The sequence below is a fragment of the Lactuca sativa genome, chromosome 9 (genome assembly GCF_002870075.4).
Source record: "Lactuca sativa cultivar Salinas chromosome 9, Lsat_Salinas_v11, whole genome shotgun sequence".
Taxonomy (NCBI): Eukaryota; Viridiplantae; Streptophyta; class Magnoliopsida; order Asterales; family Asteraceae; genus Lactuca; species Lactuca sativa.
Genome location: NC_056631.2, coordinates 221,151,071 through 221,202,398, shown reverse-complemented (window position 1 = coordinate 221,202,398; position 51,328 = coordinate 221,151,071). Strand labels below are relative to the sequence as shown.

At 33.7% G+C, this 51,328-nt stretch overlaps 4 protein-coding genes across 5 annotated transcripts; 1 reads left to right on the top strand and 3 right to left on the bottom strand.

Annotated features, from left to right (window-relative positions):
• Positions 1-12,814: 12,814 nt before the first annotated feature.
• Positions 12,815-17,332, bottom strand: LOC111883962 (zinc finger CCCH domain-containing protein 5). Its single transcript, XM_023880288.3, has 9 exons — positions 16,854-17,332; positions 16,529-16,684; positions 16,309-16,443; positions 16,073-16,231; positions 14,681-14,773; positions 14,398-14,514; positions 14,132-14,206; positions 13,836-14,038; positions 12,815-13,694 (listed from the first exon to the last, which is right to left on the bottom strand). The coding sequence occupies exons 1-9, from the start codon at positions 17,229-17,231 to the stop codon at positions 13,010-13,012; spliced, it is 2,001 nt and encodes a 666-aa protein (XP_023736056.1). The 5' UTR covers positions 17,232-17,332; the 3' UTR covers positions 12,815-13,009.
• Positions 17,333-22,459: 5,127 nt separating this feature from the next.
• LOC111883970 (NADPH-dependent pterin aldehyde reductase) lies at positions 22,460-24,250 on the top strand. Of its 2 annotated transcripts, none has more exons than XM_023880297.3 (5): positions 22,460-22,790; positions 23,163-23,232; positions 23,329-23,510; positions 23,758-23,930; positions 24,063-24,250. In XM_023880297.3, exons 1-5 carry the CDS (start codon positions 22,530-22,532, stop codon positions 24,130-24,132), a joined length of 756 nt encoding a protein of 251 aa, XP_023736065.2. In that variant the 5' UTR covers positions 22,460-22,529; the 3' UTR covers positions 24,133-24,250. The 2 variants fall into 2 exon arrangements, with proteins under 2 accessions (XP_023736065.2, XP_023736064.2); XM_023880296.3 differs by having other exon boundaries at positions 22,462-22,790; positions 23,317-23,510.
• Positions 24,251-28,493: 4,243 nt separating this feature from the next.
• Positions 28,494-39,922, bottom strand: LOC111883975 (dynamin-2B). Its single transcript, XM_023880304.2, has 22 exons — positions 39,479-39,922; positions 38,010-38,060; positions 37,763-37,883; positions 37,545-37,634; positions 36,856-36,917; positions 36,615-36,729; positions 35,425-35,767; positions 34,014-34,161; positions 33,013-33,114; positions 32,809-32,928; positions 32,643-32,726; positions 32,445-32,572; positions 32,128-32,212; positions 31,880-31,997; positions 31,544-31,620; positions 31,207-31,263; positions 30,348-30,489; positions 30,100-30,251; positions 29,765-29,878; positions 29,598-29,665; positions 29,167-29,339; positions 28,494-29,031 (listed from the first exon to the last, which is right to left on the bottom strand). The coding sequence occupies exons 1-22, from the start codon at positions 39,623-39,625 to the stop codon at positions 28,805-28,807; spliced, it is 2,724 nt and encodes a 907-aa protein (XP_023736072.1). The 5' UTR covers positions 39,626-39,922; the 3' UTR covers positions 28,494-28,804.
• Positions 39,923-43,057: 3,135 nt separating this feature from the next.
• LOC111883971 (chloride channel protein CLC-c) lies at positions 43,058-47,486 on the bottom strand. Its single transcript, XM_023880298.3, has 8 exons — positions 47,185-47,486; positions 46,897-47,093; positions 46,236-46,436; positions 45,953-46,130; positions 45,568-45,830; positions 44,962-45,231; positions 43,738-44,866; positions 43,058-43,479 (listed from the first exon to the last, which is right to left on the bottom strand). Exons 2-8 carry the CDS (start codon positions 47,073-47,075, stop codon positions 43,390-43,392), a joined length of 2,310 nt encoding a protein of 769 aa, XP_023736066.1. The 5' UTR covers positions 47,076-47,093; positions 47,185-47,486; the 3' UTR covers positions 43,058-43,389.
• Positions 47,487-51,328: the final 3,842 nt, after the last annotated feature.

The following is a 51,328-nucleotide window of genomic DNA, read 5'->3' as shown; positions in this document are numbered from 1 at the left end:
GTGAGGAAAGGGTAAAAAGGTATTTTGCCTTGGGCGTTAGTGTTGGATTAATGTCTAAGTCCATAACTATATTTGGTATGTACTTGACCCGACCCGGCATGGTCCATTTGGGTTGCACTTCACCGACACAATTTATATGGATAGTCTTTTGAGAATAGTATATTTATGATTTATATTAATATATTATAAGTTCTAATATATTAATATGGAATCATATTATTTAATTAGTATTGATCAAGACTTAATTTAGAATTAATTAAGTGATCAAAATGAACTAATTAAATATGGACTCTTATATATATGGAATGGGCCAAGTTCATTTAGGTTGGGCTAAGCTTTCATGGATAGTCCATGGAGTGTTTAACCCATGGATCAAATGAAATGACAGGTCATGGGTTTAACCCTAGTTTCCATGCTATATAAAGATGTCCATGGTTGGTGAAATTGGCATTAGTGTGGTACACTAAAAAGGGCTAGCCGATTTCACTAGAAAGAACCAAGTATCCATATTCTCTAAAGTCTTCCAAGGTGTTTTGGTGATTTGTGATTCCACTTGAGGCTTCCACACTATTGGGGCTAAGCTCTTAAAGCTTGAAGACATCAAGCTACATCAAAAGGTATGTCATCTAACTAGAACTTTGTAGTATAAGAACTTCATAATATTCTAGTTAGGATTAAAGCCTTGGAAACTTCTTATTTGCATGTATAATAGAGAAAACATAGATCCAAGGTTTATAGGGTTGCATGTACACCATAGGAGTGTTAGAATGCTCAAAACCCAACAGTGGTATCAAAGCCATGGGTTGTTTTCTGTTATCTTAATACAAATGTTTTATTTTCAAAGTTGGAAAAAAAAAAGGAAAAAAAACATGACGTTTGTCAAATTTTAAGATAATTACTTGTTTTTGTGAAAAACTAATTATTTGTAAAATTTGAATCATTTTCTATATGAGTTGAATTAGGTCAAATTTAGTAAAAGATAAAATTATATGATTATTTTATTAGTTTTAAAAGTTTGATCTAAAGAGTTTTTTGAAACCTCCATAAGTTATGGATATGAAAAGGTTTTAAAAAAAATGATTCAAAGTTTTTTATGGAGTTACAAAACTTGGTCTTAATGTTTTAAAGAATTTCATAACTTGTTCTTAAGTTATGGAACATGAAAAGTTTCATCATAAAAGAAACATTAAACTCTATAAGTTATGGAATCCAAAAGTTTTTTTTTGTGTTACCTTGTTTTGTGAGTTATTTTTTAGATTAATGAAAAATATGTGTTAATAGTTTTCAATACAAATTAATCTAAAAGTTGTTCATAAAATGTGTTTTTGTAACTTATCCTCAAGTTATATGAAAACTCACATTTATGAATCTTAAAAACTCATAAAAATGCCTTAGGTTACAAAAAAAATGAAGAGTCTTTCCTTATTAATAGTTTTTATGGCTCCATAACTTGTCCTCAAGTTATGGATGTCCAAGAGTCTCTTCATTAAAAGTTTTAAAAGTTTAATTAAAACTCATAAGTTATGAAAATCCAAGAGTTTTGAATAATTTCAAAACTTGCCCTCAAGTTTTGGAATTTGAAAAGTTTTCTTTTATGAATACTTTAATTCCAAGTTAAGCCCTTAGAATTTTAAAGAGTTAAAATTCAACCCTTATACTTTATACTATTATAAGTTAATAATATTTATATATGTATAAGAGCAAGTCAGTCTTACCGTTAGTAGGCCTCATTCACGAAGCCGGACTATAAGGGGGTATAAGGTTACTGCCTATAAAATGGCAGTTTAATGGGTGTCCACTTTCACCCACCACTTCCTTGACTGGTGGAGGGTCGTTAGTCGACCGGGTAGGACAAGGACTATAATTCTCCCTTCATTAAAAGTATTAATGATAAATACTAAGTAACTAAACCATTTATAAATACCCAATCTTAGTTACTTAGGAAAATGTGAATAAGGTGCTAATCCATGAAATTACACTTTGCACTTTGTTTAAGTCGGTTAGTGGAGCGTGTGTGGTTAACCGGCACACTAACTCGTATTTAACAAGGTAGGAAAAGGGTAACTTAATGTTTATCATAGTATCGATGGAGCGTGTGTGGTTAACCGGCACATTGATTGAGGGGTAAACACTTAAGGGTACCAAGTAATTTTCATGGTTACTTCACACCTTGTTTTGTGATCCTCGGCATCCCAGTCACAAAACCTGAAGGGCACACTCAAGATTGAAATATGTCATTGAACAGTTCAATGAATCTCAAAGATCTAGGAATTAATCCAATTAAAACCTAATTAATTATTTCGTTTTTCATGGTGGAAATTGGTGAATCGTCATTCACCTACCTTCAAATATTCTATAGCTTGGATTACGGCATCCCTCTTCCAATTTATAAAATAGTTTGTTGGGTCCTAGCCTTAATATTTCATATTGGGTGTTATATTAAGGACTTTAAATCAACTATCTTGAATATCTCCCAAGAGATGTCAAGTTCAGACATCTATGATCTTCCCAAATATCTTGGAACTTCACTTCCTCCACCTCCTCCAATTATTCTCCCTAACCCACAAGTTCAAGGTCACTCAAGCCCTATTGACAAGTCAAGGTCTAGGTGTGATCACATCTTGGAGATGAAGTCACATGCTGACAAGCCGGGAGAGTTGGGTGTCAAAGTCTTGAGAAAGTTAGTGGTTCAATCACTTTCTAAGTCAAATAGTGAGTTCCTTTGGGACTCCTATGAAATAGACTATGACAAGACCCTTAATGATCTTATCTATTTGCTTGGTGCTGCTAAATCAGAAATGATTTAGTGTACTAGTAAAGCAAATTTGATTAGGAGATCAACTTTCCAAAACTTTATGGACAAGGACAATAGTGACACAGGAAATCCAGAAATGCATTCTCTTCCCAATGGAAAGGGATTGGCCATAGTCAACTTGGTTGACCAAATGGTAAAGAGAAAGGCTAATTCTGAGATAGTCCCATGTACTATTACCTAAGGGTCCATATATGTTTCTATTGCCAAAGGAAGAGGCTTTGGTTATGAAGCTGCCAATTTTACCTAAGGATGTTAAAGTCAATAAGTTTGACTCTACTTCAGGTAAAGTCCACTATCTAACTCTGCTAAGTTTCTATTCTGAGATTCTTGATACATGATGTGATTGGGTCACATGTTGATGTTTTAAGAATCAAAGAAAAGTAAAGAAACTTAAAGAAAGAATATGTTGAATCTGATCGCATAGATGGATTTCTATCGCATAGTTTGAAAATCGGATTCTTGAGCTATTTCTTAGGAGATATGAGCTATTACTTAGGAATAGATAAAAACAAGTTTTCATATGGATTGTAAGGATAGTTTTTCCGCAAAGTTTTTAAAATAAAAGGAAATTTTAGATTTTATTTATTTTAAAATATCCTTACAATGGCATTTGAGGAACAAATTGTTGCTTATATGATTCCATTAATAGCAAGAGTGGAAATATGAAATTGATTCTTTCATTTGTGGTAATGTCTAAATTTACCAAATACGGAAAGATTCTCATCACCCAAGTTTCAATTGGACCGAAACTTGGAATCATGCAAGTTGTATAGCATGATGAATGAGAACTTTCAAGTATTGGAAAATTAAGACTAATTACTTGTTCACATGGATGTGTGAGTCAAGTAAAGGACTAAGGGATCGAGTACATAGTCTTGTGCACTTATCAAAGTCCACCGCAAAAGATGGATAAGACTATCCGTCATGATTTACTAAGGTTTAGTAAATATGATTATACTTACAAGCTTAAGTATAATTCTGAAACATTGGAAAATTTCCAATGTAAGGCAAAACGAATAAGAAGAATCAACTTAGGCAGAAAGATAAAAGTTTCTCAAATCTGAAAAGATGGGAGAGTACTTTAGTATCATGTTTGTGATCATCTTAATGATTAAGAAACCATATCAAAATTAGTTCTCTAAGGAAATCTTATGACTAAGAAGAGGAACTTGAATTGTTGAAATGGTTAAATTAAGAAGATGAGACATACTTCGTTCCAACACAAGTCTTAAAGTCATACTCCAAGATTGTAACTTGAGTGACATGTCTTAAAGAAGGTTTAAAAAACACTTGTCAAATGTAAGAGTAAAAGTTTTCTACTCTTGTACATTTGAAATTGGTAAGTTGTGATGTTTTGGATAAAACAAAGACCAACTAAGGCTAATTATGTTAAGTGTCTGTCTTGATTAGCATCCACACTATCTCTTGAATATTTGGCAAGAAAGTCTTATAGGTCAAGGAGAAAGTGGGAGTCTAAAAGATCCTGAAAGGGTTTCAAGAAGTAATCAAGAATAAAACCTGTATTTCATTGCTAGCACACATCTAGAGGTTTATAACCTATCGTGCTAACATTTCTGTGCACATTCCAGTTAAGTTGGCTATACATTTGAGTTCTACATGTTCTCAATTGTTTGTATAGCTACTTGGAAGCAATGGCAGACCCTTGAGCTGCCAGGTGGCAAAAAGTTAAGATTGCACAAGTTTAATCCATATGAGTTAGGATTTGTCACCAACCTAGTCCTTTGATTATGGTTTTGACAAATTCACATGGATAGGAACACTTACACCATAAAATCTAAGTGTCATAAGGTTTCTCTTCGATTCATGAAAATGATGGTAAGGAAACTCTTTCACTAAGTAGATTTTAAGTAGATAGCAATTGTGATATTTGCAGTTCTCAAAGTCGTTAGTGGAGCGTGCGTGGTTAACCGGCACACTAACATTGACTTATGAGAAATGGCAAAAGGTCTAAAAAATTTAGACTATGATTACGGCATCCCTTTTCATAGTTCTGAAATTGTTTAGACACACATGTGAGCTATCTAAGAGAGCTGTATGATATTGATAAAGTCTTATCAAGGCAATCTAGTATCATAAATCTGAACTTTGGTAAGAAAGTCAATAAAGTATTGATTTCTAGAAGTCCAGTTGATTTCTGGGTACATGTCAAAGCTAGTGGGAGCATAAGTGTTATGCTATTAATCATCATGTTAGTGGGAGCATGATAATTATGATAAAGGTTGCAAGTTAGCAATGTTAATTATAGAAAAACAAAAGGTCTCAATTGGGAAAAAGTTGTTTTGCTATAATTAAGGGAGAGGATATTATACTTCATCTCAAATCTAAAAGCTTAGATTGAGGTCTTAATCGTATTTAGTCAAGAATATATATGAATTTCATGTTGGAATGGCTCAACATAAGGAAATTCAATATATGGGTTCATTATTTGCGTTCTAAAATTCGATTATGATTACGACATCCCTTTTCATAATCTGAATTATGAGAACTTGGCAAATAGAAATGGAAATATTATAGCAAGAGACTGGTTTAGTCTTTATGTGAGACATCATGGATCGTGTCCCATATGCTTCGGATATAGGATCGATTACATGTGCTATACTTATCCTTTCTAAAATTTTCCAAATGCTCGGGGCATTAAGAAGGGAAAAGGTCTAGAATTGGATATGACTAAAATGATTAAGCAATTGTTGAGGACAATCTAAGGTTTACCAAGGATTGGTTGCTCAAGGACAGTTGGAAGTATAGTGTTGACTTTGGAAGGACCATATTGACATAGTCTGAAAAGAGGCAACTCTTGTTGGAAGTGATAGTCAAAATGGAATATGGAAATGGTTCAAAGTTAGAAAGTATCCAATATGTAAGATTAGGAAACTTAATGCAAGAAGGATGTTTCCAAGGAGTTGATCTCCGTTGGAATACTCTGTAATGATTGTTGCCAAGTCTTTGTGAATTTGTGCATAATCATTACATGAGGATCAATGCATATAAGTTTAGAATCTAACAGATTTCAGTAAATGACATGAATTTGGAATTCTTGCATTTGCAGTAAGGGTTTGGGACTGTGAAAAGATGATCATTGGAGTTATGCTCAATTGATCTATTTCACAAAGTAAAGATCATACACAAACATAGTATGCATACTTTGTGTATGGCATGACTAGTGTTTAGAAAACATAGTGTACATGCTTGGAAAATGGTACAACTAGTGTATTAATTCAAGTATAAAGTTGATAAAACCGAAACAATGAATAATGAGTAATCAATATGGTGATAAATAAAAGTGTTTATTTATATTCATAGGGCTTGATACCATATTTGATTCATTTATTCGTGTGTTTCACTTTGCATGTTTTGACTTCCAGAATAAACTAGGTTATTCTTCCGGAATTACTAAGTTATTCAAACCATCCACAGCCGGTCATATGTAGGAAGTAGATATGAATCAAGACTGTCATGGGTTGGCTTGTAGAGGTCTAAGATGTTGGACAAAGGGATACAACACTCATGAGTGCTCATAAGTTCTGAGTATTGGATTCAACCCGCGCTCATTGGAATCACTTCATGGATTTTATCACGAGTGATCATGAGACGATAATATCTTATATTCTTCAAACCTAGAGATATGAGTTGTTACTATGAGTTGGATGTACATTGATTGCACGAAAACGCATTCGGTAACTCGGTGTTATAAAACGTGCCTTTGTGTATGATTCAACAAGTAGTAGAACAAGCCATATGAGTCGAAGTTTATCCATTCCTTTTACCTTCGGGATAAAAGCGATATATGTGGGCCCCTCGATGATTTAATGATGACACATGTGAGTGCTTGGCCAAGCCAGGACTGATTTGATTTGTTCAATTAGTCAGTCGTCATGAATCGGAAATCGGGAAACAACAAATGGACAGAGAGAATGATTATAATCCATGTCTCAGTCCATATGATATCTAGAATGGAGGAATATATGATCCCTTATCTAATGGACAAGTTCGTTGACAGGATCAGAGTTCGACAGCGGCTTTAAGAGCTACGATTGCCAGTTAGGTTTTGAAGTCATACTCAATAATAGTTTTAGACTTATCCAAGTGGGAGACTGTTGGATTAATGTCTAAATCCATAACTATATTTGGTATGTATTTGACCCGACCCGGCATGGTCCATTTGGGTTGCACTTCACCGACACAATTTATATGGATAGTCTTTTGAGAATAGTATATTTATATTTATATTAATATATTATAAGTTCTAATATATTAATATGGAATCATATTATTTAATTAGTCATAATCAAGACTTAATTTAGAATTAATTAAGTGATCAAAATGAACTAATTAAAAATGGACTCTTATATATATGGAATGGGCCAAGTTCATTTAGGTTGGGCTAAGCTTTCATGGATAGTCCATGGAGTGTTTAACCCATGGATCAAATGAAATGACAGGTCATGGGTTTAACCCTAGTTTCCATGTTATATAAAGATGTCCATGGTTGGTGAAATTGGCATTAGTGTGGTACACTAAGAAGGGCTAGCCGATTTCACTAGAAAGAACCAAGTATCCATATTCTCTAAAGTCTTCCAAGGTGTTTTGGTGATTTGTGATTCCACTTGAGGCTTCCACACTATTGGGGCTAAGCTCTTAAAGCTTGAAGACATCAAGCTACATCAAAAGGTATGTCATCTAACTAGAACTTTGTAGTATAAGAACTTCATAATATTCTAGTTAGGATTAAAGCCTTGGAAACTTCTTATTTGCATGTATAATAGAGAAAACATAGATCCAAGGTTTATAGGGTTGCATGTACACCATAGAAGTGTTAGAATGCTCAAAACCCAACAGTTAGACCAATGAACTATATTCCCAGTTATGGTTTATGACCCAATTATTAATTTGGATTTTATTTGGTTGGTTAGTGCGAGGATTCTCTGGTTCAGCAGCCCAAGCATCTATTGACTAACAGCAGACTGAGGTGAAACGTTAACATAGTGTCAAAATAAAAACCAATTCACCATTGAAACAAACTAGACCATATCAAAATTTAAAACCAAAACCAAAATCAAATTGGATTTCTACATATTGCTCCTCTTGATGCAGATCTATTACATGTCGACGGAAGTGAAGAGCGAAGGTGTTCGGTGGTGGCTCCGAATTGCCAGCGACAGTGGGTAGAGGGAATCACAGAGAGTGAAACTGAGGGCTAGGTTTAGAGTGAATAGTTGATTGATGGTGGCGTTTGGGTCAGTGGCGATGGAATCGCATGTTACATGTAGAACAACATCAACCCATTGGAGGGAATCATGATGGTGGTGGAGTCTGATATCTCACCGGAAAATAGGTCATACAACTTCCTCGTCACAACCCTATTGGCGCCCCTTTTAACCACTTTCGGCCCTCCATTTGCAAAACGAACACCATCGTTGGAGTCTCCATATCATCCGTTTTAAACCCACATTCTCTATTGGCATGAGAGGTTGCCATTTTCTTTTATCGGGGGTGTGCATCACCAGGTTGCGTTGACACCACCTTATCTGGTGATGGTGGGATTCTTGGAGATGAACACGAGCACACCATCAGGAAGAGATGGCGGTGGACAACTGAACTCTATACAAATGTTGCAGATACTTACTTTATTTGTGTTGTAAAGCATATGCAAACAAGAGAGAGAGAGAGAGAAAATGAAAAATAAATACACAAAGGTATTATAATAATTTCAATTTTCGGAGGGACGAAAACCACATAGAAACATAGTTAAAATGACCACAAAGTTAAAAAAAATTTGAGTTTTGACCAAAATCTAGAGAAAATACATACAATATGGATATTTTTGCAGTTTTGTCATAAACATATTAATTATTAAAAAAAAAAAAAAAAAAAAAAAAAAAAAAAAAAAACTTTGATGGAATAATTTGCTCGAATAGCATGATCTACGAAGCACAAAAGTGGTGATTATAAATAATGCCACACAAATGGCGTGTCGACCATTTAAAATCGATTAGGTCTATAAATTGTTCAAAGATAATCAATAATTGCATATAATAACTATTATGGTTCATTTAAACTAATAAAATGATATAAAAAATATTTATTTTATAATTGATTTTAAATATGTGTTTTGATGTGATATTTTAGTAGCTGTTCAAATTAGATTCTAAAAAACATATACTTCGGTATTCTTTTTGATGTTATGGTTAGAGTTGCTATGATTTTTTTTGGATGTGTGGTGAATAAAAAGGAATATAAAGGAATGGAGAAAAAAATTAATTTTGGTATCCCACATCGCCATCTGAGTGGAAGTTGTAAACTTTTCATATTTAATAAAATAAGACAAACGATTTTAGGAATAATGACTTAAAAAGTTTATATATTTTTTGATTTGTACACATTTAGTTATTGAGTTTTTTTTTCCGTCCATATTTACCCCTTCAATTTGTTAAACTGTACATATTTAGTCCTTATGACCGGCTACTCTAGGTTAGCCGGTAAAAATGACTTAATAAGGTAATATATTTATCAATTTGTACACATTTAGTCCTAAATATTTTTGTATACATTTAGTCCTTAATATTTTTTTTGTTGCAAAATAAGTCATTTTTGTTTTTGTATTCATTCAGTACTTATGAATGATTTTTTTTAGGTTTTTCTCACGAAATCTTATGTAGGATAGCCATATGGTGGTGGGATAGTTTCAGGTGGTCATGTTATATGTTGTAGGCCAAGATACCCGGTGCGGGCCGGCTATAAGCTGTAGGCACGAAGACTCAAGAAGAGCAGTTGGATTAAGGCGTCATGCCAACAAACCCTGGGTATTCCAGTCCGATGACTGATTGGACCTGTTGCATGTTGACATTCCAGTCCAATGACTGATTGAGCAAAGGTATACCAATCTGATGAGTGTGGGTCCATTATGCATGATAATACGTTTGTTGTGTTGGGTATTAACTCACTAAACTTTGTGCTTACACAGTTGTTTATTTTTTCAAGTTCTATCGTTGATCGTGGGAAGGCTAATACATTACTGTACACACTTATCAACAATATTGAGGATTACACATTTCTTATATTACTCTGATTTTCGATAAATGTATTTTGGAATAAACATTTTTTTCTTAATAATGAATTTATAATTATGGAGTTTTGTCTTATTTAAAAATGAAATTGTTTGGTTGTGAAAATGAGACATTACACATGAACATCAACAACCTCACACACTTCATCAATGATTGTCCCACTTAAGATGTCGTGATAAAAACCTAAAGAAAACATTCATAAGAACTGAATGTATACAAAAACAAAATTGAATTATTTTGAAACAAAAAAAATATTAAGGACTAAATGCGTACAAAAATATTAAGCACTAAATGTGTACAAAATGAGAAATATATTACTCTATTAAATTATTTTCCCCGACTAACCTGGAGTAACCGGTCATAAGGACTGAATGCGTACAGTTCAACAAGTTGAAGGGGTAAATGTGGACGAAAAAAACTCAGTGACCAAATATGTACAAATCAAAAAATATATTACCCTTTTAAGTCATTATCCCTTTCTAAAGATGTTTATTGGACTTGAAACTGGTGTGGTTGATAAGTAATTTCTTTTGGATAACATGGTAGTGGATGGACCAATGATGCATAATGAAGACTTGGAGGACTGGTGCTTTGATTTTTAGGCTGGATGGAATGGGAGCGAGGAAGACTCGTGGGGAGCTTCCCACCCGGCGGAACATCGCACCGTCGGTGCGGGAATGGGTGGGGGGAGCCTCTCCCGCGTTCTCTCTTCAGCTGTGATTGGGTGTGATTTTTTGTTTTTTTGAAATTCAACCGTTATTCAACGGTAAAAAAAATAAATATTTTTTTTGCTGCAACGGCTAAATGGATTTAAATCCATTTTTTTTCTAAACCTTTTTACACACCTATAAATTTTAGGTTTAATGTAAGTTTTATTTTAATTAACGAAATGTTTTTTATTTTTAATTAAATTTTATGTTTAGTATTAATTTAAAAATTATAAATCATAAAAAAAATTATTTAATAAAAAATTTAAAAAAAAAAATTGAGGGAAGAGCTTCCCACCCATTCCTTGGGTTTTAGATGAGGGAAATGAGGTATGACCCACAAAAAGTAAGGGAAGCTTCCCTCTCATACCCTCCGGTCTTAGAAGAAACGGGAACCTTCTTACCCAGATCATGACCCGTATTTCTCCCCGGAAGTATATAAACAAACAGAGAAGACAATGAGCTCGTAATCATTCTTTTCTATTCTCTCATACTTCATATCAGCTAGAGTTTCTGTCTCAAGAACTAGTCCATTGTGTTTTTTTTAACAGTAAGGAAAGATTTTTATAAGCACAAAACTAGCAAAAAGCTAGGAAAGAGTTAAAGTGGAAAAAAGTTAACCAATCATTCCAAAGTATGTTTTTTGACCTTTTAAATTTAAACAAGAAAAAGAATATATATGAAATGCTATCAAAAATACTAAATGTCATCCTTCCTCAACGCGCATGAAATAAAGACAATATTATTTCTGAACTTCCAAATCATCCAACAGGTCAGATCACCACCACTTCAAATCTTCTTTTTTTATTTTATATTAATTGCCAAGTCATTGATCCATGACATCCATTCAAATATCGAAATGGAGTTAGGAAAAGCTATATTGCACCATTTGGAAACTAAACTCCAGACGCTTCTTTACAAGAAAAGAAAAAGATGCTCAATGGTTTCCACTCCGGAGTTACAAACTGGATGGGTAACGGAACTTAATTCCATGTCTTTTTAGAATTCATCCTAACTTTAGTTTTTTTTTTAAACTAAGTTTTTATATAGAAAATATAAGATTTTTTATATGAAAATGTGTTTTTTTTCTATACATATGATTTTATAAAGAAAAAACATATTTGAAACAAAATTTTGAGAAAAAAAATTGTAAAAAAAATACTAAAGTAAGGATAAATTCATAACAAAATTCTAAAATTGGACCAAAAGCGTTAATTTTGGACCAAATTTGTAATAAAACTTAAAATCTGAGCCAAAAGTGTATATTTTGGACTAATTTTGTAATCTAGGCCAAAAATTAATTTTTGAAAGTTGGATGACCTGTTGACCGGATAAAAGGGTTAAATTGAATACAATTACCGGTTTTTAAGACTTAATTGAATAAAAAAATATATAATGACTAAATTGATTATGAGGTCAATATGTAAACACTTTATTACAATTTTCCCGTTTAATTATGTATATTATTGGTGTTTACTTAGGTTGAATAGCTTGATTTATGTGACAATTGAGGAGTTTTGAACTTGGTAATTGTATCTGTATTATAGGTGTTTACTTAGGTTGAATAGTTTAGTTCCTGTTACAATTGAAGAGTTTTGAACTTGGTAACTGTGTTTGTATTATTGGTGTTTACTTAGGTTGAATAGCTTGATTCCTGTTACAATTGAAGAGTGTTGAACTTGGTCATTGTGTCTTGATTTGTTATAATAAAGTTGGACGTCTAAAGTGTAGTTGTGAGATTCTAAAGGGCTTTAGTTGTAAAGAAGTTGTTTGAGGGTACTGAGTGAAGTTACCAGAAACCTTGAGGGTTCATCATGTACATGCTGAAGTATAGTTAGGAGATCTATCGGTCAGAATCCATGACAATTAAAAGTACAATGCTCGCATGATTGCATGATGAAGCCCTACGTCGTACACTTTTTTTTTTAAATCGTGAAACCATGTAATTAAATAGTAACCGGGTCACATTTAGCTCTTTTTGAAAAGATTTTACCACTTAAGTTTTTTGCATCATTTATATGAAAAAAATATATATGTTATAACTTGTTTACATTAATATTTGATTTGGCAATGACAAGGCAAATGAGTAACCAATGACCACTTATCTTAAATAGTTTATGTAAACGGTTGTTAGGATTAATAATTTGGAACCCGATTCTAAGTGGTTCTTGAAGGAGAATAATTTGGAATCTATCAAAGAACACATAGAAGTAAACGTTTCAAGCCGTGTATTCCTTTTCTGTGCTAATACATATAAAGCAAGTTCTCTAAGGCAAACACTTTATGCTAGTTTCAAGGTTAAAGGCAATCCCCATTTTGTTCCATCGACATCAGTCTCAAACCCAATACATATGTCAAACACAATCTCAGTCTGTTATATCCTCTCATTTCTTAGACGCTTCTCAAATTCTCTTCCTCTTATCCCTCATCTTATCATCACAATCAAGACTTCTCCGGTTCTCTCCATGACTACTTTTACCATCACCTTCCGAATTTTTCAATTCATCGGGAGAACCTTCGGGCTCCCAACGGTCACCCATCTCAATTTTCTCTGAGAGACACCCACCACCACCCTCACGTGACCTACTCCTCCCATTCCGCCGCCGCTCCACCTTGCCGGATTCTCCGTCAATCTCACAGGAGCCACCATCACGACCACGCCTTCTCGACCTCTGACAATTGGTTTTCCGTTCTTTACGTCTTTTTAACTCGGCATCATCTGATTCTTCATCGTTAGATGATTCCGAGACATTTTTCGCACGTCGTGACCTACTTTTCGTGTTTAAATGTCGTTTTTTGGTGTAAAAGTCTTCATCGCAACTACTACTACTACTACTACTACCATGAGTTCTTCTCTTGCTTTTACGATAATTACTCTCTTTGCTCCTACTATGCCTTGAGTGAGTTTGTGAACCTTCATGATGTCTCCTCAACCGATCTCCATCAGAATCGGAATTTTCGTGTTCATAATTTTTATCGCGTTCATGTTTTCTGCTCTTTCGAACGTGGTTTTCATCATGGTGTTTTCTACTTGAATTTCCATTGTGTTGATTTTTTTCAATAGACCGATGCCTTTTTTCGCGATAACTGCAAACAAAAAACAAACATCAAAACCGAAACTAATTCTGTTAGAATCCACAAACGAGATATGGTTGTGGGCCCCGGTTTTCTCAAATATTTTTTAAACACTATTTATCGAGGAAGTACTTAACAAGGAAAAAGGCAAACCTGACTCTATCTGATGTAAATATGCGATGTTGGTCCCTGGGAGTTGGTTGGTGCCAGGTGTCGTCTTCTGAATAACCAAATAAAGCAACCATCTTTGTGACCCAAAATCTTGGAGGTGGTTTATCACAATCAGCCCATTCATAGTCTCCACCAGGGTTCGTGAAACAATGTAAAAAATTACAAGCAGACCCTCGAGAACATGTCTGGTAAGTAATAATAGGAAGAAAAAATGTCAACAAAAAGTAGTGATTGGTATGCTGAACAAAAGACATCAACATATTGATTAATGGAGATACCTTAAGCCTTGATTTCATGTACTCCCCACATATAGCAACCTTCCATCTTGTTAGGCTAACAAACTCACATTTAACCTATCAAAAAATCATCAATTCCAAATCAAGAAAGCAGTTGTTAAAGGAAATAAGAACTAAAACTCTAGGGCTCCATTTGTTACATGATACACAATTGGACAAGTTTTTGTAGGTCTATTTTCAAAACTAAATGAAAGTAATTCTGACAACAAAATATGAAAAATCTGAAAAATAAAAAAATAAAAAAAAACCTGTTTGCTTGCAAAATAACGACCATGTACAGAATTGTAAGCCATCACAGCTGAATCCAACGACTTATATTGGATGTATACATTTCCTCTCAAATGAAAAGAACCATTTCTACACACCTGATCACAAATAATATTTCTCATTATCAAACACTCACAAACTAAAAATCAACAATAACACTGCCTATTATCAACAAAAAGAAAAAGAATAAATAAAATCTGAAAACTATTAATATGGCGTGTAGTGTTTTCAAAAGGAAATGAATGTATAACTTATACAACAGACCTTAAAATTTATTATTTCCCCAAACTTCAAAAACTCTGTATGTACATCCTCATAAAACTCTTCATAACTGCGCCCAACCTCTTCCTCTGTATACTGTAGAGGTCAGAAAATCAATAGAGTCAATTATTCAAAATGATTAAATGTAAAAAAAAAAAAAATGCATACAAACACACATATAGATTAATATGCATACATACATATATGTGCATGTGTACGAGATATATATGACATGTGTGTGCAGGCATATGCATATTTTAAAAAATGAATATGCATGTGTGAATATGTATATACAGGTGTGTATAATTTCTATGCACAACGGTATATCCATCTAATATATTGGTGTATATCTATAATGTATTCATGTCTGTATACACATATAGACATTCAGACATATACATGCATGTATTCGAGATGTATGTTTGTATACATATGTAAAAGACTTATATCCTATCTACATTTGTGTATCTATATGCATATGTGTGTGGACTTTAATGGCACACATGTTTTAGCCTAATCATACTGGATTCTAAAAATCATAAGTTATTTCTTTCTAAAATGCCCTCATTCTCATCAGCTAACTCAATTTTACAATAAAATTCCATATAACTGAGAAGAGTACAGTTGAAAAGCTTAGGCACAGGAACTAAGTAGAGTCAAGAATGGCAGATAGGAAATTTGACTTCATCAAACAAACTATGGCCTGCATAACTGTTCTAAAACTAAGAAACCATAATTGTCCTTTTGGCCACAAATCTTTCTAATTGATTTGCTTAGGAAACTTGTAAGTTGTTACCTGAAAGCTATTGAAAGGATACATATACTAAAAATAGATGGCAATGTTGAAGTCATTTGTTAGCTCAAGCTTGTAGAGTACAAAATTTTCAATTGCATGACAAATATGACACCTAAAGGGGTTAAGGAGCTAGAATCCAAAGGTGCAAACAACTACACAAAATGATCTTTTCTCAAACCCCTAGAGACACTAGTTGTCAGAATATCTAAAAATTTATTATATAAGCAATTACTTGTATAATAACGTTATTACAATTAAGATATTACCATGGAAAACATATTAAAGACAAGAAAGTTAGAGAGATTGTAGGATACAAATCGCTAATAACGTTTATCTCCAATCCTCAAAAAGCCAAATTCATGAACTTCCAGTGTGGATCTTGGGAAAGATTCTGATTACATAGAGTCAAGAACAACAAGAAGAGCGGATAAAATTAAACCATAGTTTTTTTTCTAGAGGATTTCTACACCACATAATCACACACAAGTTAATTTAGTTTTATTGGTCAATGGTTAAATGAAATCCAAATTAATAAAGCATTAATACTATCAAAATATTCATCAGGATACACGAATCACAGGCTGAACCCAACAACAGACCTCAAGTCCCTCATCTTGTTCCCAAGCAAGCCCAGGTCCATTGTACATGTTCTTGATAAGCAATGTGGTTGATTTATCAGGGTAATAATGAACCCTATTGCAACGCATACCAAACCTACATGCTCCAGTTTTAATATGAAATGGACAATGAGCTTTATCCTGCAATATTAACAAACAAAAACTAGTTGAGTACACTATAAAAAAAAGGTAACAAAATGAAGCAACCAAAGACTGACCTGCTCTGTTCCAAAGTTTGGAACTTGCTGGGCAACAGTGTCCAGCAACTCTGTTGGAGTCATGGGTGCATTCTTGAAAGCAGCATAAGCTTCAGATTGTGGAGGAAGTGGATTTGATGTAGGTCTATCAGGATCCTGCAAAATGAAATGAGAAATTACTTAAAGAGGTTGTGTGATTGTGTGCTGTGAGAAACACTGAAAAGGCTATTAACTTGTGTACCTCTTTTTGGATAGATTGATTGGCCTCTTTCTTTTTCACCTTGACTTTGTTCTTCTTCACTATTATTTCGTTTCCTTGCCATATGATTTCAGGAGGCCCTTCCTCTATGTATTCCCATTCATCATCATCTTCATTTGAGACTTCCTCTGTTCCTTCCTGCAAAATAATGCGGGACTTTTAACAGTTGTTCACTTCAATTGGCAAGTAAATAGCAAACCAGAATTCAATTCGAAACCTTCAAATCAATTCGTTAATTTCTAACCTAAATTGGGTAGAATCAATAGATTCAAAAAAGAAGAGAGGTTAGGTAGTGTAAGAGACGAACCTGTTTTGGCTTTGATTCACTTTCAACAGCATTCCTTCGCTCTTCTTCTTCTTCCTCTTCCTTCTTCTTTTGTAACTCTTCGAGAAAAATCCGCTCTCTCTCCTCAAACTCCTTTCTTTCCTTCTCTAATCTCTCTTTCTCCCTCTCTTCTTCCAGTTCAATCTTTCGTTTCACTTCGGGATCATTGAGCCGAGCTTCCTCCTCGGTGCGAGCTTTCTCCGCTAGCTCCTTCCTTATTTGCTTCCTCTTGTCTTTCTTCAACGCCTTCCGCTTCTCCTTACGGCTAACAGCTTTCGGGGATGGATTCCTCTCCTCCATGTTATCCGGCGTTCCTACTTCTTGATCGTCTGTTTGGCCGGTGGTGACCGGTTCCGTCATCTTCCGAGTGTTTTTGGTTATCAATAGGGTTAACTTTCTCTTTTACCCTCGCCGGAGAGAAGGGGATAATACGACGTTTATTATTCAGATTTAAAGCTTTTTTTTTCTTTTTTGATTCAGATTTAAAGCTTTTTTTTTTTTACGATCGGATTTGAATTTGTGGTCCTCCAACTTTTTTTTTTTTTTTTTTTTGGAGTAAATTACATGGATGGTCATTATGGTTTGGAGTAATTTGCGTGCTTAGTCCCTAACTTATTTTTTTTAATTCAGAAAGTCCCCACTATTTGTTTTTGTTACGTGCGTGGTCTCTATTGTTTGTTTTTGTTACACATTTGGTCTAAAAAGATTATTAATTAAATATGGAAAGATGATGGGATAGGTAAGGTAAGGTGAGGGGTGGGGTTGGGGGTGTGTTTATTTAAATAAATTAAAAATCAAGGGCAAAATAGCTTTTATAGGTAAGACATGGACCAAGCGCATAACAAAAACAAACATGTACAGTAGGGACCTTCCGAGTTAAAAAATAATTTAGGGACCAAACGTACAAATTATCCTAAACCATAGGGACCATTCGTGTAATTTACTCTTTTTTTTTCTCGGACAATCCTGTATATTTGTTATGATTTTGGTCCTTATTTGACTTAAAACGTACAAAATACCCTTAATGATTTCTTTTCAAGAAAATTACAAAAATAATCATTTTACCTAATCTCTTTGTAGAAAATGATGGGTTTCGAACAATACATCATTCCTATGGTGTACATGCAAACCCTAATAGCTTTTGGATCTAGTTTATCTAATGAACATGCAATTGAATATCCAAAGCTATAAACCCTAGATCTAGCATACAATTAATCATATTAACATAAAATAGGGTTTAGATCTGACCTTAGATTGTTATATAGCAATAACAATCAATCCTTAGCTTCAGAAAGCTTATTACCTCAAGTGTTGCACCTCTAATGGAGTCACAAACACCACTAAGCAACAATAATGAAGAGGAAAGAGAGGGGAGGCACCAAAAACGGCTGGAAACCCTAATCCAAGTGTTAGCCACGTTTTTTGGTGCCTAAGGGCTCCTTATATACTTAGGCAATTAGGGTTATCTAACAAGGAAACCCTAATTTGACTGCTTAAGCCCTAAGCAACCCATAGACTCCTTCTTTAGAAGCCTTGGACGACTTCTAATGGGTTTCCCTCATAGAATTCGTCCACTCCACCTTCTATGGAGTCCATAAGCCCATCTATGTAATTATCTTATAATTACACAATAAGTCTCTTAAGTTTAATTAATCTCTTTTAGCCACAAAATTAATTATTAATTAATTCTTGACTAATATTAATTAAACATTATGATTTCCCCTTTAATATATTATTCTTATAATATATCAATAAATCATAATTAAACCTTTCTCTCCTTAATTCATCCTACATATTGTTATGGTGAAGGCAACCCAAAAGGACCATGCTCATAATCGGGTCAAGTACATACCAAAATAGTTATGAACTTAGACATTAATCCAACAGAAAATAGCCAAAGAAAACCCAATATTACAAAAATAGCCACTAAAATCGTAGATGGATTAGGATCATCTCTGATTTTGTCTTCTCATTTGTGAACGTGCAAATTGTTAAAGCAGTGTGTATAAATGAGTTGTATATTCACAGATGTATATATCCATCTGTGATTTTATCTTTTTTAGAGTATAAGTACCTTAAATTTTTTTGGAACACTAATTTTTCTGGATTTATGTTGAGGAAAAGTATATCGGATGGAGCTATGTGATAGAAATGTGATAATAATATGATTTGTGTTAAAAAAAATTTGATTTCTAATGCATCTTGAACTTGTACATTTGCATTTGTGAGGTTGGACATTCGGTTTCCATACATTATATTTGTAGCCTACCGATTTTTGATGCAAATATTATATATATATAAATATGTTAGACAATTGTGATATAAATATGATTTGTGTTATAAAACTAATTTATGTTCAGGTTGTACCTTTATATTGTACTTTAACAATTTTTTTCACTTGGAAAAGTCCGTTCGAGAGACTTTTCCCAACAAAAATCAAGAAAAATGAGTGCTAAAAAAAATTAAGGTATTTATACCCTGAAAAAGCTAAAATCGTAGATGGTCTTTCATGTGCACAGATGGACATATCCATCTGTAAACGTACAACTCCCTATTGCATGATATTTACATGGGTCGTAACTACGCCCAGCGTAGTGACCGAGTACGCGGGTGTACTCAGTCTGCTTTGACTTCCCTTGACTTTTTGGCTTTCTGACTTTAACCTTTGACCAGGGGTTTGACCAAGTTTAACTTAGGGGCATTTTGGGTATTTTTGAGTGGTAGATTGAGTTTAGGTCACTGTTTATTGTATAGGTGACCAGTAGAGTCAACAGTTGGAGTTGTGATCTATTCAACTACATTTTTGGACTGTGAAGTGAGTTTTTCTCACTGTACTTATGGGTCGAAGGCACCAATGTCGGCCTACTAGATTATGTATCCTGATATAATGGATTAATGTTATGCTGAGTATGTGTTAGATTGGTAGATTTGTATAATTACATGTGTTTATTGTTTATGCGTTAGACTAGTAGATCTGTATGATTATATGTACTTGTTGGTTATTGGTTGCTATTATATATGTCGACATGTTATGGTTTATTGGGTTGAGTTAGTCTTTCTTTGTGCAAAAGGCCAAGATACACGAGGCGGTCAGGATAGACTGAAGGTTCGACAAGGGGTCCAGTCAGGCTGAAGCCCGTAGAGCGGTTCAGATAGGTTGTAGGCCTTGCGACTCGGTCCATTCAGGCTAAATGGTCGTATATACGTGATGTTATTTGTAAGGTTATGTGTGGTACTTTGGGGAAACTCACTAAACTTTTGCTTACATTTTAATTGTTGTGGTTTCAGGTACTTCAAAGGATAGGGGCAAGACAAAGGTTTGATCGTACACATCCTTCGGATTTTATGAGATTTGATTTTCGGAAACTCTGATATATGATTTTGACATTTGAGAATTATATTTTGTAAACATTTATGGTTGTGGGTTGGTTTTGAAATTGAAAATTTTTACCTTGATTTTTGAAATGTTACATTATAAGTGTTCAAGGCTTCACCTTTTTGATAAGAGATTGGTAGACCTTAAGTTTTGTCCCACTTTCTTCTAGATCTTGTTAGTTGGGATGATGAGATTCATAAAGGTTGCAACTTTATGATTCTTTGGATCATTCGGAGTAATTCATGGTTTGGATCTGAAGTTTGGTTGGTTGTTTGAACCATGTATAAGATTTTGGTCATAATCCGCATTTTTGACCTAATATAAGTCTAAAACATGCATTAGACATGCATGTCTAAAAAGCACCAACCTTTCACTGGAGTGAATGGGTTAATGACTTAATGGATTAAGTGCTTCTTGGATGAGCCCATGCCATGTTTTTGCCTTTTTGACCTAAGATTTGAGATCTAGACCTCTTAGAGAGTCTTGAGGGATAAAGTTGGAAACTTTATCCACCTACACTCTAATAATGACCAAATTTGAGATTCGAAACCTTTGGAATCGGAGGATTCAGCTTAACCTATTAAGATGTTTTGAACCCAATACCCACGACGTGGCCCTAGGTTGACACGACATGGCGACTTGGTGAAATCGTGTCTGTTTTTTCGTTTGAGGGCCACGACGTGGCCAAGGATGGCCACGACGCGGAGAGTCGACTTTAACCGATGACATTGACCATTGACTTTTGATCAAACCCTTAGTTTTGGAAGGAAAGTTAAGGGTGTACCTTGTATGGATGTACAGGTAGTGTATAGCATCTGTACTCTCGACAGTAGGAGTGGTAGCAGTTGAGCATTGTCTAATAGGTGAGTTTCTTCATTGTACTCGTGGGTCGAAGGCACCACTACCGACCCACTGGATTATGTTTGTAGGATAGTAGTTCTATTTGTGACATGTGCCGACATGTTTGTAGGTGTCTTTTGTCTTTGCGAGTCTTGCTTTTATGACTATATGCTTAGTTGTATGGGGGTGAAATAGACTCGTACCGATTGAAAGATACCGAGGGAGTCGAAAGGGACTCGGAGAGTCGGAAGGGACTCACGGATGAAATAGACTCGTTACAGTTTTAGGCCGATATGTATATATGGTATGCGATATTTTGGGGAACTCACTAAGTTTTGTGCTCACGGTTTCACGTTTATGGTTTCAGGTACTTCCGGTACGAGATGGAAGGGCTCGGTGTGACTGCATAGCATCCCCCACTGTTTTCCACATTGATTATTTACGAATTTTACTTTGATGTTAAATGATATCATCACTTTGGTTTGTTTTGAAACAACTCATTTGTATGGTTTAAGTGCTTTTAAAATGAAAATTTTTCTTTGAATTTTTGGGACGTTACAGTTTCTAATAGGTGTTTTTTGATTGTTTGGATTGTTGAAAAACATCTTGAAAGTTTTTGAAAAAAAAATATGGTGAGAGATAAAAGAAATTTGAGTGGTTTGGTAAAAAAAAAATGATACGTTATATATAGGAAAAGATATTTAAAAAAAATAAAAATAAAAAATTGAATTTCAAAAATTTTAACCGTTCAAATGGTCAAATCATTGATCACCGATCAGAAAACACGGCAATTTACTACCGAGGTGCAGCTAAACTGCACCCAAAACAGTATAAGAACGGTGTTTCCTGCCATAGTGGCAAAGGACGGCCAAATCAACCGAAGGACGCGGCCGAATCGAGCCTTACCACTCCCAAGTCCCACTTTCTGAATCCATAGAAATTTTCTATGCTATGTGATATCCATGTCAAAATTTATTTGTTTTAGATAAAAATCAAATAAACATGATATAAAAGTAATGCTATAGAGTAAATTACTGAAATCGTCCATGTGGTTTGGTCAAAATTACACGTTTGGCCCCTAACTTTTTTTTTGCACTCGGATTGTCCATGTGGTTTGATTTTGTTGCTTTTTTCATCCATGTGGTTTGATTTTGTTGCATTTTTCGTCCCTTACATACATAAAGTTAAGGACCAAGCATGCAACTTTTACCAAACCATATGGACGAAAAACACAACAAAAGCAAACCACAGGGACGATTTCAGTAATTTACTCAAGGCTATATTCTAAAGAGTTTAGTGGTATAATATAATATAAAATAAAATTAATAACATCTTTAAACAAAATCGATTTTACTATTCGCATGAAAAATCAATATTTTATTGTACACCAAATAACGAACACCTCTAGTTGTAAGAAAACCAGTCGGTGTGGAAAATCGGGGATGACGGCGGCGTTGAACGCTGTAATGAACGGCGGATTAACAGGTGGTGGTGCAGTCGCTGCCCAAAAGACGGTGCTGATAACAGGCGTCAGCAGAGGTCTAGGCAAAGCCCTAGCCGTAGAAATCGCGAAGAGAGGCCATTCCGTCATTGGCTGCTCTCGTTCTCAAGAGAAACTCGATTCTCTCCAATCGGAGCTCTGTTCTGGACCTTCTTCTTCTTCCTCCTCCTCTGAAAAACACCTATTCTTGAACGCTGATGTGGTTCGTCTTCTCTGTTACATACAACTCATACGAATTTGCATTTTCACTGTGCTCATGGACACTGATTAGTGTCTAAGGTCCAGAAGTTCCTCTTTTTACGCTCCAAATTAAACCTAGAAATTCTTCATGAGGAATTAGGACAGATGCTGTGAAATCAATGTTCATTTCCAGAGTTCAGTAAGGATGCATGTAACGCTGAGGGGAAATCTAGGGTTTACACTGGGTTTTCACTTTGGGATAAATAAATCTCACAAATTGGACTCAAATTTAGAGAAGTAACCGGAAAAAAACGATATCAACTATGCTTAAATTTCTGTAAGTTCAAATCACTTGGTCGGATGTTGATGATTATCTTTCACTGTTTCTTTTCAGTGCTCAAATAGCGGAGTTCAAGAGCTTGCACGAGTTGTGATGGAGAAGAAAGGTGTACCTGATATAATTGGTAATGAAATATTGAAATCGTCAACCGCCATTGTTCCAATTGAATTCTGATTACCATCTTTAGCTAACAGAAGCTTATTTGCAGTAAATAATGCAGGCACCATTAACAAAAACAACAGACTATGGGAGGTTCCAGAAGAGGAATTCAATGCTGTGATAGATACTAATCTGAAAGGAATAGCAAATATGTTACGCCACTTCATTCCTCTTATGATTGAGAAAAAACAAGGGATTCTTGTTAATATGTCGTCTGGGTGGGGAAGATCTGCTGCAGCACAGGTAAAATGTTGTATACATAAAGTCTGTTTCTTTTCTAGACTGAATAAACCATATGAATCAGACTAAATGACCATTTTATCCTTGAATTCCAAAAGCAAGATTCACAATATTCATCAATAAATTTTAACATGAGAGGAGTTTGTAGGAAAAGAGTTAGTGTCTCAATACATCAATTCGGTGTTTTTTTTTTTTTTTTTTTTTTTTTTTTTAATATAATGACAAGGGCATTTATGTCTTTTTGCAACAGGTGGCCCCTTATTGTGCTTCAAAATGGGCGGTTGAAGGGTTGACCAAGTCAGTGGCAAAAGAGCTGCCAGCTGGCATGGCAATTGTTGCACTTAATCCAGGGGTAATAAACACTGAGATGCTTCAATCTTGCTTTGGTAGTTCATCTGGCATGTATCAGGCACCTGATTCATGGTAAGTTTTTATTTATTTATTTATTTTTTTGGAAAATTACAGTATGTTGCTATATCTTGCATTGGTGTGAAAAAAAAATGTTTTTTTAATTATGTGATTGATTGTATTTGTGTTGTAATTTGTTGATGACAGGGCTCCAAAGGCAGCTGATATGATATTAAATCTTACAGTGGCTGACAATGGTGCTTCTCTTTCAGTATAAATATATGTCAACTTTATAAATTAATATAGATAAGCATAGCTGTTTTACTTTTATTAAGGACCAGATTATTAATTTTTTTAACTTTGGTTTAAGATCCTTCTAATTTAGCTCTTCTCTATATCCAGTTTTTGTTTTTTCTCTTCAATTTTCTTTATGTTTTTTAAATGAGATCATCTCCCATGGCAGTTTTTTTTAAAGCTTTTTACTATTTGAAAAAGCTTACCACTGGAGAAATGTTCCCTGACCTTTTATTTGTCTTTTAGGCTCTGTCACATTTGATATTTACATTTACTAGCCCTTTATTATATACACCAACTATATTTAGATATTAGATTTATTTTAGGCTTTGTATTTAGTTAATTAATTGATTTAATAAACAAAATAGAAATTATGCAGTTACATAATCTTTTATCGATTTTTCATTATAATGTTGAATAATGTTTTTTCTTTCAATTTTAATAATAAATGTCATGTAAGGTTTTTTTTTCTCCGAAAATACTACATATGTTGGTAATATTATAAGTTGTATGAGTGGATTTAATAGAACATTTAAGATAGATAAAAAGATAAATTGATTAACTTTTGAGAAAAGCTTTTTAAAAGGTTTACCATTGAAAAGGTTGTTTGATAAAAGGTTTTTGCCAAATAAAAATATAAAAATTAATAATATGACAAAAGTAAAAAAAGCTTTTGTTTAATCGCTGAGACGGCATTATATTTCTAAGATGTAAATGGGTTTATATGCTTTCATAAACAAAAATATCATTTTGTCCATCGTTTTGTATTTTCTAAAAACTTCGTGTATTATTTTACTAATAATCATAATGATACTATAGATATATTAAGACTGAAAATGTGGGGCGAAAGAGTCTTTTTGCATACGCTTACCACCTTACCAGATCTCAAATATGGAACAGAATACAAAAACTTAATAAAGGTCCACCATTGGATATAAGGTTTATATATTTAGTCACTCAAGTATTTTTTGTGCTCAACTGATCTTTAACGTTAGGAAATACTCAAGTATCCAGTTTACGGGTGACATGCTGATGTGGTTTGACATACGTGGGTTCATTTTTTGTACTGTAGCACAACAAAGTTTGGCGAATTACACATTTAGTCACTCAAGTAACCGGCAGTTGCAAGACATATAATTGTGTAATTGATAGGTAAAATTCAACTTTAATGGTCTATTAAACACAAAAAATACTTTAGTGACTAAATATGTAAATTCGTCAAACTTTGTTGTGTTACAGTACCAAAAACCTTCAACATATGCTTGAGTTTAAAAGTATTATTAGAAAAAGAACAATTTTAATTTAGATGAAGATTACAACTTACAAGGGTGGAGGGATCTACCATTCGACACACATGTCATTTAGATGTTATATTAGCTTTTATGTCTTTTTTTACTTCCATCTTTTGTGGTACCATATGTCGGGGAGTGGTGTTCTCAAAGGTACCGGCGATACCTCATCCAACTTTCGCATCTTCCCCCACAAATCTCTCCACTCTTAAAAGAGTGTCATGCCAGTTTGGACCGGCTCGAAGGCGTTATAGCCGATACATGATTCCCCCGGTGTGCGGCACTGAAAAACCGTTGGAGGAGCGGCTTCCACACAAGGGGAATGAGAGATTATAAAATTACATGTGAAATGGTTAACCGTCGAATTAATACGTGAGAATGCCCCTCCTCTGTCCAAACGGACCAAAACATGTCTCCAACACGTACACAACCTCTTCGGATGCACAATTTTCATCTGAATTCAACGCAGAGAATTAATCGTTGTTGAAACACCACAACTAAGCCAACGAAAATGGAAGAAAACGACATCCACAGACTCCCAAAATAACAGAATTGGTCATTGAAATCGTTGGCCTCGCCTATACAAACAATGAAGAGGCGGAGGACAAAAAACCATACTGAGCTGATAAATTGCATATTATAGAATCTACCGAGCAAAAGAAAATGGCACTATCGCGGTACGATTTGACGTCGTTCAAAGAAAAACAAGAGCAAAAGAAAGCTAATAAGGAAAAACAAGAGGAAAATACGTGGTTTTTTCTTTAACAACATGACCATTTGACTGAAGTGGTCGGGAGTGCAATGCTCGCTCGCAAACGTCAACTTGGAATGATTTATAGTCGGCAGTTGTAGAATTTCATTTTTAAGATTTTACTTATCATTTTAGGAAATGTTTTTACTTATCATGGGTTGAGATGATGGAAGTGAGACTATGAAAGGAAAGAAAAAAAGAAACACAACGCCTAAGAGCTTCTAGAACCAAATTTTATTTTTCTACTCTTATCTTTGGAGTGAAATAGAATATAGAGTAGTTCATCTCCAATCACACTCTAAATTTTACATTACACTCTAAAGATAAAAAATTAAAGGGTTGTTTGTTAGCATCTGTATTATTCATATCTGGATGATGCTGTATTATTCATATCTGGATGATGCAGAGGCTTGGATGATATAGAGGCTCTTTATGAATCTGTATCTGAATGATTAATTGATGTTTGGTTAAACATTTAAATGTCTGTCTCTGAATGATGAAAATGATCATTTTAACCCTCCGAACTATTTGTTACTATTTAGTTGGACATCTGAATGACTATGTTGAATAATACTGAATTTGTAAGTAATTATAACTAAAATACAAAACGTTATATAAAATCAAAATTAAACATAGAACAAAATCCAAATTAAAATTCATACAACACCCAAATTAAACATCATACAACATCCAAATTAAGCGTAATCCTAAACATACAACTTTAAAGTAATTGATTCGTAATCTGGTTACACAAATTAGTCATATATTCAGTGTCTTAGTTACCCCTCTGAATGTCGTGTACGTTTTGGTCATCACTTTCTCCACCTTCTACTTCAGCAATAAACATAGTGTCTTCTTCAAAGTCCATAAATAATTAATCACAAATATTACACTTCCTTATAAATATATGGACTGTAAAACAAGCAAGCACTATGTCTCTCTGTATTGGAAAAGGATAAGGAGTCATTTGCTTTAGGATTGAGAATCTGGCCTTCAAAACTCCATAAGCACGCTCAGTAACATTTCTGAGTTGTGTGTGAGCATGGTTGAACTTGTCCTCCTTAGTTAATGCACGATGACTTTGGAAATCGGCTAACAATACCTCGTATTGCGGTAGGGAGTCATAACTCCACGAGTGTTGGTGGATGTGGCATCACAAATGTAATATTCATCTGTAACGTGTATTTTTCAATTGCCATATAAAAAATAGATAAAGTATTTAATAAAGTTAAAAAAAAAAAAGATTACAAACTTGGTGGAGGAATTGGAAAACCGGAAGTTGGATTAAATACTTCTTTTAGAACTCGTGAATTATGTGTTATGTCCTCCCAACCGGCTCATACAAACGTGAATATCATATCATAATTACAAATTTCAATAACATTTTGATAGCATTCATCTTTTTCTCTTCCCCTAATAACAAGTTTGTTGACTACCACGCAAGTAGACCAATAACATAACATAAAAAACTAAACAAGAAAATAGCATAAAAATCACAGCAAGAAGATATAAGATTTCAGCAACATCAAATATTATTATCCCTAATTTGTTTTCATCAAATTTCCGGACATTTCAACAACATAATACCTTAGTTCAATGCATATTGAGCAGCAAAATCAAGCAAGAATAAAGATCAAACACAAACAACCCCAATATTCAAACAAAAAAAACACAATCCAACATCACAACAATCCATCAAAGACGCAACAAAAAAACATACATAAAACTGAGAGTCGGTGGTTGAAGGTTGATGGAGAGAACAAGAACATAGATAAAACCAAAACACCAAAATCGAGCATAAAGAATTCGAGTACCACTTACCAGCATGAAGGAGGAGGCAAGGAAGCCGGAGAAGACGAAGCCGGAGGACGGAGGTGTAGGGGTGATGTCGGAGGTCAATGAGGGAAAAATCAAACACAGTAGCTCATTGGAGGAGGGGTAAAGAAAAAAAAAAAAAGCGGACGTTTTTTTCTTTTAGGGCAAAAGGTATCAATGGAATGTTTTCATCCTAATCCCTCACCAAATCTGACCGATTAAGGGCGTTTTTTTTTTTCCTTTTACCGAATAAGAGGTTAAAAAGGCTTCAAACAAACGCTGTGAATCTAAATAAAAATGATTCAGAGCCAACCTCTTTATTAAAAGGCTAAACAAACAGCCCCTAAATGTGTTGGAAATGTTATAATTTACGTTAAGCCTAGTGTAATTAAAATTCAAGCATAACAAACATTTCTCAACATTAAAAATAAACAAATAAATAATAATAATAATAATAATAATAATTCCAAAAGAACAGCTACGTGACAGTGACAGAATCCGATATCGGTTTCTCAAAATTATGAGCATTACATGTATGAGGCCAGGCCTGTCTTACGTTTATGTTTATGTATACAAAAACAAAAACAAAAACAAACGAAAAACAAACACACACACACATGACACCTCAATCCAGAAACTAATACATGATAAACCAAAGTACAAAACATCTGTCTGTCTGTCAGTCATATATCTACAAAACACGTGTACCAACTCTACAAGACATACCAATACCAAAACAACAATTGCCTCCGGTTCCAATTTCAATTTCAATTTCATTTTTTTTAACTAATATTCAAAAGCTAAAACCTATAACCGGAGCCAGGTGGCGCTGGTGGCAACCGGTTCGGGGTGCGGCGGCTCCCGGAGTTGGACCCAGAGTCAACATCACCGTTCTGGCTTGGGTCACTGTTCCTGCGACTGTGACCATTGGACCCGAACCTGGACAGGTCAGTGGGCCCATTGGCAGCAGAATCAAAAGCAGATCTCCAGTCATCACCTGTCGATGGCCCACTGGTTCTTGGACTCTCTGAATAAATCATGTTCAAAAAATATTTGAGAAAATGAAACTGCATATATATATATATATATATATATATATATATATATATATATATATATATATATATATATATATATATACATATATCTGTTTGGTTATTACCTGCAGGACTACCGTTTGACATGTTGGAGGCTGCAGCAGCTCGGTTGTCATGAATGCTGAGTTGTCTGGTGAGTTTGGAGAGGAGAGAGGATTGCTTTTGAATTTTCTCCCTTTTGCGCTTCACATTTCCATCTTCTTGAAGAAGCTCTTCTATCCTTGGTGTAGTCTGCGAGCTATTATTAACCAACAAAAATTTCAATCATCACAAGGCCCTTTTTATTCTTTTATGTCATACCTTTTTGGGTGGGACAGAAAATTGCAACTTTTGTCCCCCCATCCACATGTCCTACCTTTTTGGAAGAAGGAACAAAAAATTCTACTTTTTAATCTGTCCACCATTTTGGGCGGGGGGTAATATTTGTCCCATTGACATGAGTCAAATGGTGGTCAAACACACTATAATATAACTTGTTGCAAATAGAGGAGCTAACCTTATGGAACTGTAGAGCTTATTGAGCATGTCTTCTTTGGCTTTTTCTACTTGGCAAAGAACAACTGCCTGCACAAAAACCAAAAAAAAAAAAAAAAAAAATGAACTTATTGCGAGACAAATGAGAGAGACTATGGAAGTAGATGTAGAGGATGATTGATTGATTACCTTTGGGACATTTGCTGCAAGGCTGTTCAAAACAGCTTCAACATAACCACGTACTTCCTGAGCCATCCAACGAAGTTCTTCCTCTGGATCTGCTGGTTTTCTCACCATTGAATCCTAAAATTTAACAACTACTCAGTTAAATAAATAGCAACCAACTTTCTTTTCTGTTTTATTACAGCATTGTACTTCCAATTTTTTTCTCATTAAGACATTGTACTTTGCAAAATCTACCCAGCTATGATGCTATAATTGGTAGATTTTTCATAAGTACAAATGAAAGAACGATGCATTAATAAACAAATACATTGTTATTTTTTGATAAAATTCTAACTCACAAGAGAACCCTCTGATTGACTATGGCGAATGGGAGGGCCATCAGCTTTCATAATCACTTGACCACCTTTGGCTCCAACAACAACTCTTAATTTGTTTAACCACTCAACTTTTTCTGCAACATTCTCAGCCTTTAACACAACAGCACTGTGAGCTGTGATGTGGAATCATTTAAACTTGACGTTAGCATAAGTAAAATTCTTTTTTTTTTAATTTAAAAAAAAAAAAAAACAATTGTGGAATGGATCACCTTTTAAAACAGTCTTGTATGCAACCTTGCTTGTTATCTTGAATGCTAGGCTGGGTGCCTTTTCTTCCACCACCTTTGATTTTTTATCCTTCTTGGATGGGGCTGGGGGTTCTTCCTCTTCCATTTCTTCTATATTGCATTCCTGAAATATCACAGGTTGAACGAGGACATTTTCGGAATTTAACATACTGTGAAATTCAACCGTGTTATATTTGCTCATAAGTCATGCCAAATGTAATATCATTACTTAACAAGCCACAGTTATCTGTTAAATAATCCGGAGAGACAGTTCTATAAATCGAGGGTTAAATGGAAGAAATAACAATACACTTTCATGGAATTGTTTATTATTTATAGCATCTTATTTTGCATATCTTCCTATTACATCGTTGTATTGTGAAAATCTACCCAAGAATATCAAAGTTATTTAAATACAAAACAATTTTTGTTGCCATAATAGGCTTCTGTTTTTTTTAAGTGTGAAGTGTTGGTAAGAAAAAAAAGTTTCAAGTATAAACAGGTAAAAAATTTTAAACTAGAATGCCTTAATAAGAAAACAAATGAAAGTAGAATGCATAATGGATAGAAATGGAAGTAGGATGCTATAACACGCAAATAAAAATGAAAGTGCATTGCTATTTCTTGATAGCCCTAAAATCTAAGCAAGTTTTGAAATATAATTATATAACAAGCAAAAAAAATTAAGGGTTATTACGTTCGAAACCACTGATATTCAAATTTCAAAGTGTCTTCATATTTGATCTTTTTTTTTTTTGGTATGGACTCGATGTGGAATAAAGATTATAAAACCATTTAAAATATAAATATTAATTCTCGGATTATGAATGCTAATACATACCTCCAAAGTAATCACCCCACGGAAATTTCTCTCTTCTTGTTTTTTAGTGTATCCAAGCTGCAAAAAAAAGGTCTAAAGATTAAACCATATCCAATAGAAAGCATCTTGAAACCAACTACAAATCATAGTTTGATTAAAGTATAAAATATATAAGTAACATCCCAAAACAAGAATTTATAATTTGGAAGTAGTTCACGTCCTTCAAATTTTCAAAAAGTCCCAGTCGAATATTAGAGGAATTTTAAAATTTCAACGAGTGATTTAACAATTAAAAAAAAACATATAATCTTTGGTACACTATAAATTTCTACTAAAATTCCCATATCATATTACTAACCTTCCCAGTTTTCTCATTTAAAACAAACCACTTTCTACTCCATCCATTAGATTTTGCACTTTTCTTCAACAAATATCCTGTCCACAGAGAGCACAAAAGTTACAGATATAACAGTGACATGTCCAATAACTTTTCAAAGAAAACCAAAGCCACACATCCATAGAAAAAGAAAAATATTAGATTTTTTGTTGTCAAATTTAAACATCTTTATCTCAATTTCATTATGATGAAACAAAAAAACACACCCAAACATTATTAGGATAGATATTATTTGTCATATATAAAAAAATGGAATAAACTGAAGCTATGGTTAAAGTAGCTTCAAATACAACAAACCTGCAGTTATCTCCCCCTCAGGTCCTGCAGTCTTTAAGGCGGGCCCCTCTTGTGCATCCTTGTCTTGCTTGCCATCCTTCATTGATTTTAAGTTGCCTCCTGTTTGAGGGCTACTTGCCTAAATAAAAACATAAAAAAAATAGACAGATCCAATAAGCACACAAAAAACCCACAATAGAAAAAGATGTCCCCATGTGAATTGCCAGAAAAAAACATTTTGTGAAAATTAAGGATCCAAAAATGCTTACCCTATTTAGTAAGGACTGTTCAGCATCCACAGCCTTCTTGGAAGATCTGTTCTTGATCTCTTCTTCTCGTCGCTGTCTATCCATCCTGTTAAGAAATTGAAAAAAAGAAATTATATTCAACATAAGAAAAAAAAATAGATATCATTTTCATTCATAAATATAATAAAATAATCCTTTGCACAAAACATAAAAGTGAGAGTACAATGTCTTAATAAAAAAAACTGAAAATACAAAGTTGTAACGGAAAGTCATAGAAGTAAGATGCTATAATACAAAAAATAATAGAATAAAAAGATTATGGAAAATGTTGAGCATACCTTCTCTGGACCAAACGAATGAAATGCTGAGGTGGAACAAAAACCCTCTCCATGTCAACAAGTGCAACCACCATCTTCTTTGCATCGTTCTTAAAACCCTCCAAAGCAGTAGTAGCAATTGCAATGACCTAATTAAACAATATATAAATAAATTACTTTAAAAAAAGTAAATGTCAAAAGTAAGAAAACTCTAAGCACCTCTCTCTTAAAAGGAGGATATCTTCCAAGCCCAGGTGTGGCATTTGCTGATGCAGAAACTATATCCACAAGCACACGATGAACCTGTAATCATTGAAACAGATTACATAGTGGCATAAAATCATGTAATTATGAGAAAAGAAAAAAGGGTAAAAATTGTTATTACCTCATCAACACAAAGACGTGATGGCTCTTTGGCAAGCTCTAATACTATTTTTATTAAAGATCGCAGTCCTTTTTCAGGAGATATAAGATAAGGCTGATAACCATCTGCCTCCAACACAATCTGATACAAACCAATTCCGTTGTCATCATAGAGGAATAAGAGATAAATTAATGAATTAAAAAATTAACAAACTATATTTCATACCCTCTTGACATTATTTATATCAAAATGTTTGTCTAGAGGAAGTTGCTTGATCCTGTTAGGAAAGTTACCCTCAAAACTTGCCACCACTTTCCAACCACTACCCTGAAAAATTTTATATACACACAAATTAGCTGATTTTTCATAATTACTTTTATTAATATTCTTACTATATCTAAAATTACAATTCACAAATGAACAGTATACTTTTGTCTTTCAAACTTTCGCCACAACATTTATGTATATTGACAGGTTTGGTCCTTGTGTAGAAAATAAATTATAAAAACTGTCACTGTAATTGTGTAGATTTGTTTTTACAGAAATGGTCCATGTGTTTAAGACTTCTGTAAGTTGGCAGGTTTGGTCCCTGTGTAGAAAATAAATTACAAAAATTGTCTCTGTAATTTATAGAAAAGGTACATGTGCAGATTTTATTACAGAAACAGTCCATGTGTTTAAAAAAATTACAAGATGATCCCTGCTAATAGAAAATTTACAGACTACGACCCCCGCATTGCGGGGGTAATATCACCCTAGTTATATGTAAATACAATGTAAAATTTTAACCCTGGCCCATACATTATTTAAATTGTAATTAAAATATATTTATTTACGAAAAGTAAATATAATAAAAGCATATTAAAACCAAAATATGGTATACATATATTAAAATCGTTTAGTTATTTTCAAAAAATGTTAAATTGCTATTTAATTAAATTAATGAAAATTCCCAAAAGATGTGTCACTAAAAAGTTGCATGAACAAAATTGGGTTATATTGCAAATTTTCATTCAACTCCACAGACTAAGGAATGAAAATTAACAAAATGGAAGGAATCAAATTCTTTCAAGAATTGTTCATTCCATTCCGCTAGGCAAAACAAACAGAGTTTTTTAATTACAATGGAATGAACCATTCCAATCCTTGCTCGATTCAAGTTTTGATTTGAATAATTTAATTTAAGTATACTCCAAGATCTTGATTATAAATAAATCATTTATTACCTCTCCAGTCATAATGTGTTGAAGAAACTTGTCTTCAAATTCACGACAAAGTTCCAAAGCCAAAGCTCGTGTACCTTCAGAGCTACTAACCATTGATTCTCCAAGCCTTACCAATTCATCTTGCACAATTTGAGATTTACTCTGAAGCCTGCACGTGTTTTAAGAAAGAAATTCACTTAAAGGCCTAATACAAAAGCACAGAGCTCAGTATCTAAGTTAGAAAAGAAATTGTTGCTAATTATTATGTTCGTATCAAATTATCAAAAGCAACAAGAAAGATATCAATGTAATATCTAGAAACGAAGCTAGTGTTTTGTAAGATGGAGTGCTGGAAGTTTGGAAGGAATGGAATGGTTCATTCCATTGAAAGTTGAAACCAAGAAAAAAAAAAGTTGTTTGTATTGTCCGATTGAATGAAATGGACCATTCTTGAAAGAACGTAATTCCTTTCATTCCATCATGGGCTGGAATGAAAAACTTCATTACAACCATTTTTATTTATGTAATTTCAGTGACATTACATATTTTCATTACATATTTGTTTTCTAAAGTTAACTAGGAAAAAAAAAATTGTACTATAATCTTACTGGGTTTTACTTTTATTTAAGGGAACTTCCTTTTCTTAAAAGTTTTAAGATTTTAGATCATTACATTTTTTGTTTTCTAAAGTTAACTAGAAAAAAAAATTGTACCAAAATCTTACTGGGTTTTACTTTTAATGAGCTTTTATTCTGTTCAAACTTTGTATTGTTATAAATAAAAAATTCATTAATTATATTTAAATGATGTATAAATTACAACTATTAATTGTATCTACGTACAACTAAATGATTGTATTTATAAGAAAACTCATTCCAATCCTATGGATCAAACAAACAAGATCATGGAATGTAATGACTCATCCCATTTCCTGGCTTATTCCATCATCCCATCCATTCCATTCCATTCATCTGTCATTCAATTCCATTCCAAACCCACATGATCCCGATTATCCCATGGTAGAAACCAGTAATTAGAAAATACATACAAATCTTTGTTTATTATTTTAGTAGCATACTACTCGATAAGACGATAACCCAATTTTCTTTTGGTGTCGTATGTTAAAAAGTACACACATTGCATTTAAGTTCTTGATCTAATAGAGAACCGACAGAACTGTAATAGAAAATTACAAAAGTGGCCCCTGTGTTTTCTGATTTTTACCATTTGTAGTGCAAAGTTGAATACTTTTTTCACTTGTGGTCCTTATTTCAAGCTTTCATATCTATTTTTGTCCCTGGAGACTTGAACTACAATCAAAATCGATACGAAACCTTGAAATAAGAACCAAAACAGAAAAAAGACTTCAATTTTGGACTAGACAGGGTAAAAACAAGATAAGATGGGGATCCTTTCTAAAAGAATATCTTACCCTGTTAAAAGATTTGGAAGCCTGATCTTCATACGGCTACGGATTTGATGAGCTAATGTCTCAACCAAAGCTATTCTACCAAGCTTGCTCTGAGGGGCTCCAGTCAAAATAGATTTCAAACTTTCACTTTCAGCCCTCCAAGCAGTTTCTAATGAGTTATCAGAACCCACACTTCCGGATTGTGCTGAAGCAATGGAAACTGATTGACCAATGAGAGCAACCCATGGAATATCAGCTGCACTTCTTGGCCCTTGACCCAATAAAAGTGCTTGAGCTGCAGCAAGAACTTTCGGATCTGCAGATGCTTGGTCTACTTTGCTAATAACACCAATCGTTCTTGTACCTTATATCAAACAAACAAAAAATCATTTTCCCTCTAAACGGGTTTTTTTACCACTTAAAAAGGCTTTTATAAAGCTCTATTGATTCTTTTATAAAAAGAAATCAACAGCTTACTGCAGATTGACCGCTTATTGCATTTATTTATTTATTTTCACTTTACCTCCTTCACTATATTAAAATTTTAGTGCTTCATAGTTTGTTTGATTAATTAATCTATTTTATTAGGTATGCAAAATGAAAATGAACATTTTACTAAATATACGAGATTGTTATTATTTTTTGACTAATTAATCTAATTTACCATATATACAAAATTACAAATTAAATAAACATTTCCATCAAAAATACAAAATCTCTATCAATTTTTTGACCAATTAATCTATTTTATTACACATAAAAAATAAGAACAAACATTTGATCAGATATACACTAATACAAAGTAAAAATTAATCTATTTTAACTATACCCCCCTAATCATATTATATTTAGACCTACATTTTCAAATATCATGCATGTAATGTTTTTTTTATTTAAATGGAAGCATGAAGTGATTATTGTTTTCAAAAATATGATGTGTGCATAAAACAACAAATTAAATGAAAGAGTTGTACCAACATTTCAGATAGATGAGGATAAAATACTAACTTTAAAAAAAATTGAAAGGGTGTATGCATTGGAAAAGGTTTGTGACAATAGGTTTTAGTTAACTAAAGTTAGTTGAAAGCTGATGTGGCAAAAGTAAAAATTCTTTGAATGGGTTAAGCATTGTGAATGCCCTAAGGAAGGTGACAAATAAGCTGATGTGGCAAAAGTATATATGAAATGACATTAGGAGAGTAAGAACTCACATTCTCCATCATATTCCTTTGCGATTCTGAGGGCTTTAGCAGATGCAACTTCAGGTGCCTGGGCAGCAGGTATTACAACCAATAGAATCGCATCATTGTGCTGAGCATATTCGCTCTGCAAGAATACTAAGGTATTAGATCTGATTCAAAAAAAAGCATTACAAAAAACATGATAATTGCAAGAGATTAATAAAATACTAAAAGTCTGAAAGAAAAAAATAAAAAATTGACAGCAACGCACCAATGAATCATCAAGATTCCCTTTCTCAACACCAGGCAAATCAATCAACTTCAGAGGAGGAGCTACAAATCAATAAGATACTGTTAGGGGATATCACAGAAAAGAGAACATACAAAAATATTTTTTAATGGTACTTTTTAGCTCAAAGAAAAAGCTGAAGATGAATATGTATTGTAAATGAGATGGAAAACAAGACCTATTATAGCTGTTCAATATGGTTACAAATTATATAAAATATAAAGTTGTCAAAATATGACATATACAATGAACAGATTATATTAAGTACTCCAAATATGATGAGCATATGAACTGCAAATTCAACAAATAAATGGGTTGAAAAAATAGACTGATTTTTAGAATGCACAGCGTTCCTCTATTTAATAGGTAAGTGTAACACCATATCATCAAGTAATTAGCAATGAAAGAACTTACCATGATCAGTCATATCATCTATGTCAAGATACATTTGTTTAAATTTACAATTTTATATCACTAGAATTCCTACATTTAGAGGGTTACTACACCATTAGATATGTCCACCAAAGATCTATTTCCATAACTCAATCACAAGGCTAAGTAGCAAATAAATGCAAACAATGTCAGAGTACTTAACAAAGCAAAATATTAGTCTTTATAAGTTATAATTTTGTTCACTTTAGATAGAAAAAAAAAAACATTTTCAAACTAACCTGTACTCGTTTTAAGCTTCAAATATATTTCATCACGACTCTTGCTTGATATCTTACTAAGTCTATCCTGTAAAGAATGGCGCAGAGCACCTACAATGGGACAAAAAGAGAGGATTTAAAATTAGTGTAAAAGGAATACCAATTCATGAACTTATAGGAGATACAATTCTTATGAAGCTCCTTAAAGCAATAAAAAAGGATTTGAAATTAGGGCTCACTTGCAGACACTGGTTGGGATTTACTATCGATCTGCAGTACAATTGACTTGTTGCTTAAGTTTTCATCTCTCTTTAAGTCGATGCATATAGGTGCACGAGTTGCACCACCTTCACCAGTTGGCTGTATAACAAGTAAAGATTAGAAAGTAATTGTTGACATGATACAATTCAAGTTTTAAATAATAACGTTTGAGATAATACAAATATTAGAAAGTACATAAAAAAAAAAGAAGAAGAAAGTTCTTACTAAAGCAGGATGTCCGATCAAACTGTTCAACACTGCTGATTTACCTGCACCCTGAACAAAGTTTAGTCAATGATTAGAAACTAGTCAGGATTAGAGTTGAATCGTATATGAAAATGGCATTCCACTTTATATGATTCAAAAGGAATCCTTCAATTACTTCAGATATTTTTAGTGTGAATCCAGACCAAGAGTTAGGGTTCTTCAATAGAAGATGCATATGATTCTTTTGTTGAAACAAGAACAATTTGTTTAATTACAGATTTCCAAGAATCTGGGAGAAGAAATAATTTGACCATTTATGTACTATAATGCAATACGTGTACAGGTAATTTAACGTCCAGTACGATATATTCCAGATAAAATCTTGATGATGTTTGAATTTTAATTGATTTGAATGAGAGGTTTGACAAATACATTCTAAATTGAAACATCAACACCATTGAAAACACCTAATATCTTTTATGTATTTTTCAATTTACATGGCATGGTTCTTGCCACTCTTATTTTCCATTTGCTCAACACCTTCATAAAGAACACGGACAAAAATGGGACAAAAAGGGATGATGATGATGATGGCAAGCACACCGAAGACACTAAAGAAAACTGATCAACACAATCACACCACAAACATGGATCATGATGCATGTATTAAATCAGGTATGCTGGAATAAATTCTTCAACCAATCAGAAGTCTATTTTGATCTCCACTTGATTCATAAGTTCACTATCAGACTAAAGAACCAACAATAAGAAACTACATAGCGAGTTTGTCAAATGAGTGACCATATATAATCAGGCTTTTCCATTTCCAAAATTCCTTGCAGATTGTTTAAGCTTAAAAGATTAGGCATTAGCCTCCAAAACAAACCTTCCCATTAAGGTTCATGAAAACAGAATATCTAAGATAGTTTAGTGAACACCTGCGCCTATAATGCATCCACTTTCATGAATACAAGTGTCTTGCGTTATCTAATGTATACTCCATCATAACCCAAAATCAACTTCAATGGATATGTGGACATGTACCAATGGGGAAGATAGCCTCAACAGTTGGAATACACAAAAGCTGCTCCTAATTGGTTTCTCGTGCTACATAAATTTGAACAAAAATGATGGCCAACTGGGGAGCAACAAACAAATTGTTCCAAGCGAGCCTAAATCGTTAAAGTATAGTGCAAATCCAGACTATATACTAAAGTAGGCAGCTGGTAAAAAAAAAAATCTGTAATAACTACCGTCTACCGACCAACATGCCAAACCCAACTGGGAGGAGCCAGGGTTCAGAAATGATTTCCAATTACATCAACCTAACATGGATAGAATTGGGGATCTTAACGCAATCAGATCGCAGATCCAGGCCGTGAATCGATTCACACAATTAAACAACTACCGACTGTTCAAAACTCAAAAGAGAAAAACCTTGGGTTTTGCAGGGATTCAATCATAATTCTCCTACAAAATGAACTTACCGTATTGCCAAGAGCAACAACGTTTAGAAATGTGGAACCACGCCTTGAGGACGACGAAGAATTTTCGTCAACATCTTCATCATTAAGTAAAGCCGCCGCCTGCCGCATCGAATCCGACAGCTGAACCAATTCTTCGATCGCTTCCATTTTTGATCTGTCAGGTCTAACAAGCTAAATTCTGGAAGAGATCGAAGCCAAGTAAAAGTAGAACCGAGTAGATAAAGCAGTCCAACAAAGAATCTGGAGATGGTGGGAAGAAAAAGTTGGTAAAAAAGTGTGCAAAACCCTAGATAGTCGATCGAGAAGAATGATAGATCCAACAATCAGTGATGATTTTTCTAGGGTTTCAGTTGAGATTTGAAAAAGGAGAAGAGGTTGTGAAGAAGGATGAGAGAGAGGAGGATGCAAATTGGTAAAAACAGAGGAAGGACACGATCTGCCCTTTTTGATTGCGGTTTTGTACCATCAAAATTACAAATTAGTTCGAGTTTCATTCCACTTTTTGGCACCGGATTTTGCTAATATTCATTTCTTACCTTTTCTTTCTAAAAAAAATGTAGGTATTAACTTCATTGGAATTATATACATTCAATTTTATTCTAACTTTAATTTTTTATTTTATGATGGATTTAAATTATCTCCGACCATCTTATTTCTACTCCAAGTTCAAACATGAAATTATATCATCAATTTCTAGTTTGTTTTAATTGATTAATAATGATTTAAATGATATTTAAACAACATCTGTTTGACGTATTAGGGTTCAATGCAGTGTTGCTCTGGTACACTCTGATAGCCAAGTTGGAACATAAATCGGTGATATTGCGTGTGACTACGTTTCATCGCCCTATGAAAGAGTGCCATGAGCTAATAATGTAAAAATCAGAACATACGATGACGAAAAGAATGGTGATATACAAGGATCTAACCTCTACTGATGACAGTGTAGCTGTTTGACCTCCTGCATATGTCAGACATAGGCATATATATATCAGTTTCTTCACCTCTATATAGTGTTATATATTGTTGGTTCCATGACTAGGCAAAGATCGGAGACTAAACACGATTCTTTAAAGCTTTCTCTTTCTATCCTAGCTAAGAAGAATATCATTCAATAATGGTGATGAAATGATACTTATCTGTTTAAGATTTTGAGTCCCTTATAAAATTTAAAATTTATTATTTATGTATCAAATTCATATGAAAATTAATATATAAAAAAAACTAATAACTTGAAAGGTCTTTTTGACAATCTTTATAAGTTAAATAAAATACCTTAGTACTTTTTGGAGTAAAATGTGAAGTTAAAATCAAAATAGATTAGAGATGATCTTAATATTACTTTATAACTATAACTATAACTATATATATATATATATATATATATATATATATATATATTAATTCTCAAAATTATGAAAGTGATCCTTGTGTAATAATAAAAGTAAAAAACTATCCAAAAACTAAAATTTACAAAAATGCTTCCTATCTGATAGTAAATTTACATAAATTAGTCTTTTGTGTAATAGTGTAAAACAAAATATAGAAATCGTTCCTTGTATAATAGCAAGACTACAAATAGTCCAATGTGTCGACCAAATGCAAATATTACGACAATGAACCTTATGTTTTTAATTTGCATAATTACATAAATAGTCTTTGTGTAATAGCATGAAGTGTAAAAATTATAGAAATGATCCATATATAACAGTAAAATAACACAAAATGCTCATATATAATAGTGTAAAAGAAAATTACAAAAATGGTTATTGTTTAATAGTAAAAACATAGAAGGGTCAATGTGTTCTTACATTTGCAAGAAATAACCTTTTTGTTATTACCTTAACCAATAACATCATTTAATCTACCTTTGTCCCAAAATTTATAGAATATCAATGTACTTTGGATTTTGTTACCCATTTCATACAATTTGATCATTTCCACACAAGCTTTCTTTGGAACAGAATGTTTAACTACAAAGTTCTGATAAGATCCGATGCATTAGATTTAAAAACAAGTTGATCAGTATTATAGATTTAAAATTGTATTTCATGGTTAACACATATTGTATGCCACTTAAAATCTTGACCCAATGTACATTTTCCTCATATGTTCAATAATTCTCATTTTTGGCGTTATACTTTAAGATTTGTTTATATTAGTATTATTTCAATGGTTTTAAGTTTAGTTGGGGCATAAACATACTTTTAACATGAAACTTCATCACAATCTCACTATTAGTTAATATAGGTGCTCTCAAAATGAATATCTACTTCTTAGTTGACGACAACTCACGTACAATGTTAGTAGCCCGAACACCTCTATATAAGTTTTTGATGAACTAAGAATTATTTACTCGTTTCAGGATCTATATAGTATTGGTACCTACATAGTCACGATGAAACTCTCATTCTTCTTATTTGCATCCATCTAAAGTTGTGGGGGCCTCCATGCACCACATTGTCCATTCATACTCACTTTATATGTATGTGGACTTATAACAATAGCCTCCGTACAAACTATTGTCGTGTTTGCCTTCTTTATTTGATTGCAAACTACCAACAATGATCATGATACCCTATGTTGGATGAAGGAATGCGAATTTAAAACTCATCCACACAAACACATAGAGTGTTTTCAAGCCTTCCAACAGTGAGACTCCTTCGATGTTTGCATTTTAGATTGTTTAGCATGCATGATGCAATATTGGTTCAAAACACAAATGCTTTTTTAATGCTAATTTTATGAAATATATGGATATTGGACTTTGTATATAAGAATTGAAAAATAAGATTTTTAGTATTATTATTATTTAATAAATTTGAACATATGTTAAAATAATAAAAAAAAATAGATAAAAGAAATTTACAATCCTACCAGATGGACAAACTGTGGGTTGTGACGTCATGATCTTAAGGAACTTTGTTTTACAAATATAACAAATAATTCTTATATATTACAAATATAGATCTAGAACTCTTATTTGTATGCTACGGATTTTGAAACCATATCGGAGTTTGGGATTGTGGTTGAGCGAGATTTCAAAAAACATGTAGTCGTAAAGTGAATGAATGAGGTCTTTGGCAAAACAATTTATTAGCTTGTTAGCGGGTGTACAGTGTTATAAGAATAAATCATTTTTTCATAAGTTAACACATTCTAACTTATTAGCTTATAAATCAATAAGCTATAAACTAATAAGTAATAAGCTTTTTTTTGTCAAACACCCCCAAAATATCAAAATATGGCTTAATGGTTTGGCCATTTAGCATTTCAATTTGGTCGTGCTGTATTTTACTAAACATGATAAAATTCGGGTTAATTTTTTGGTAAATCATCAAAGGAAAACAACTATTTAATTCTTTTTTTGAAATAACTTTCCCAACTTGTCATTCTGATTCAACTTTTGACTGGGTCAATTAAACACATAACAAAGAAACCAAATGTTTGAATAGAAGTGGAAGGTTCGAAAGTACTTTCTATATAACTATTGGTTTTGTAGCATATATGTCAAAGTTTAATCATTACAAAATATTAGAAAAAGGCCAAATAAAAAACCCAACATATGAAAGTTACAACTTACAAGAAGACACTTTGCATAACATATTAACATATAAATAAGATCAAGTTTCTGTTCATTTCATAATATTACAGCAAATACAACCTCAAAGAATACTTTACACTTCTCCTTTCCTTTCCTCCCTCAAAAACACTTTCACAAAAGAAAATAAAATACAAACGAACAAAGAAACTGCCAAACATGCTTATTTTTGCACTTCACTAAAGAATCACAACATCCTCGGACCATAAATACATTTTTAACCTCAGCATTTGCTGAAATTCATAATCCACAATATCACCTTTGTATGGTGGTAGGGTAGCTCATGATTTGACTATATTGCCCTTTTCATCTATTTGTGTGGGTCGATGTGTGGGTAGAGTCCCAAAATGTGCTCCGGCATGAAATCATGTCGTGTCAAGATACCAACTATCGGTGGCCTCTGCAAACATCATCACACCGTATTTATTATTATTAGTCCCAAAGTAAAGCTGATTTTTGCAAATTTGATCCTAAAAAATGCTCTCTTACAATTCCGATCTTTATTTGACGTTCTTGTAATGTTTTTGGTCTCATTACAAGTAAAATGACTATTTTTTGGTCCCTGAGTTTAGTTTATCTTTGCAATTTTGATCCAAAACGAAACATACTCAAGGGACAAAAAATGTAATTTACGCTTAAAAAAAATAAGAAAGCTTACCCCGGGAGTTTTTGGCACTACACACAAATGTCGAAGCCCGAGTTCTCTAAAAGCAACCGCAGCTTTAGCCAAAGACATAGTCTCCACAACCGTATACGGAGATGTATTTGTAATCGGATGCAAATCAACATACATCTCCATTTCTTCCGGACTAATCTCCAAATCCTCAAGCTTAAGCCCTTTCCCGGACCCCGCTTTTGCAAAATCAAACGCATGATACCTTTTCAACGTCTCGGCTCCACTCAACCGCCTATGTTTCGTAAACAACTTCCCGCTAAGCAAAACAAGCAAATGAGACCGCAACACAAGCCCGCACAACTCCGGTGCATCGGTCAACGGCGGTTCATCGATAACCGGGAAACCGTTATGTGACGTCATCCTTAACGAATGGACTACGTTTTCAACCTTTTCAACCCCGGAAAACGTGATTAACGGGCCGGAAACAACGTCTCCCGCGACTAAATGCCGCATGTAGGGTTCCGCGTGAGCTTCGAGAAACGGTAAGCCTTTCATTATCACGATTTGGTCGTATACGCCTTTGTTGAAACAGTCGGCTACGGTTTTTGAAATGAGAAGCACGAGCATCATTAACGGAAGCATTAGCAGATTGTTGGTGAGTTCTAGAAGGATCACACATAACGAGACAGTCATTCTCATGGTCCCGCCTAGGAACGAGGCGGCACCGAGCAGAGCGAAGAGGCCGACGTCGAGGTTCGCAATGGGGGAGAGGAGGCGGCCGACGAGGCGGCCGTATGAAGCTCCGGCGAGGATGACCGGAATGAAGAGACCGGACGGAATCGCGATTCCGTAGGTTATGATTCCGAGGAAGTACATTGCAACGAAGAAGAGTAGAAGGCTTGTGAGGCGGAATTCGTTTGTATTAAGAGAACTAAAGAGATTACGAATGGCATCATCGTTTGTTGTGAGTAGTAATGAAGCGAGATCATTGTAGTGACCCGCGGGACATTGGAAGCTTTTGTAGCTTCCGGTTCGTCCTTTTGTCGGACATTCTTCGCCTACATTAGGGGGACACGGGATGCATTTTGCAAGCCATGGGATACCAAATGCACAACAAGAAGTCAAAATTGAAATGATAATTACCAAAAGCACCCTGAAAGCCGGACCTTTCCTGCAATTTACATCATGAATCAAGTATCAAGATCATAAAAATGTATGATATTACTTATATTAATTAAAAAGAAAAGAAAATGATAAGGGAGTTACTCGTTGATGATGCTATAAGTACGCAAGACCTTGTCGACCAGATAATTGTAGATACTTCCGAAAATGCCCCCGATGACTCCAAGTAGAATAATGGCTAAAAGATCGATAGTGTTGTAAGCAGGAACCGAATTATTGATATTGAACATGATGAGACCTCCATCACCGAATAATCCACACTCTTCGTTTTTACAGTATTCTATTAAAGACTTCAAAACCACAGCTACTACAGCAGTAGTGAAAAAAGTTCTCCATAGAAGAGCACTCCTCCACCTACAAGATAATTATAAATAAGATTTAAATATTCCATAAGCAAAAAAATAAAGGGTACTTTCTTTTTTACTTAATGAGCTTAATGGATCTAAACAGGTATACATGGTTGTTTCTTTTTTACTTAATCTATACAAATGACTATTGTGAAATTTGCTTTGTGGAAAATAAGGGTAAATCGGTCATTTAGTCTCGTTCAAACGGTTTATTCAGTCTAGAAAAGAAACAAACTTTATGTATACAGGACTTTATCCAGACATATATCATTACTCATTCAGCTACTTTAGGGGTAAAGGACTTAATAGAAAATAAAAGAAACAACCAAAAATGATTTAATACCATGAGGCGGCTTCTTCAAGGGCAAAGAGGACACCACCAACTGGGGCCCGGAAAGCAGCAGCTACACCCGCAGCAGCACCACAGGTGATTAAATCCCTTCGGTCTCTATCATTTTTGAAGTATCTGAGCCATTTCCATGTTAAATGGTACTTTCGTGAACCTCCTTGACCTAATAAGTTGGCTATGCAAGCCCCAGTGTGAACCATGGGCCCTTCTTTCCCCACAACAAATCCAGCAGCAACTCCAAAGATTGATCCAAATATCTGATCAAACATATCAAAACAATCTTATTATATCATTCTACCTTTGAAAATTTTCTTTCTATAACTAAAGAAAATGAAAGAGAGGGAGAGAGAAACCAAATTATTGTGCATATGATACAAACCTTTACAAAGAGGGTGCTTGGAGCAAGAATAGAATGAGCATCAACACCATTGAGATAAGCTTTAACCTCAGGTATACCAGAACCAGCTGCTGCAGGGGCAACATAGGCACAAAGAACACCAGCACAAGTTGCAAGCACCACGTTACAACCAGCTAATGCAGCAAATGCCTGATAATAACTGTATTTACAATATAGTCAAATTCATAAGTGAATCAATTATAAAAAGACTATAGAAAGTTAATAAAAATATAACAGCAAAAGGTTGACAAAAGTTCAGGCTTACTTTTGCTTAAGCATAAGATTGCCAGTGAGAAGAAGCTTGAAACCAGCAATGTTCTCCACTGCGATGTTATTGAAAAAGGCAACAAGCCCTGTAGCTATTCCTATAAGAAGTACAAGTGTCCACTTCAACACAACATATTGAAATATCTGCACCTTCTTTCTGGATCTCCAATCTTGCTTAAACAGATCATTTTCCACAATCCTGCAGAAATTGTAGATCAAGTTTATTGGTTAAACAGTTACAGTTATCTTATTCAAAAAAAATCTTGATTGATTTGACTAAGATCACGAGATTTAGTGTTTATATTTATAATTCACTCATGTTCTTTTCATAACATGTTCAATCAATTAAAAAAGAAGGTGAATTTCAAGGTCAACCTAATGAACATGCTAATCATATAACTTATAATCGCCTTTTTCCCAAAAGCAATCCTTCACTTCTGAAATCGAAAGTCCAAAAAGCAAAACAAAACGATGAGGGAAAAAGCTTACAACTCTGAAAAGTAGCTTTACTTTGTTATCGCTTTTTAATATTCTTTTCCTTTTTTGGTGAAAGGATTACCATATCCACACACGTATACGAAGGATCACAATCCATAAAATGCATAGGACTTGGTTATGAATATAAATCAGTAATACGAACAGTGAGAGTAAAGAATTACTCGTAATCAAGAGACTCGATTGGACAAACGTTAGCACCAACGATGGCAATCTGCGATGTCGTATTGACTCTGCTCTTCAAAAGCAATGGCTCTCGTATCATATCCCTATCCTCAAAAATCGATCCATTTGTCTCCAACTTCTCTCCTCCTTCACTTTCGATATCAACATTATTCTCCATGAATCTCCGAAATCAGCACTATTCAAGCAAAAACAGCAGTTTAAACTTCAAATCACTTGAAATCAGAAGAAAATTAATACACACCGAAATTAAATAAGCATATACTTACATAATTACACTCTTTAATGAACCTATCCCTCTTTTGACCGCTTAAGATTCATATAAATTAAACAGAATCTTCAAACTTTCTTAATGATGCATTCTTCTTTCTCCTCTGCAACTTCGATCTTCGAAAGTTCTTGTATGTTAGCCAGCATGTGAAGCAAAACGCTGTGATTCGTCAATCTTTTGAATCATGAACCAAACAAAATAATTTAAAAGACAGATATTTCTAGAGAGAGGAAGTAAGATAGGGAGGGGAGAGGAAAGGGAGAGAGATGATTAATTGATTTGAGACTTTGATGAGCAGCTAATTAGCACACGAATTTTATAAGAGACGTGAATGATCGATTCTCTGTTGTTATCCGCACTAAACGGCATTAGTCCATTTTAAAAAAGATAATTACGAAAATAACACAGATACAGTAAATCGTCTTAATTTTTATTTATAGGCTACATCGTCTTTATATATATATATATATATATATATATATATATATATATATATATATATATATATATATATATATATATATATATATATATATATATATATACTTGCCGTCTATCCGTGCAAAGCGGCGGGCAGCGAATAATTTGATCTCTTTAGAGTTAAAACCATTTTGCGTTCACTTCGAGAAATGAATATTAAATGACATCTATTTTTCAAGAGCATTACCATACCAGTTTGGCTAAGCTTTTTTAAAACAACTTATTAGGTTCCACATCACTATAAGTTAAAAAAGTGTTTGGATTAAAATAATTTATTCCGGTGTGGAACCTCTAATACGTCATTTTTTCATAAGTTACCCTACACTTACTTATTAACTTATAAGCTAACAAACTAATAAACAATAAGTTTTTTTGCCAAACACCCCCTAAATGGTTAGTACTTCCATTTATATATACCCAAATCACTTGTACTGTTTATCGTCCTCTTTTTTTTCGTTTTCCTTAATTCCTTTATAAATTTAATGTCCTACTAAGTAAAATGGTAAAATATATAAATAATAGTTTATAAAAATAAACCTTTAGAATATCAGGTGTTGTGATTCAAAAGTCGATAAATAGGCCTTTGAGAAGACCAAAATACTCAGGTGTCAACTTGTTCATTGTGATTTTAAACCAAGTTTAGTTACAAATTAAAACATTTTCAACAATGGTATGTAATTCAAGGATTCATATTGATTTAGGTTCTCGAAATCTTAAAATATTGAACAAAATCTATATAGAACCTTATAATAAAGAAAATAATCACCGTAATCAGGAAGTCCATGTGATGAAACTTGATATTATAAGGACCAATGATGAAAAAGGTTTCATTTTTAGACTAAACAAGATGAAAAATATACAAACTACCTTAATCATGTCAAATCTCGTGTTTAACCGTTCTTTATTGCAAAAGTAAGATGCCAAAATATACAAACTAATGATAATACAATGCTCTAACTGGCCCTCTTGGTTGAGTTCTTTGAACCTGCAAAGCCAACACATTAAAGAAACATAGTAAAAACCTTTTTAGGAACAAACATGATATAATAAAGCCTTCACCCAATATATTTATAAGATAAAAATACAAAAAGTTAAAAATGATGAAATCAATTACAAGTAATGATTAAAATAAAAACATGTTAAGAAAGAGCCATCTGTAGGAGAGATATATGAATCAACATGTATTTTCTGATGGTTTCAAATTTTAAATTATCCGAAATTTAGGGAAGGAGATAGAATTTGTTGAGAAATATAAGGATTCAAAACACAGGTTGAAATTTAATAGTATTTTATTGATAAGTACTTGTACTATTAGCTTAATGATTTGAACGTCTTAAAAAAATAATATTATTATATTCAATCTATTTTTAGAAATAGTGAGATTTCTTTTATAAGATAGTAAAGATATATATATATATATATATATATATATATATATATATATATATATATATATATATATATATATATATATATATATATAAAGGTGGGTTCAATTGAGAAAATAAAAAAGGTTAACAATGGAGGAATCATTCTCAACCAATCATTTATCGCGTGTCCATTTTCATTAAGGGTATCTTTGTAAATCAGCAACTTTTTTACATAGAACTTACCTGTTCGTGTTATCAGTTTCCAATTTGATGATATATTTATCTCGTTTGAATTGGATATGAGGAATTCATTATCAAGATTATTTTCTTTATATAACTCGTTAGCAATTATACGTTTTCATTCCATTAATCGTGAAGTTTCGCATATGTGTTTCAGTTTTATACTTCGTTTTCAGTTTCCGATTTGATCAGGTATGTATATCGTTTGAATCGGATAGATCGGAGTTCATTATCAAGATTATTGCTTTTTATAATTTGTTTGGAATTACGCTTATTATATTCGTTTTGGAGTTGTTTCATCGGAGTTCATTGTCAAGATTATCAAGTTTCGAATATGTATTGGAGTTATTTCATCGGATTTTTGTTAAGTAGTTTGAGATATTTATTTCATCAGTTATATCGTTGTAGTTTTTACGCTATATACTGAGAGAGATTGCTTAATTATATCATATGATCATATATGATTTAATTTTCTTTCAGATATTTTGTACGTTAAGGTGAGATATATTTGAAATTAACCAGGTTTTCATCTTTACGACTTTTTTTGTGAGATATATTCGATATATTCGATATTAAGATTGTTTTTGTTTATTTATATAGATCATTTGGTGTATTATGTCGAATTCTAGTGTTATTGATGGTGATTTGTATTCTTCTATGAGTGAGAGTGAAGAAGAAGATGTTGAGAACTCATTTTTTGAAGGTATCAGTTATTGAATTATTTTGTTGTTTTTTATTTTGTTCATTATCATTTATTTACATATGAATATATTAATATGAATAAATTGTTGTATTATTCATATATGAATAAACGTGTGATAATTGTAATTTCGAATTTATTATTTTGTTCGTTTTATTCATATATGAATAAGTTATGTTTTGGATTTTGTTTGAAAAGAATTTTACAAGGAGAGACTAGTTATGTTATTATGGGAATATGTTTGAGAACTAGGTATAAAAGGCATGTCATTCCCGTCACTTGGAACCCTAACCCTAAATCTAATGCAGTCGCCACCCTCCTCACCTTCAGCCGCCACCACCCTATTCCCTCACGATTTTCCGGCCAGGCCAAGCACCAAACGACTGCCACGGTCCATGTCGTTAACTGGAGTCTCCATTACACTCCGTTGTTGTCCAGCTGCTGACGAGAGACCAGAAAGAGACGTCACCTATTGGAGATCGGAGACCAACTACTGTGGAGGCTGTTGCGGTTCGTGGTTGGTTTGCGCCCCCTCCCTTCTCTAGTTTTCTGTCGTCACTGCCGGATGTTGTGAACAGTGAGGAGCTTCCGACGGAATGCCAGAGACCTTGAGACGAAAGCTGCTATGGAGCGCTGGCGGTTGACGACCAAAAGAGACCCTTGGGAGGTCGTCGTCGCTGCCTTGCTGCTAGTCATTCCGTCAACTATGACAACCGGAAGAGACCTATGTTGAGGACTCGTGAGTATTCCAGACATGATCTGAGGGACAGGTTAGGCATTCCAGACTCATGCTGAGGACTCGTGAGCATTCCAGATGCGAGCCGAGAGCCCGGTATGCATTCCAAACTCGTACCAAGGGCTCGATGGTATTCCAGTTTGCAAAGCTGTGGACCCGTTACGTGCTGTTATTTGTTCATGTGTTATTGGACTACACGTGTATCGATATTTTGGGGGTAACTCACTAAGCTTCCGGACTTACAGTTTCAGTTTATTGTTTCAGGTACATCAGGGGATCGTGGCAAGACAAATGCGTGATCGTACAACTCCTCACTTTTTATGACTTTGTTTTTTGGATACTCTGATATGATACATTTTGAAAACACGTTTGTAATAGTTAATGAATTTGAAATGTTTTTAAAAGTTTAAATTGGCTTGATTTTTTTTATGGGTGTTACACCTCTTGGATGAAGCTATGACTCGAGATTTAGGGTTTAAGACACTAGAGGATGAAAGAGAGGCGCACACCCTAGACTTAAGGTGCTTAAATAGTGAGTCAACCCTTAAAATTAGGGTTTTGGGATCCTGAACGTACACTGGGCGTACGTCTCCTAACCCGCATTTCACTGATCCAG

Bases quoted from the DNA above. Each gene is read 5' to 3' on its own strand.
- LOC111883971 (XM_023880298.3), bottom strand. From the start codon at position 47,075: ATGGAGAATAATGTTGATATCGAAAGTGAAGGAGGAGAGAAGTTGGAG. The intron at 46,131-46,235 runs GTAAGCCTGAAC...TTGTAAATACAG, and splicing joins AATCTTATGCTTAAGCAAAA to TTATTATCAGGCATTTGCTG. The intron at 44,867-44,961 runs GTAACTCCCTTA...TGTAAATTGCAG, and splicing joins ACTTATAGCATCATCAACGA to GAAAGGTCCGGCTTTCAGGG.
- LOC111883962 (XM_023880288.3), bottom strand. From the start codon at position 17,231: ATGACGGAACCGGTCACCACCGGCCAAACAGACGATCAAGAAGTAGGA. The intron at 14,207-14,397 runs GTTTTTTTTTAT...ATTTTTTGATAG, and splicing joins GTTATTTTGCAAGCAAACAG to GTTAAATGTGAGTTTGTTAG. The intron at 13,695-13,835 runs GTTTGCCTTTTT...TTTTGTTTGCAG, and splicing joins TTTACATCAGATAGAGTCAG to TTATCGCGAAAAAAGGCATC.
- LOC111883975 (XM_023880304.2), bottom strand. From the start codon at position 39,625: ATGGAAGCGATCGAAGAATTGGTTCAGCTGTCGGATTCGATGCGGCAG. The intron at 36,918-37,544 runs GTTAGTTTGAAA...ATTGATTTGTAG, and splicing joins GAAGCTTAAAACGAGTACAG to CTCCTCCTCTGAAGTTGATT. The intron at 30,490-31,206 runs GTATGTATTAGC...GTGATATTTCAG, and splicing joins GTGGGGTGATTACTTTGGAG to GAATGCAATATAGAAGAAAT.
- LOC111883970 (XM_023880296.3), top strand. From the start codon at position 22,530: ATGACGGCGGCGTTGAACGCTGTAATGAACGGCGGATTAACAGGTGGT. The intron at 23,233-23,316 runs GTAATGAAATAT...GCTTATTTGCAG, and splicing joins AGGTGTACCTGATATAATTG to TAAATAATGCAGGCACCATT. The intron at 23,511-23,757 runs GTAAAATGTTGT...TTTTTGCAACAG, and splicing joins GAAGATCTGCTGCAGCACAG to GTGGCCCCTTATTGTGCTTC.